Genomic DNA, 54317 nt, shown 5'->3' with positions numbered 1-54317 from the left:
AGCAGGGTGACAATGAAATGTTACAGAAATGTAAATCAAAAAAGTACAAGGAGGTATCAGCTCATAATGGTCAGAACGGCCTTTGTCTATAAGCCTTAAAAACGATAAAGGCTGGAGAGGTTGTGGAGAAAAGGAAGCCCTCCTACGCTGATGCTGGGACTGTAAGTTGCTAACAGCCACGATAGAGGACGGAGTGGAGGTTCCTTCAACTTGTGAACAGTGAAAGAATTTACTCCTCTCCTTAACCGCTTACAGATGAAGGAATTTAAAATCGATTGAAGAATTTTATGTAGGGACGATTCCTCTAAATCTCTTGAGGAAAATATATGCAGAATACACTTTAACGTAAATCACAGCAAGTTCTTTTTGGATCTATACTCAGAATTATTAAAAATAAAACTAAACTGAAAAAAAAGGCACCTCATTAACCTAAAAAGGTTTTGCACAGGAAGGGCAACCCTAAAGGAAAGAAAAAGACAACCCTCAGAATGGGAAAATCAATGTTTGCAACCGAAGTTAAAAATAAGGAATTCGTCTCCAAAGATGCAAACTGCTCACACAGCTCACGATAAAACAAACCTCTGAACGCAGCAGGAATACAGGAAAAGATCTAAACGGACATTTTCCAAAGGCATCCAGATGGCCATAGAGCGCGTGAAAAAATGCTCAGGACCACACTTCCAGAAATGTCAATTGAAACCGCAACCAGGTATCACTCACACCTCTCAGACAGCGCCCCCAAACCTACAAAGATTAAATGCTGCCCAGAGCGAGGGAACAGGGACTCCTCCTACACTGTGGGCGGGGAAGGAAATGGGTGGGTGTGGCCACAGGGAAAATGGTAAGGACATTCCTTAAAACACTGCTGCTGCTGCTGCTACTAAGCCGGTCAGTCGTGTCCGACTCTGTGTGACCCCAGAGACGGCAGCCCACCAGGCTCCCCCGTCCCTGGGATTCTCCAGGCAAGAACACTGGAGTGGGTTGCCATTTCCTTCTCCAATCTTAAGACACTAATCATAGACTTACTACCTGATCTGGCAAGGCCACCCCTTGCTTTACATCCAGAGAAAATCATCATTGAAAATGACAGTTGCACCCCTGTTTTCAGGGCAGCACTATTGATTCTCCACGACAGAACATCAGCCAAAGTGTCCATCAATAGAGACGTAAAGAGGAACCTGTCCATCTAAACACCGGAATACACTCAGCCATCGGAACAAATGAAAAAACGTCATTTTCAGGAGCATGGATGGACTGAGAGTTTATGATACTGAATGAAGCCAGTCTGAGCGGGAAAGCAAACTCTTACACACGAGGGGAATCGATAAATTCCTCAAATGAACGAATTCATAAGCAGAAACAGACTCACAGACGTAGAAATACAAGTTTATGGTTTTTTTTTAAAGGTTGGGGAAGGGAGACAATAAAAGACTGGGATTAACAGATACACACTACTTACTGTCAGATCATCCAAATGAACCTACTGAATAGCACAAGAAAGTACAAAACACACTGAAGGAACCTATATGAGAAAATACTCCGGAAAAGAACAGAATAGATGTACCTCTATGTATAACTGAATCAAGTTCCTGTCAGCCTAAGACAAACATAGCAGAAATCAACTCTACTTCAATAGAAAATAAAAATTAACAGCAGTAAATAAATTAACGGAAATAAATAATTGTGAAGCACAAGGAAATGCTGCCGCCCTGTGGCCGCTTTTGGTACAACAACGGAAAATCCTGGGCTGACGGCACTTCCTATTCCCCAGGACTGAGGGGCTCTACGGAGAAGGCAATGGCACCCCACTCCAGTCCTCTTGCCTGGAAAACCCCATGGACGGAGGAGCCTGGTAGGCTGCAGTCCATGAGGTCGCTGAGAGTCGGACACGACTGAGCGACTTCACTTTGACTTTTCACTTTCATGCATTGAAGAAGGAAATGGCAACCCACTTCAGTGTTCTTGCCTGGAGAATCCCAGGGACGGGGGAGCCTGCTGGGCTGCCGTCTCTGGGGTCGCACAGAGTCGGACACGACTGAAGCGACTTGGCAAGCAAGAGAGGCTCTAAGGAAGAAACACCTGCCTCAAGAAATGTCCTAGGTGCGTCAGGGAAATTTTTCAAAACAGGGCAAAAGATCAAGAGGCCGATCTCCGAAGCTCGTTTTACTCACACTGTTATTAAAAATATCTCATGAGAAGCTTTCAACATCGTGAAATGTTATAGAAATGTAAATCAAAACTACAATGAGGCATGGGCTCATACTGGTCAGAATGGACTCTGTCAAAAAGTCTTAGAAAAAATAAAGGCTGGAGAGATTGTGGAGAAAAGAGAGCCCTCCTACGCTGATGCTGGGAATGTAAGTTGTTAACAGCCAGGATACAGGACGGGGTGGAGGTTCCTTAAACAAGGGGAAAGTGAAAAAATTTACATCTCTGGCTAACCGCTTACAGACAAACTCCAAACCAATTAAAGAGTTAGCTGGAAGGACAATTACTCTAAACCTCTAGAGGAAAATATAGGCAGCGCACACTTTACATAAACCACAGCAAGATTTTATATATATATATATGCTCAGAATTATTCAAAATAAAACTTTTAAAAGGCACTTCATTAACCTGAAAAGATTTTGCACAGGAAGGGCAACCCTGAAGGAAAGAAAAACACAACCCCCAGAATGGGAAAATAAATGTTTGCAACCGAAGTGAAAAACAAGGAATTCATCACCAAAGATGCAAAGTGCTCACACAGTGAAAGTGAAAGTTGCTCAGTTTTGTCCGACTCTCTGTGACACATGGACTGTACAGCCCGTGGAATTCTCCAGGCCAGAATACTGGAGTGGGTAGCCTTTCCCTTCTCCAGGGGATCTTCCCAACCCAGGGATCGAACCCAGGTCTCCTGCATTGCAGGCAGATTCTTTACCAGCTGAGCCACAAGGGAAGCCCCCCACAGCTTATGATCAAAAAAACAACCAGCTGAGCCACAAGGGAAGCCCCCCACAGCTTATGATCAAAAAAACAATCAACCCAGTAGAAAAACTGGCAAAAATCTAAATGGACATTTCTCCAAAGAAGGCACCCAGATGTCCATAAAGCACATAAAAAGATGCTCAGGACCACTCTTACAGAAATGCCAATCAAACTGCAACCAGGTAGCACTGACACCCCTCAGAAGAGCCATCCTCCAAAAGATCTACAAGGATGAAATGCTACAGAGGGCAAGGAAAACGGAATCCTCCTACACTGTGGGCGGGGATGGAAATGGGTGGGTGCAGCCACAGAAGAAAACAGTATGGAGATTCCTTGAACACTAACCATGCACTTACCGCATGGTCCGGCAAGCCCACTCCTGGTCTTAGATCGGTAGAAAGTCAAAACTGAAAACCATGGTTGCACCCCTATTTTCAGGGCAGCATTATTGACAATATCCAAGACAGAGCATAAACCAAAGCGTCCATCAATAGAGAAATAACGAGGAAACTGTCCATCAAAACACGGCAGTACACTCAGCCATCAAAACGAATGAAAAGTCATTTTTAGGAGCATGGATGGGCCAAGAGATTTATCATACTGAGTGAAGCCAGTCAGAGAGGGAAAGCAAAGGATGACATACAGGGAGAATCTATAAATTCCTCACGTGAACTAATTCATAAATTGAGACAGACTCACAGACGTAGAAACACGAGTTTACGATTTTTTTTTAAGTTTGGGGAAGGGAAACAATAAGAGATTGGGGCTTACAGATACACACTACTTACTGTCAGATAGATAATTGAAATGGACCTACTGAATAGCACGGGGAAGTCTACTGAACACTCTCAAAGAACCTGTATGGGAAAAGACCCCGAGAAAGAATAGAACAGATGTACCTCTGTGTATAACTGAACCAAGTTCCTGTCAACCTAAAATAAACACAACAGAAATCAACTCTACTTCAATAGAAAAGAAAAGTTAACCATAGTAAATAAATACATAATTGTGCAGCATAAGGACTGCAAGGAGATCCAACCAGTCCATTCTGAAGGAGATCAGCCCTGGGAGGTTTTGGAAGGAATGATGCTAAAGCTGAAACTCCAATACTTTGGCCACCTCATGCAAAGAGTTGACTCATTGGAAAAGACTCTGATGCTGGGAGGGAATGGGGGCAGGAGGAGAAGGGGACGACCGAGGATGAGATGGCTGGATGACATCACCAACTTGATGGACGTGAGTTTGAGTGAACTCCGGGAGTTGGTGATGGACAGGGAGGCCTGGCGTGCTGCGATTCATGGGGTCGCAAAGAGTCGGACATGACTGAGTGACTGAAATGAACTGAAGGAATATAGACAAAAAAGTTTGTCCTCTCCTCCTCCTTGAGAATTCCAGACCCCTCTCTCCTTGGGGACCCCCGGACTTCTTATCAACCTGCCTAGGAACTGACTGTCTCACTCTTGAGTGAAGTCTATGGCCACATCCCGGAATGTCAGCCATCCCTGAAATACAAAGGACATATGCCATGTGACTGTGGGAAGACTTCCTAATGTGATCCAGGATGAAAACAGCACGTACAGAGAACTAGTTTTTCAATGAGAAGAGTGTCTGATGTTATACAATAATATACTTTTTTACGTAGTAATATGCTCTACCACATTTCTAACATGAGGAAAATAGGATGACAGATGATCCACAAAGCCACTTGTGCTTCCCTGGTGGCTCAGATGGTAAAGAACATGTCTGCAATGCGGGTGACCTGGATTCGATGCCTAGGTTGGGAAGATCCCCTGGAGAAGAGAATGGCAACCCACTCCAGTTTTCTTGCCTGGGGAATCTTATGGAGAGAGGAACCTGGCAGGCTATAGTCCACAGGGTCAGAGAGAGTGGGACATGACTGAACGACTATGATTCATTCATTCATGCATCTGGGAGAAAAATTATTAATGTGATCAACAGAGGCATATTTACTTTTAAGGGTTTTCCTTGTGTTCCTCAGGATAAATATCAATCAAAGCAGGAATATTTTTAAAAAGCACATTGTGATTCAAGAGTTCTAGGGTGGGGCCACAGTTTTCCATCTTGAACAAGCTTAGTTTTCACTAAATGTCTGGTTGATAAATGGCCATTGTGAATAGCACAGAGGTAAAAGAGCCATGGCAAATAGCCATGGCATCCAGTCCCATCACTTCATGGCAAATAGATGGGGGAACAGTGGAAACAGTGAGAGACTTTATTGTTTTGGGCTCCAAAATCACTGCAGATGGTGACTGCAGCCATGAAATTAAAAGACGCTTGGTCCTTGAAAGAAAAACTATGACCAACCTAGACAGCGTATTAAAAAGCAGAGACATTATTTTGCTGACAGAATTCCATCTAGTCAAAGCTATGGTTTTTCCACTAGTCATGTATGGATGTGAGAGCTGGACTATAAGGAAAGCTGAGCACCAAAGAATTGATGCTTTTTAACTGTGGTGTTGGAGAAGACTCTTGAGAGTCCCTTGAACTACAAGAAGATCCAACCAGTCCATCCTAAAGGAAATCAGTCCTGAATATCCATTGGAAGGACTGATGCTGAAGCCGAAACTCCAATACTTTGACCACTTGATGCAAAGAACTGACTCACTGGAAAAGACCCTGATGCTGGGAAAGATTGAGGGCGGGAGAAGGGGACGACAAAGGTTGAGATGGTTGGATAGTGTCACGGACTCAGTGGATACGAGGCTGAGTAAGCTCTGGGAGTTGGTGATTGTCAGATGTCCTGCAGCCCATGGGGTCGCAAAGAGTCGGACACAACTGAGCGACTGAACTGAACTGAAAAGAGCCGGGTACAAATTCATAGTTATTACTGAACTTTATGCACTTTACAGATTTTACAGGTTTACTAGATTAGTAAGCAGAGAAAACAATCCTTTTGACTATTTCTGAACTACATAACTTTCTAACAGTTTTTTAATTTTAATCTTGAATGAGCCACATAAATAATTTTAGACAAAAAATATTGCTGTTCAAAATTGTTTGGAATATTTGATCAAATATTCAGAAAATGGTAGAGCTTGGGATTGACTTCAATGGGTCTGAACTCGATTTTATGTAAGAAGAATTAAGTCAACACAGAGACCTGACTGAGCAACTGAACTGAACTGAACGCAGAGACCACTCTAATGGATATTTTACCAGTTGAGGTAACTGGCAAAAATATAAAAAAGAGAAAAAATGTCATATACTGTTAACATTTTCACGCACACAAACATACACCAGTTGGGAGACAAATTATTCATGTTTATAAAATCAGGAATAGATTTCTGTGCTTAAATCTTATAATTTATTTGTGGCAATATTCTGTATTTTTTAAATATATTAGGGTGCAAAAACACATAATGACATAAATTAGAGCTCTTGGTTCTGAATCTTTTATTCCTTTGAAAATCTCTATCATTTGTGGTGAATTAAATTTTAGATTTAACAGTTAAACATACATAAATAATAACATTTTTGTAAATATTGTAGAAAATAGAAAGAGGTGATAAGAATTCTGTCTGGAAAATGAGTGCAGAGTATATTACTAACAGAAATGATCAGACCTGGGCTTGAGTGATGAAAACCTCCATTCCCAAAATTGCAAGAACCTTACTAAACACAGGTGAGTGTTCATTTTCCAAAGCAAATGGAACTAAGAAGGCACACTTTGCTACATTAATTTTGGTAGTTTATACACGTCACCAAGTCTTTCAAAAATCCTTATCAAAGTAAAAAAGCAGGAACATCACACTTGCAGTATCACAGAAGCACCTGAACCAGGGAACGTGAGGTGTAGTGGGATAAATGTTAGCAGTGATCTGAATCCTGAAAAATATCAGTTTTATACAAAATTCACTTCTTATATAACTTCCATGTTCTGTATCCTAAGACTACACTTAAGAGTGAGTCCTTCCTACCAATATAGAGAAGGGTCTCTCATACTTTTCTCCTTCTTTTCCCCAAACTTCCTGTGGAATTCTGGACCACTAAGGTAATTCTATTCATAAGGGCAATTTCTTAATGCTGTTCTAAATGTCTGAAGTTGCATATATATGTAAATTCATCATTAATTTCCCCTACTTCTCTAAGATCCCAAGACTGAACCACATGCTAATGGGAATCTCAGAACCTAGGCCTCCCCTTGTTGATCTCTCACAAAGGGAATATTTTCAGCAGTTGAAAGGCACTCATTCAGGTTGAGAATTTTTCATGCTTTATCGGAGAAGGCAATGGCACCCCACTCCAGTACTCCTGCCTGGACAAGCCCGTGGATGGAGGAGCCTGGGAGGCTGTGGTCCACGGGGTCGCTGAGGGTCGGACACGACTGAGCGACTTTACTTTCACTTTTCACTTTCATGCATTGGAGAAGGAAATGGCACCCCACTCCAGTGTTCTTGCCTGGAGAATCCCAGGGACGGGGGAGCCTGGTGGGCTGCCGTCTATGGGGTCACACAGAGTCGGACATGACTGAAGTGACTTAGCAGCAGCAGCATAGAAAGCCAGGATACAGACAAGGGAGACAAGGTTCTGGGACACAAGGTAGAAGTGACCTAAAGAGCCGGTCCTCACTCTAAGAAAAGGAAAAAAGAAGAAGTTGATAACAAACACCCCAGGCAGAAAATTAGAGGCAGAGAACTAAAGGTTTGCAGGTTCCCTCAGTTCAAGCATTTTAGGGGAAAAAGCAGACACAGCCCCAGACCCAGGACAGAACATGTACCTGAGAAGCTGCCCTTTGCTCCTCTTCTTCCTCCTGCTGTGTCTTCTCTGAGGATGTTATGTAGCAAACACACCTCTGCATCTTGAGAAAATACCTTCAAAGGCACAGGTCTTTAACCTGCAACCACCACAACTACAGAGGACCTTGAAAAGCTGAAAAAGACCCACCTCTCCTGTGCTGTCTCAGGAGAGATTCAGGAACAATCTCTTCCTACTTGGAGACCAGACTGTGAACTTATTTCTTGATTGTTCTCAGAGAGAACTCCTAACCCTCTGCTCACACAGACCATGTGAGCTGACTTCCCTGGTCCAAATCCAGCTAGACCAACGCTGCTGCCTCTCCTCAGACTGAAGCTAGGCCTCAGCTCTCACAGATGGACCAGCAGCCACGTCCTTAACCCGCGCCATCCCTTAGAAGCCCCTGGAGCACTTCCTACACACCACACTGATGCTCCCACAGGACCAAGAGAGAACTCTGTGGGGAGGTTATCGCTTAACACTGGTCATGTGATCTTGATAGGAAACCGGGTTGAAACCACTTAAAGATTCTTTCTGAACCATTTCAGTGCATATGAATCCCTCGAGGTCAGGTTCCCACTCTAAGAAATTATAAATCTGGAGGTCTGAAGAGGGGCCATGAAATGAGTCTTCAGCAAGTTCCCTGTTTATTTTGAGGCTTCTCCCCCAAGACCCACACTCAGGAGCCCTGAGTTTCAGCCCTCACACTCAGCACACCTGAGACCTCTCAGGAGAGGTTCTAGGGCAGGAATTTCTTAGGTTAAGGTTAGGACCAAGCAGAAAAAGCTCCAGTATTTGAGGTTCAGGCCTTTATAAGAGACTTTGGGTGAAGTGCTGTGGGCTCCCCAGGCTGAGCGGGGATGGGTCCATTCAAACCAAGAGCAGCAGGAATCTGGTCAGCTCTGAGGGTGTCACTGAAGGGGGGGCCTGTGCAGTAGACCCTGGGGTTCAGCAAGGCTGCTGATCTCTAGGTGGGTGGTCATCTAGTGCAGGTGCTCACAGGACTGGCTGGTGTGAGCTCAAGGACCTGCAGGCTGCCTGCTCCCCAGACAGACGCTGAGGCAGCAACAGCACGGAGCAGTCAGGGAGGCTCTCAACAATACTCTGTATAATCCTTATTAGAATCATCACAATGTCCCAGAAGTTACAGAGAGGGGGGAAAAGTACAATGGAGAAATGATGGGAAATATCCAAATATTTGAGGCTTAAAGGCAGTATGGAAACTAATTGTTACAGATATCATCCCTCTGTGCTAACAAAGAGTTTATTGTTAGGTATTCTTCCCTTCAGCCTTAAATCGGTAGGTTGACACTTCATTCCACACCAACTTCCTCACAAGAAACCATCCAGTTTTATTCACATGTAATATCACACAGTCAGAATCAAACCTTTTCCAACCCACTGTGTAACTGAATAAAATACAGATGACAAGCATAAACAACAATATTTATTCCTCTGAAACAATGATCTGAGAACGGTGATTTCTACGGTTACAAAATGGAGGCTAATCATTTACGAAACAAGACATACACTAATTACATGACTTTTCTGGGAGGGGTTTCCATACATTTCTAGGGTATCAGAGATGTCTTTATTTGAAACATGTCAACTAATATTCATGACTTCTGTTGATATTATAAAGATACATCAAGATTTCAGTGAACTGTCATTGTATTTTCCTTAAAAACAAGTGACATAACTATTGAAAATGTACATCGTACTTTAATATGTGGAATTACTCCCTGAACACTTACCTCATGGTGACCTATAGGGATATTTGACATGAATGACTAACACCTCCATTTAGATGTACATGTTACATTACTGTGTCCTTAATCTTCTAATGGAGAATAAATATAAATGATTTCTCACTAGGATAGAAGGCCTTGTCTTATCTTTGAGGTAGCAACCATCAAAACCATAACTTTGCATACACACTAGAAATGAAGCATAGCAGCATGGAGTAATTTGAGAGTTGAATAACATTTATTTTGGTTTTCAAATAATCACAAACCGTGTCAATATAAACAAAGATATATTGCTAATAATTGTACATTTATAAATACCAACCCTTCCTTGTGATCCATAATAACATATCAGTTTTCTATCTGTTTTAACTATGGATTATTGCCTACAATACTTCTCCTGAAGAGGAACTTCAAAAAACAGGATTGATGAAATGCTTTCTATTGTGCAGGCTTCCCTAATCGCTCAGTTGGTAAAGATCCGCCTCCCACTCCAGTATTCTGGCCTGGAGAACTCCATGCACAGTCCATGGGGTTGCAAAAAGTTGGACACGACTGAAGAGACTTTCACTTTTTCTAGTGTGCAATTTCTGGTATTTATGTAATTTAATTTTCATTAAATACTTTTCTACATTTTTTCATGCCATTCCTTATCTTTCTTAACTCAATGGTCTTGTATTTTCTCAAGTGTATGTTTAGGACAAACCTCTTCCATCACTTACTTTATTACTAGGGTTTCTCTCCAGTACATGCTGTCTGATGTCTAATATGGTGAGAGCTCTGATTAAAGCCGTTGCCACTCTCCTTACATTCATAAGGTTTTTCCTCCAATATGAACTCTCTGATGTTGAGTAAGATGTGAGTGCTTGATAAAGGCTTTTCCACATTCTTTACATTTGTAAGGTTTCTCTCCAGTATGAATTCTCTGGTGTTGAATAAGACTTGAGTGGTGACAGAAGGCTTTTCCGCATTCTGTACATTTATAAGGTTTCTCTCCAGTATGAATTCTCTGATGGTAAGTAAGACCTGAGTGCTTGCTAAAGTCTTTGCCACAATCTTTACATTTATAAGGCCTCTCCCCAGTATGAATTCGCTGGTGTTGAGTAAGAGTTGAGTTCTGACTAAAGGATTTCCCGCATTCTGTACATTTATAAGGTTTCTCTCCAGTATGAATTCTCTGATGGTAAGTAAGACCTGAGCACTGGTTAAATTCTTTGCCACAATCCTTACATTTATAAGGCTTCTCTCCAGTATGAATTCGTTGATGTTTAGCAAGAGTTGAGTAGTGACTGAAGGCTTTTCCGCATTCTTTACATTTATAAGATTTCTCTCCAGTATGGATTACTTGATGTTTAGTAAGATATGAGCGTTGTCTAAATGCTTTGCCACAATCCTTACATTTATAAGGCTTCTCTCCAGTATGAATTCTCTGATGGTAAGAAAGACCTGAGCACTGGTTAAATGCTTTGCCACAATCCTTACATTTATAAGGCTTCTCTCCAGTATGAATTCTCTGGTGTTGAGTAAGATTTGACTTCTGATTAAAGGCTTTGCCACACTTTGTACATTTGTATGATTTCTGCTGCATATGAGTTATCTGATGTTGAGTAAGACATAAGCTACAAGGAAACACTTTGCCACATTCTTTACATGTGTTTGGTTTCTCCCCTGCATGAACTCGCTGATGTAGACTGAAATGTGAACACCTAAAAGTGGCTTTGCCACCTTCCTTACCTTTGTAAGGTTTCTGCTCTGTATGGATTCGCTGATGTTGAGTAAGATTTGAGTTCTGATTAAAGGCTTTGCCACACTTTGTACATTTATAAGGCTTCTCCCCAGTGTGAATTGGCTGATGTCGACTAAGATGTGAGCAAGACATAAATGCTTTTCCACATTCCTTACATTCGTAAGGTTTCTTGCCAGGGTGGATTTGCCGATCTTGACCAAGCTTTGAATTCTGATTAGAGGTGTTGCCACACTCTGTACATTTGAAAGGTTTCCATCCTGAATGAATTTTCCTTTGTCTACTTAGACTGGATGAGTTAGTAAAGGCTTTCTCACATTTCTTACACTTGTAACTTTTCTGCGGATTCTGAATACTCTGCTGTTGAGTGAGATTTGAAGACTGATTAGAAACATCACCATATTCACAATTATAAGTCTTCTCTCCAGTATGTGTACTCACATTTAGTGGAAGACCTGATATTTGATACAAGATATTCCTACATGTACTATTTTTAGAATCTTTGTCTGAAGATTGAGGTCCCTGATGTTTCATAGGGTTAGAGTCTTGTTCAGTTTTATACCCAGTTTCATTGCATGAGTGGTTTCTCACTCCATCGTAAATATGCTTGTAATTATTGGGGGTAGAGCTCTTACTTAATGCCTGACTCATGTTATTACACGTGAGAAGTTGTTCCGTATTAACCGTATCATGATGTGTATTGAACAATGATGGTGGGATTAACTCTCTTCCATTATTATCAACATGACACATTTTGGAACAGAGAGAAACTGTCTGTTGGTGGAAGAATAATGACCCCTTGCTCACAGATCCCTCAAACTGATTATATTGTGAGTTTTCCCCATCATTTTTAAATTTCTGGTTTTCAGACGTGCTTGAATGTATGTGTAATCGAAGCCCGTGTTCAGAGTGGTTTGAATGAGTATTTGCAGTAGAGACTGGATGACTTTCCAGATTTTCCACATTTCCCTTCAGAGAACGTGTACATTTCAAAAAATGATTTAAGCCTTTGCTTGAAGAGATACACTTCTCTGCAGATGTTGATAATGGAAACGGGTGTTTTCCACAACTTGACTCACATTGCTCATTTCTTTTGGCAGTAATGTCCGCCTTGTGTGAAACTATCTCAGTTTCTTTATGTCCATATGAACATCTTCTAGATCTTTCACATATCCCCGTATATTCCTGGTCTTTCATTAAATGTTCGTTTCCAAGGTGAGCTCTTTCATAAATTCCTAGGTTTGCTTTTTGGATTAAATTTTCTAACCTTGGATTCTTGGACATCAAACCACGGGTGTTGTGAGAAGACACAGCTGAAAGATACCAAATAAAGTTTTCTTATCTACTATTCTTATCTACTGGGGCTGGTGCGAGCTCAGTTGGGACAGAAGGCGAGCCTTCTCTGTGGGAAGAGAACATGGCAACAGTCTGTGGCAGCAGGACAGAGTGAGACCTGTACACAGGGTACTGACCCCAGCCCTGCCCACCCAGTCTGAGAGGGTGTCCACCAGTGCAGACAAGGGCTGGGTGCTGGAATGTGGGGTCTGGAGAGCAGACCCAGACAGAGGACTGCTGTGGGCGGTGAGGAAACGTCCCGAGGGGATGGGACAGAGGGAGGAGTTCTATAAACAGGAACGCTTGTGGAGGAAGCCTGAACCACCATAGCACAGAGCGCCATTGTTGAGTGATGCCCAAAGGGAAGACCCACCATTGCAGCCCCTCTCCCTCTGTGCTGGCCCCTCCTCCCCCAGCACTAGGAAGGGCCACCACCCCCGTGGGCTCTATTGAGCTCCAGCCACAGCCTCCCCCCATGCACCTCCTCCACCATCAGCAGACTCCTATGCTCTGGGGCAGCCTCTGGAGCAGACACCTGTGGGTGGGCCACACACACAGAAGGAGCTGAAAGCTCAGCTGAGCCCCAGGGTTAAAGGAAGAAAAACTGAAGTCTCTCCTCACGGTTACACAAACCATGCTTTTATACCTGCAATTGGCTTTGTCAACTCAGCCCCTACAGAGCATCTGAATGGACAACCAGGGCTCCCCCAGTCACGGGAGTGCAGCTTTAGCAGCTGTAGACTTTGTGGGGATGTCTACTAGGGGGTGGGGCCAGGCCAGAGTCTGAGCTGCCCCCATAGCACCACAGTGGGTCCAGCTCCATGAGTGCAATTCGGGGACCTGAGTTCACTGGATCTATGCTGGTGTTCCAGTGAAAACAACATCTGAGAGACACCAGAGCAATGTGCCAGCATGCCCATGGTTGAGGGGGAGCCAAGAGCAGTGCCAACATGGGGTCACAGGAGACTCACAGCACGTGAGCACACCCCAAGGTGAACATCCCCAGAGAAGCAATCCTTGGTGGCTTCTCTCCCAGTGGGTGTGCTCCAATCTTAGCTGCCTTGACCACAGATCAGAATCACAGCGAAGAAACAGATCTGGGGGCTCGACTCCACCAACCAGGGAGCAGATCCCACCACAGACAGGGCAGTGACAGCCACAGAGCCAAGGGGAAGCTCCCCTCAATATCCAGGGGAGGCTCGGGTCACAATAACAGCAATCAAAGCCCAGATCAAGGGGTTAAGGGTCCAAGCCTGTGGACCAACCTCACCCGCCAGGGGGAAGACAACAGAGCAAGAGGAGCCAGGATCCGGCAGCCTGCAGAACAGACCACAAACCCAGAAAATGTGACAAAATGAGAGGACAAAGAAGTATGGTGTACAGGAAGGAGCAAGACAAAAAGCTACAAGAACCACTAAATGAAGAAGAGACAGGCGGTCTAATGATTACTTTTTGACTTACGTCATCTTGAATGCAGATGCCCCTAGGTGCCCTCTAATTCTTTAGCCCACTTCTTACTTTAGCATGTTCTAGTAGATGTTTCCATCTAAAAATCATAAACCATACTGACGTAGGTCTAATCAGAAAGTGAGGACATATAGGACAAAGTCTGGGGAAGCTGATAACAAGATTAATTAAATAAAGTAGTTGTTCTTGAGAAATTAAGAAATGAGACTTTAAAAATATGGTGGGAACACAGGGAATGCTATCAATGCTCTGTGGAGATCTAATTGGGAAGGAAATCTAAAAAAGAGTAGATATCTATACGTAAAATGGATTCTCTTTGCTGTACAACATTGTAAACCTGTTAGACTCCAATAAGAACATTTTAAAAACAGTATATTATCTAAAAATTGTAATAGTTTGAAACCATTAAAAATATGGTGGAAAATGTTTTAAGCTCTTATGCCAATTTATTTAAAAATTCTTTGAGTTAATTGAATATATTTAAGTCTTTTAGCATTGAGGAATTGGGGCAAATACACTTACTATTTCATATGAGTTCATATGAAGAAAACAGAAACTTTGAAGTAATCCTGAGATATGCATTCTTTCTCTTTAGGGAGGTTTTGGTTTATACAGTGAAGAAATTACTTGAATTTAAAATTTATAAGATCATATTTGTAGCTTACAGTGTTTTAGAAATTATAAGTCAGAAAAAAAAACAAAACAAAAACCCTCTGTCCCCAGTATTCCTAGAACTTTGGCAGTATGTCTACAATTCCACTCACATACTGCCACCTAGAGGTAGAAACAAACTTTAATAGGAGCGTCTTAGAGTTTTTCAGAAAAGTGCCGTTTTCCTAGGACCCCCAAGAAATGGAATAGTAACAGATTCATTCAGGTTGTCACAGGCCAAGAGCATTTCAGTTCTCACTGCGATTGAGAAAAGTAATCACTGGACATGAATTCAGGAATGATTTAAGAGACAGAATGGGGCAGGTGATATCTGCCTATGACAGCAACAGAAAGAAACCCAGACTTCTCTAAAATCATTTCCACTGAAGCAGATCTTCCCAAACCACATGACAAAAGATGAATTCCTCATTGATCTTTGGACCTGTCGTTGAGTCATCGGCTCCATCCATTCACACCTACCTGTGTATATGGCTGGTGACTCCAGTCTCCTTACATCCCAGGGATTCTTCATTTGCTCCAGAAAGGTGACCAGGTCCAGCTTAGAGACCACAAGACCTGCTATCAGGAAAAGGAGTATTTGTTTTGCTAAAGATTCATCAGTTTCCAATCTAATATGTATTCAAGTGAGAAGAGAAGGCACATGTGCTAAGTCGCTCCAGTCATGTCTGACTCTTTGCCACCCTATGGACTGTAGCCTGCCAGGCTCCTCTGTCCATGGGATTCTCCAGACAAAAGTACCGGAGTGGGTTGCCATGTCCTCCTCCAGGAGTTCTTCCCAACCCAGGAATCGAACCCACTTCTTTTATGTCTCCTGCATTGGCAGGCGGGTTCTTTACCACTAGTGCCATCTGGGAAGCCCAGAGAAGGCGTGGTAGAATGTCAATACAGCCTAGAAATAAAGTATTTGGGGACATCATTTCCTAGGCTGTATTAACATGCCCTGGTGGCTCAGCTGGTAAAGAAGCCACCTGCAATGTGGGAGACCTGTGTTTGATGCCTGGGTTGGGAAGATCCTCTGGAGAAGGGAATGGCTACCCATCCCAGTATTCTGGCCTGGAAAATTCCATAGACTATTCCATGGGGTCGCAAAGAGTCGAACACGACTCTAATCATGACTCTAATCTTGCTCATTACATTATTAACATTCTAGAGAAGGCATGGTTGAATGTTAATATAGCCCAGAAAATTATATCCCCAAATACTTTATCAAAAGCACTTTTATAACTAACAAATACATAAAGAAAAGATCTTGAGATTCTAGTCAAGTACTACTAAGGCCAAAGTAAGTAAGAGTAGAAATCTGATTTATACAGGAGAATGGCACCCTTTTATACCACAGAACCTACAGAATTACCACTAACCTAGAAGAAGGAGACAGATTACATCAAGGAAAAGTTAGAATCATAATCAATCATCATGAAGTCTTCTTTCTCAACTCATAAATAATCCATTTTTTCCCATAGAAAGCAAGGATCTGAAACTATTATAAGAAGCAGAACATTCTAGGAGACATTCTAGAAATGCAGGAACCAAAACCACGTGGGTAGATAAGGGATTCTGGAAGGCAGTTATCCTCACCCAAGGAGGCCAGGTTCCTGTAGTTCTCTAACATCACGTCCCTGTACAATTCCCGCTGACTGAGGTCCAGGCATTCCCACTCCTCTTGAGTGAAGTCTATGGCCACATCCTGGAATGTCAGCCGTCCCTGAAATACAAAGGACAGGTGCCTTGTGGCCATGGGAAGACTTCCTAATGTGACCCAAGATGAAACCAACAAGAGAAATGGTTTGGATTTAGGAGAATGTCTGGTGTTACAGCAGCAGCAGCTGGTGTTACACAAGAATATAATTTGTACACAGTAATATTTTCTACCACATTTTTAACCCCAAGAAAAGAGGATGAGATACGATCCATCAACCACTACAGAAATTATTCTGATTTGGAACAGAAATTATACAATAATCAGATCAACATTGGCATATTTATTTTTGAGTGCTGTACTCAGTTGACAGAGGATAAACGGTCCAGCAAAAGAAACAGGAAATATTTTTTAAAAGCACTTCCTGATCCAAGTGTTCTGGAGTGGACTCAGTGTGCCACATTTTTAACAAGCTTATTTGAACTAGTAATGTTGAAAATTCTGCTCCATGAGTGACAATGTTTGAACAGTAATGAAGTAGAATAGTAAGGAAAGAATTCATATTTAACTTTGAACTTTAAGTGCTTTACAAATTTTACAGGTCTGATAGGATAGTAACCTCGGAGACAACAATCATTTTAACAATCTGGTATATACTATATATCTTTCTGACAGTTTTTCAGAATCTTGAATGTATAACAGAAATAATTTAAAATCAATAATGTTGCTGTAGCATCTTTTGGCAGATATTTAACAAACATTCTTTAAACGACAGCTTAAGTGATGGGGGAGCCTGGTGGGCTGCCGTCTATGGGGTCGCACAGAGTTGGACACGACTAGAGTGACTTAGCAGCAGCAGCAGCAACATTTACTTCAGTTTATGACTCTAGACTTTAATAAAACAGACAAATGCACAGAGCTAACTCTAATGAAAGTTTATAGAAATTTCTGTATTTGTAAATAATACTAAAAACAAGAAAAGTGTTAGTCGCTCAGTCGTGTCCTACTGTTTGCAACCCCAGGGACTGTAGCCTGCCAGGCTTCTCTGTCCATGGGATTCTCAAGGCACGAATACTAGAGTGGGTAGCTATTCCCTGCTTCAGGGAATCTTCAAAAAAGAAAAAGAAAAAAATCAATCCAATGATGTTAACATGTTCATGCATACAGACATACACTAAAATGGGACTATATACTTATTAATTAGTAAGAGAAAAATTGTCATGTCAATAAAATCAGGATAATTTTTAACTGAAAATGTACATAAATATTTGAGGATGATATTATTTTAATTTTTTAAAATAGACTAGGGTACAGATATACACAATGATAAAAAAAATAGACAGCTCTAGTTGTGAATTTTTTAATTTCCTGAAAAACCTACCATTTGCATGGAACTATATTTTAAAATTTAACACAGTTGAACATAGATTAGCACTAATATGATTCTTGTAAACATTTTGGAAAATACAGAAATGTGATGAGACTTATCTGTGATGTGAGTGTGGAGTGTACTGGAAATGATCAGACCTGGGCTTGAATGATGAAAATCCACACTCCCAAATCCCAGCATCTCTACTAAACACAAATGAGTGTTGTCAACTACAAATCGGCACTTGCCAAGAGCATTGCTGGGGACTCAACAAGGGCGTTCGCCATCTGCCTCTGGGGAGAATGAGCCCTATGGTGCTGCAACTGTTGACTTCAATCCCCTCGAGGGAGTTCAGGGTGGACTGAGGCACCCTGCTCCAGGAAAATCTGGTGGGACAGGTCTAAAGACCTACCTCTAAAGAGTTAGGTATTTTCAGGAACTGCTTTCATGATCCCAATCCTTGTCTCTCTTCATATCTAGAAAAGCACTAAACCACTAAATGATGACTTCAGTTCCTCACGACTGGCAGAAAACGTTTCGTAAAGTAAGTGCTTGATTGCACTGAACTCCCCCTTCACCAAAATCATAGACTGACCTTCCCCCACTGTCTCTTTGGAGCAGTTTCTGAGTTATCTGAGGTGCTGTCTCCTGGGCTGCTGTCCTCATTTTGCCCCAAATAAAACTTAATTCACATGTCTCAAATTGTGCATCTGTTTTAGCTGACAGTGTTCATTTTTCAAAGCAAAGAGCAACTAAGAAGATACGGCATTTCCTCTTTAACTGTGATAGGCATATCCATCACTTTTTCTTTCCAAGAGCCTTGATCAAGACACACAAAAAATGAATTTTATAGTGTGGAAATCTCACAGAAGCACCTGAACCAGTGAACATCAGAGGTCACGGGGTAAGAGTACATGGAAAAATGCATTATCACTGCCCGGTATTTGGGCAATATTAGGAAAACCATGATCTCAATCTATCATGAAAAATGTCAGTTTTCTGCAAATTCCACCTCCTATATACCTCCCATGATCTGTAGCTTAACAGTCCATTTAACTAGTATATTTTTCTTATCGGTATAGAGGATTGTCTCTGCTACTTCTGAAAAATTCTGGAATGCTGAGTTCATTCTATTAACAAGGGCATTTTCTTACTCCTGTTCTAGAGAGCTGAATTGCATCCACATGAAAATTCATGACGGCATTTCCCCGACTTCCTAAGATCCCAACACCGAACCACATCCCAATGGGAATCTCTGGTACCAGGTGCCTCCCCATGTTGATCGCTCACAAAGGGAATGTATTCAACATTGAAAGTCACTATTTCATGTTGAGAATTCATCATGCTCTATAGAAAGCCAGGATACAAACAATGGAGAAAAGGCTCTGGAACACGAGGGAGACGAAACCTGAAGAGCTGGTTTTCACTATTAAAAAAGGGGGGGGGGGGAGGCGCGGAATAAGATGATAACAAGCACTCCAGGCAGAAAAATTAGAAGCAGAGAACTAAAGGTTTGCAGATTCTCAGTTCAGGCATTTCAGGAGGAAAAGCAGACACAGCCCCAGACCCGGGACACGACAATTACCTGAGAAGCTGCCATTTCCTCCTCTTCTTCCTCCTGCTCTGCGTCTTCTGTGGGGATGTTACGTCTCAAACTCACATCTACATGTTGAGAAAATACCTTCAAAGGCATCCATATAGCCGTTTAACCTGCAACTGCTGCAGTGAAAAAGAAGAAAAAGTTTTCTTGTTTCTCTCACCCTTTTCTGAGCTCTTTTCTGACTTTCTGTGTTCCTGAGCTGTAGTGGGTAATCAAGACTAACCTGATATGCTAATCACATCCCGGTGCTCCACTCTATTTGCAGATCTTCCCAGCTAGTTCCTCTCCTTCCTTTTTGCATTACAGAGAGCAGGCCGCAGAACAATTCCCGAGAGACAATGGACCCTACTTCTGGGCTACCTGACCCAGCCTATGAGGGTTTTGAAGAAATGCAAGAGGAAGACCCCCATTCAGGAGCCCTGAGGGAAACCTCACATTTGGACCACAGGAAGGGAGGATTGAGGGCGGGAACTTCCAGAAGCAAAGGTCAACCTGATTCCCTGGGGGGGGGCTCTTTCTAGGCTGGGTGTGGTGGTCCAATGGTCTGTGCCCTTAGGGGAGGGGAGGGGAGCGGTGAGTGTTTGGTGGGAATCACCTGGGGGTCTTGGGTTCCTGCCAGGCTTTACTTGCAGAATTCTTCCCACAGATCTCCCTCATCCTTAGTTTTTTTTACCCCCCTCTGCAGCCTGGGGACACAGGTTTTCACAAAATGATTTGCATTGTGACCACCTCTCTGCAGGTGTGGCACCTCCAACTTCAGAGACCAGGAGCCTAGAGGTGTTTCCATCAAGGCTTTCTTTGAAAATAAACCAGAGGCAGCCGGAGGCCTGGCGAGCTGCAGTCCATGGGGTCGCAAAAGGTGGGACAGGACTGAGCAGCTGAACTGAACTGAACTGAGCAGGACACGCTAGGTTAACAGTGTGTATGGGCAGAGACAAATGCCTTTGAAAATGATGCCCTAAATGCTATCTGATGACCAACCAAGGAAATAATGATCGGTGTTGTCATAAGTTACATTACACATGAATTTAGCCGTGAGAACGTTGTTGTTCTACTTCCTGTGTGTGTTTTTCTAGGTTTTATGAATCAATTGCTACAGTTTGTTGTCTGCTCCATTTAGAGAACTCTATTTTCTCACATCTTTAAAGTATAATGACTAAGGAAAAATTAAAGATAGAAGCATGTCCATCTTTCTAATATTATATATTCTAAAAAATATTCAGTGTGCATGCACCAGTACCAACTTGGTAGAAGATTTAGTTTCACAGCAGAATTAAGAATAAGGTATAGACGTTTCCCATATACCTCTTGTCCCAACACGTGGACAATTTCCCTACTTACCTTTCCCCACCAGAGTGAGCATTTGTTACCACTGATGAATCTACATGGACAGTAAATAGATAAACTCTTTAGTTTACCCTTATGTTTCTCTTTTAGGGATGTGCACTCCATACCTCTGGTTAAATGTATAATAACATGTGTCCATCACAACAGTTTAACACAAATTATTTCAAGGTCCTGAAAGTTCTCTAGACTTAGGATATTCATAGTCCCTCCTTTGAAACCCATGGCAACCACAGACCTTTTTAATCTCTTCTATATTTCCTACTAGATTCCTAGGTGATTGAGTGGGAAGAAATCTGCCTGCTGATGCAGGACCTCCAGGTGATACTTGGGTCAGGAAGACCCCCTGGAGGAAGAAATGGAAACCCATTCCAGTAACCTTTCCTGGGAAATCTATGGAGAGAGGAGCCTGGCAGGCTACAGCCCCTGGGGTCACAAAGACTCAGACGCAACTGAGCACATATGGACGTTTACCTATGCCAAAATGTCATCTTGTAAACTTCCTACTTTTTGTAGCATTTTTGAATGGGCTTCTTTCACTTAGTAAAATGCATGGAATGATTGTCCATGTATTTTATGCCTTGAAAGCTTAACATCCAAAAGCTTAAGAACTACCTCTGCGCCTATATTCCTGCTCAGTAAATAAGTTCATCAACACCATTTTTTTAGATTCCATAAATATCTGTGAAGACAATATTTGCACAAATATAGAGAACAGGTGTGTGGACACGGCAGGAGAAGAAGGGGACAAACTGAAAGAGCCCCACTGACACACATACACCACCATGGCTGAAATGCTGGAGAAGACTCTTGCGAGGCCCTTGGACTGCACGGAGATCCAGCCGGTCCATCCTAAGGGAGATCAGTCCTGGGTGTTCATTGGAAGGACTGATGCTGAAGCTGAAACTCCAGTACTTTGGCGACCTGATGTGAAGAGCTGACTCATTTGAAAAGCCCCTGATGCTGGGAATGATTGAAGTGGGGAGAAGGGGACGACAGAGGATGAGATGGTTGGATGGCATCACCGACTCAATGGACATGAGTTTGACAAACTCTGCGAGTTGATGATGGACAGGGAGGCCTGGCGTGCTGCAGTCCATGGGGTCGCAAAGACTTGGACATGACTGAGCAAGTGAACTGAACTGAACTGATGGTTAAAACAGGTTAGCTAGTGGGAAGCTGCTGTATAACACAGGGAGCTCAGCTTGGTGCTCTATGCTGACCAGAAGGGTGAAATGGAGATCACAGGAGGGACGTTCAAGAGGGAGCAGATTTATGTATACTTACGGCTGCTTGATGATGTCCTACAGCAGACACTAACACAACATTGTAAAGCAATTATATGCCAATGAAAAATATATATGCATCTCAAAAGGAAAAAAGGCTAAACAGACTGGCCACCCAGTGGTGGAGAATCCATCTGACAGTGCAGGGGCCATGGGCTGGATCCCTGGTCCAGGAATACTCCACATGCTTTGGGGCAACTAAGCCTGTGCGCCACAACTGGGTGGGGCAGCTTGCTCTTTTAGAGGGCAAGAGGCAAATGAAAGATGCTCACCAGCGCGAAACAATAGGAAATGCAAACAAAGCTACAATGGTGCATCACCTCATGCCAGTCAGAATAACAATTAGCAAAGAGCCCACTAATAGTATCATATTATAATTCTTAGCATGTTCTCCAGGCTGAAGAGGCCTGGAGATCAGGGAACCTCCTACACGGCTGGAGGGAATGTAAACTGGTGCGGTCACGCAGGAGGACAGTGTGGAAGTTCCTTAAAAAACGGAACCTCCTGACATTCAAGGAAATGAATTCCATGAACAGTAGACAAAACAGATTAATTGACAAACTGACAAGTTTTGCAGTTTTTAGTAAATCCTCTGCAATTCTAAAATGACCAGTTTGGATGTAGCATTTCTAAATTCTCGAAGTTAAATGTGTACGAATACACATACACTCACATATTCCTTCTTGGTTTTCTCACTGCTAACGCGTATACTTTTAGATATTTATATATTGTAATTAAATGTGCACTATACAAATTATATTCTGTATATATCTTCAGATATTTATATATTGCATTCAAAGTATGCCAAGGCCATGAGAAAACAGTTCCTTTAAGCCTAGACAAGAAACGTGCTAAGAACTATACAGGGTAAGATTTTATAAATCTTGGTTCAGAACTTTACTATCATGGCTTTTAATTATTCTTTTTGTGACTTTGTTAAATTTACATTTGCTTAAATGAGCCCTTGAAAAGCTTTAGCTAACAGAAGAACAAAGGACAATGGAAGCAGGTGAGTTTCTGACTCTAGGTCCTAAGAGAATTCACAGGAAGCCTTGAGGGCCCCTGAGGAAGGTCAAGGCTAGAACCAGGCAGAGAAAGCTCCAGTACTTGGGGTTCAGGCCTTTATAAAGGACCCTGGGTGAAGTGCTGTGGGCTCCCCAGGCTGAGCGGGGATGGGTCCATTCAAACCAAGAGGAGCAGGATTCTGGTGAGCTCTGAGGGTGTCATTGAAGGGGGGCCTGTGCAGTAGACCCTGGGGTTCCCCAAGACTGCTGATCTCAAGGAAGGGGGTCACCTAGTGGAGGTGCTCACAGGACTGGCTGGTGTGAGTTTAAGGACCTGCAGGCTGCCTGCTCCCCAGACAGACGCTGAGGCAGCAACAGCACGGAGCTGTCAGGGAGGCTCTCAACAGTACTCTGTATGGTCCTTCTTATTAGAACCATCACAATGTCCGAGTAGTTTCAAAATGGGAGAGGAGATACAACATAGAAATGGTGGGAAATATATGAACTTATGAGAGTTTCACGCCAGTAAGGGACTAATTTCTACAGATGCCATGCCCCTGTGCTACAGATAGTTTATTGTAACGTTATCTTTCCTGCAACCTTAAATAGGTGGGAGAGGTTAATGCTGGTGGTGCGTTCACCCTTCATTCATTCCACGTCAACTGTAACACTAAAAAACCATTCACTTTTATTAATTAACATACATTAATTTTACACAGATGGAATAAAACCTTTTACAACTGTTGTTTGATCCTTGATTAAAAGACAGATTACAAGCTTCTAAAAACTTTCCTGTTTCTCTGATGAAATGATCTGTGAAGTGATTTATATCATTTACAAAATGGAGGCTAATTTAGTAAACATAGATGGACATTTATTATATTAATATGACTTTTCCAGAAAGAGTTTTCTATACTTACATCAGGTAGCAGAGAAGGTGTCCTTGCTTCAAGCCTGCCAGGTAATATGCATGATTTCTCTATGTTGATGTTATAAAAATACCTTAGATTTTAATGAACAACCCTTGTTTTATGCTTAAAAAGCAAGAGACATAATTACTGAAAACTTAGAGCAAACTTCCGTCTTACTTTGAATTATTCCCTGAACACTTACATCATGGTGACAACACAGATGTTTGACATCAGTGACAAATACCTCCATTTAGAGGTTTGGTGTGCATATAACATTACTGTGTTCTTAATCTTATAAACTGGAGAATAAATATAAATGATTCCCACCTAATATAGAAGGGCTTCTCTTACAATTGAGGCAACAACCATCAGAAACAGAAGTTCATATATACAGTAGAAACAAATCACAGCATAGTAACGAGAGTTGAATTACATTCGTTTTGGTTCCTTAATGATCTCAAATAACATTAATATAAACAAGGATACATGAATAATAATTATACCTCTGCAAATATCCACCCCTTCATCTTGTGATCCATACTAACATATCAATTTTGTACATGTTTTAATTATGGCATACTTGCTACAGTGTTTCTGTTTAGAGTAATTCAACAAAAGTGGTACTAATGAAATGCTTTCTAGTATGAATTCTCTGGCATTGATTTCCTTTTGCTGTTTGATTAAACACTTGTCTACATTTTTGTATTTCATTCATGTATCTTTCCAAAGTAAACACTCGTTTTTTCAAAATTGTATACTTAGGACCAACCTTTTTTTTATCACTGATTCATTTCTAGGGTTTCTCTGCAGTATGTATTCTCTGATGGTGAGTGAGGTGATGGCTGTGATGAAATCCTTTGCCACATTCCTTACATTTCTGAGATTTCCCTGCAGTATGAATTCTCTGATGTTGAGAAAGACCTGAACTCTGGGAAAAGGCTTTGCCACAGTCTGTACATTTATAAGGTCTCTCCCGAGTATGGATTCGTTGATGTCGAGTAAGATGTGAACAATGGATAAAGGCTTTGCCACAGTCTTTACATTTGTATGGTTTCTCCCCAGTATGAATTCGCTGATGTACAGTAAGACTCAGACGCCAGTTAAAGGCTTTGCCACATTCTGTACATTTATAAGGTCTCTCCCCAGTATGGATTCGTTGATGCTCAGTAAGAAGTGAATAACGGGTAAAGGCTTTGCCACAGTCTGTACATTTATAAGGTCTCTCCCCAGTATGGATTCGTTGATGTTGAGTAAGATGTGAACAACAGATAAAGGCTTTGCCACATTCTTTACATTTGTATGGTTTCTCCCCAGTATGAATTCGCTGATGTATAGTAAGACTCAGACGCCAGCTAAAGGCTTTGCCACATTCTGTACATTTATAAGGTCTCTCCCCAGTATGGATTCGTTGATGTTGAGTTAAAGTTGAATTTTTCTGAAAAGCCTTGCCACATGCTGTACATTTATAAGGTCTCTCCCCAGTATGGATTCGTTGATGTTGAGTTAAAGTTGAACTCTGCTTAAAAGCCTTGCCACATGCTGTACATTTATAAGGTCTCTCCCCAGTATGAATTCGCTGATGTTGAGTGACACGTGAACAATAGATAAAGGTTTTGCCACATTCTGTACATTTGTATGGTTTCTCCCCAGCATGGATTCGCTGATGTTCAGTTAAATATGAACTCTGATTAAAGGCTTTGCCACATGCTGTACATTTGAAACATTTTCTTCCTGTATGAATTTTCCTATGTCTACTTAGATTTGGTGAGTTACTAAAGACTTTCCCACATGTATTACACTTGTAATGTTTCTGCTTAGTCTGAATATTCTGCTGTTGAATAACTTTTGAAGACTGGTTAAAAGCTTTAGCATAATCATAACAATTATAAGTCTTCTCTCCAATATCAATACTCTTATAAGTATTAATAGTAAGATTTGAGCTTTGATAAAATATATTCTTATACTTATTATGTTTAGAATTGTCTGAAAATTGATGTCCCTGTTGTTTCATGAGATATGAGTCTTGGTCAACACTGCATGAAGAGGTTCTCATTCCATCATGTATACTCTTGTAATTATTGGGGGTAGAGCTCCTGCTTAAGGCATTACTCATTTTGTTACGCTTGTAAAGTTGTTCCACACTAATTATACCTCCATATGTATTGAACAATGATGGTTGAATAAGGTCTCTCCCATTATTATCCACATTACAGATTTTGGAACAAGGAGAAAATAGTTGTTGGTTGAAGAACAATAAACCCTTGTTAAAGGATCCCTCAAAATGATTATATTGGGAATTTCCCTCCTCATTTTTAAGTTTCTGGTTTCCAGGCATGTTTGAATGTATATTTAATAGACACCTATGCTCAGAGTTGTTTGAATGAGTATTTGCAGTAGAGACTAGATGACTTTCCAGATTTTCCACATTTCCCTTCAGAGAACGTGTATGTTTCAAGAGATGATGTGGGTCTTTGCTGACAAATATACACTTATCTGCAGATGTTGATGACTGAAATTGGTCATCTGAGATTGGTTTTTCCCTATTTGATTCACATCCTTGATTTCTTTTGGCGGTAATGTTTACATTATGGGAATCTGTACCAATTTGGTTTTGTCCATCATAACATGCTCTCTGTTCTTTATATGCCCTCATATATTCCCAATCTTTGGTTAAATGTAAATTTCCAAGGTGAAATCTTTCATATATTCCTAGCTTTGCTGTTGGGAATAAATCTTCTAAGCCTGGGTTTTGGGTCCTCAAACCCTGGGTGTCGTGAGAAGACCCAGCTGAAAGATACCAAATAATAAGTTATTCTACTTACTATTCTCGGGGAATATGGTTTACAATTTACATAAAATTAGCATACACTGGCTAGATTAAGCCTAAAACTGAGATAGAAGAAGTCAAGATGGCAGAGGATTCGGAAGATGTGGAGTTCGTCTCTCTCCACAAAAGCATCAAGAATACATCTTGAAGTGGAAAAATTCTCACAGAGCCCTGCAGAACACGGGCAGAGGAACTTGGACACCTGGAAGGACAAGAAAGATTCCTGCTGAGCCAAGTAGGACAAAAGAATGAGGGAGGAAAAGGAAGAGGAAAAGAAGCGGGATGGGACCCGCAAAACCCTGGGGGGACTGAAGAGAGGAGAGGTCTCCACATCCAGGGAAGCCCCTCACTGGGGGGGACCCAGTTGGGACAGAAGGAGAGACTCATTTTCTGTGGGAAGAGAACGCTGCAACCAGTGTGCAGGACAGAGTGAGACCTGTACACAGGCTGCTGAGCCCAGCCCTGCCCACGCAGCCTGAGAGGGTGTCCACCGCTGCACACAAGGGCTGGGTGCTGGAATGTGGGGTTTGGAGAGCAGACCCAGGCAGAGGACTGCGGTTGGCTGTGAGGAGACATCCTGAGGGGACAGGAGGGAGGGAGGAGCTCTGCAAACGGGATGCTTGTGGAGGAAGCCTGAACCACCAGAGAAGCAGAGCAGCGTTGTTGAGTGATGCCCAAAGGGAAGAACCCCACTGCAGCCTCTCTGCCCCTGTGCCTGTCCCTGCCTCTCCAGATACTAGGAATGGCTCCCACCTAGGTGGGTGATCTCACGACCCCCACAGCTGCTTCCTCCTCCCCAGCCCCCTCCCCAGTGGGCTCCAGGGGCACCTTCAGAGCACACGCCTGTGGGTCGTCCCAATGTACAGATGGCACTGAAACCACAGCTGAGGCCCCAGGCCCTACCACTAAGAAAGAAAAGCTGAGATCTCTCCTTGCAGCTGTACAAACCATGGTGTTACACCCCACAACTGGCTTTGTAAACTCAGCCCCGACAGAACATCTGGATGGAAACGAGGCTCTGGCAGTCAAGACTAGTCTGGCTTTAGCAATTGTAGACTTTGTAGGCATTCCCATGAGGCGGTTGGGCCAGGTCGCATCTAAATTGCCCCCATAGCACTGCAGGGGGTCCAGCTCCACAATGAATGTACACCTGGGACATGAGACTACAGTGGATCTATGCTGGTGACCTGGTGAAAACAACATCTGAGAGACACCACGGTCAAGTGCCATCATGCCCATGGTTCAGGTGGGGCCAAGATCAATGCCAACACAGGGTCACATGAGAGCTCGCACAACACATGGAAGATGACCCACAGAGCACGCTCCGAGGTGAACATCCCCCGAGGAGCAATCCTCAGTGGCTTCTCTCCCAGTGGGTGTGCTCCAGTCCCATTGGGTCAGAAGCACCATAGATCAGAGGCACAGCTAAGAAACAGATCTGGGGACTCTACTCCTCTAATCAGGGAGCAGATGCCACCCCTGACAGGGCAGTGACAGCCACAGAGGAAAGACGAAGCTCCCCTCAATATTCAGACAGGCTCTGGTCACAATAATAACAATCAACTCCCTATCAAGGGGATAAGGGCACAAGTCTCTGGACCACCTCACCCACCAGGGGGCAGACACCAGAGCAAGAGGAACTAGGATCTGCAGCCTTCAGAACAGAGACCACAAACACAGAACACTGGACAAAATGAGATGACAAAGGGGTATGGTGTAGAGAAGTCAAGACAGAAACCTACAGGAACAGCTAAATGAAGAGCAGTTGGGCAATGTAATGATTAATTTTACCTTTAAGTAATCAAATTTACAAACAAAACATTTTCACAAATACTGCTGCTGCTGCTGCTAAGTTGCTTCAGTCATGTCTGACTCTGTGCGACCCCAGAGATGACAGCCCACCAGGCTCCCCCATCCCTGGGATTCTCCAGGCAAGAACACTGGAGTGGGTTGCCATTTCCTTCTCCACAAATACTAATGCCTACTAATTATTTAACCCACTTCTTACCACTCATGTTGTTATCTGAGCATGTTCTAATAGAATCTAAAATCGTAAATGATACTGACCTAGAACTAATCAGAAATAGATGGCATAAACAATAAAGTCCTGGGATGTTTCATAACAAACAAGATAGATTTAAGAAGGTAAGAGTTCTTGAGAAATAAAATAAGAAGTGAGACTTGAAAAATATGGTGAGAACATAGGGAACTCTATTCAATGCTCAGTGGTCACCTAAATGGGAAGGAAATCTAATCAAGGAGGGAAATGTGTATATGTATCACTTATTCTTTCTGTACAGCAAACTAACATAACTTTGTAAAATGGCATTATTGGAAGAGAAAAATTTCTTTTTAAAGATTCCTTTATATAATCTATAAGCTTAATAGTGAAGAACAATCAGAAAAAAGCACTGTGGGAAATGTCTTAAATTCTCATGCCAAGAATATATTTTAAAACTCTATGAGTTAAATAAATATATTCAAGTACTTTAGCATTAAGGAATTGGGGTAAATATACTTAACACATTTAATGTTAGTTCATATTAAAAAAAAGAGGAACTTTAAAGTAAAATTCAGGTTTGCATTTTCTCATTTTAGCAAAATGTTTTATGCAGTGAAGAAAGAATTTGAGTATGAAGTTTATAAGGTCATGTGTGTAGTTTCTAGTGGGTTGGAAATTATAGGGTAGAAAACAAAAAATATTTGTCCCCAGTATTCCTAGAAGTGTGGCAATTTGTTCACAACTCCACCCACACACTTCTGACTAGGGACAGAATCAGAACTTCTAAAAGGGCTTAATACAGTTACTCAGAAATGTGCACAGATTTTCTAAAACCTCCCCAAATGGAAGAGCTATCAGGTCATGCAGGTTGTCCCAGGCCAGACAAGTATTTTGGTTCTCACTGTGAATGTGAAAATTAACCACTGGAGAAAAATACATAAACGATAAAAAGAATCAGGAATGGGTCAGGAGATGACCCTCTATGACAGTGACAGAAATAAACCCAGGCTAATCCAAAATCATTTCCACAGCAGATCTTCTCAAACCACACCACGAAGTATGACTTCCTCCACAATGCTTGTCCCTCTCACCGGATTTTTCTGCTCCATCCATAGACACATACCTGGGTGCACGGCTGGCATCTCCATTCTCCGTATATCCCAGGGATCCTTCATTTGCTCCAGAAATGTGACCATGTCCGGCTTAGAGATCACAAGACCTGTTCATCAGAAAAAGGAATATGTGTTTTCCCAGATATTCATCAATTTCCAATCCAATATGTGTTCAGGTGAGAGAGAAGTCAAGGAAGAAAGTTAAAATAACCTTAAAAAATGATTTTACCAAGTAGTTTATTGGAAGCACCTTTAAAAGACAAATGCTCAAAATCAGGTTCTGATATTATGCTCAAGTACTACTAAGGCAAAAGCTAGTAGTAGAAATCCGGTTTTAAGAGGAGAGTGGCACTATTTTATACCACAGAACTTACAGAATTACCACTAACCTAGAATGAAGGATATGGAGGTCAAGAAGCAATAGTTAGAACTGTACATGGAACAACTGTACCATTGGGAAAGGAGTACATCAGGCTGGATATTGCCACCCTGCTTATTTAACTTATATGCAGAGTACCTCATGAGAAATGCTGGGCTGGATGAAGCACAAGCTGGAATCAAGATTGCCGGGAGAAATATCAATACCTCAGATATGCAGATGACACCACCCCTGTGGCAGAAAGTGAAGCAAAACTGAAGAGCCTCTTGATGAAAGTGAAAGAGGAGAGTTAAAAAGTTAGTTTAACTCAACATTCAGAAAACTAAGATCATGGCATCCAGTTTCATCATTTCATAGCAAGTAGATGGGGAAACAATGGAAACAGTGATAGACTTTATTTTGGGGGGGTCCAAAATCACTGCAGATTGCGACTGCAGCCATGAAATTAAAAGATGCTTGCCCCTTGGAAGAAAAGCTATGACAAACCTAGACAGCATATTAAAAAGCAGAGACATCACTTTGCCAACGGAGGTCCATCTAGTCAAAGCTATGGTTTTTCCAGTAGTCACGTATGAATGTGATATTTGGAACATAGAGAAAGCTGAGCACCAAAGAATTGATGCCTTTGAACTGAGGTGCTGGAGAAGGCTCTTGAGAGTCCCTTGGTCAGCAAGGAGATCACACCAGTCAATCCTAAAGAAATCAACCCTGAATATTTGTTGGAAGGACTGAAACTGAAGCTCCAATAATTTGGCCACCTGATGTGAAGAGCCGACTCACTGGAAAAGACCCTGATGCTGGGAAAGACTGAGGGCAGGAGGAGAAGGGGGCGTCAGAGGATGAGATGATTGAATAGCATTATTGACTCAATGGATATGAATTTGAGCAAACTCTGGGAGTTAAGGAAGGATAGGGAAACCTGGTTTGCTGCATTCCACGGGATCGCAAAGAGCTGGACATGATTTAGCGACTGAACAACAAGGAGGCAGATTACATCAAGGAAGAAGAAGGTTAGAATTATAATGACCCATATTGAAGTCTTTCTTTCAAATGTCACAAATACCCTTTTTCCCCTACAAAGTAGGGATCTGAACCTCTACTGGACCAAGCAGAAAATTCGAGGAGACATTCTAGAATGAACGAACCAAAACCCTGAAGGTACTTAAGGGATTCTGGAAGGCAGTTATCCTCACCCAAGGAGGCCAGGTTCCCGTAGTTCTCTAACATCACGTCCCTGTATAATTCCCGCTGACCGAGGTCCAGGCACTCCCACTCCTCTTGAGTGAAGTCTATGGCCACATCCTGGAATGTCAGCCGTCCCTGAAATACAAAGGACATGAGCCATGTATGTGACCCAAGATGAAACCAGCAAGAGAAATGGTTTTGATTTAGGAGAATGTCTGGTGTTACACAAGAATATAATTTTTATACAGCCGTATTTTCCACTGTATTTCTAACCCAGGAAAGGAGAATGAGATATGATCCACAGACCACTATAGAAACTATTCTGATCTGGAAGAGAAATTATAAAACAATCACACCAACACTGACCTATCTATTTTTGAGAGTTGTACTCGTGTGACACAGGATAAACTGTCTATCAGGGAAAGTATGTTAGTCACTCAGTCATGTCTGATTCTTTCTGACCCCATGGACTGTAGCACGCCAGGCTTCTGTGTCCATGGGATTTTTCAGGCAAGAATACTGGAGTGAGTTGCCATTTCCTTCTCCAGGGGAATCTTCCCCACCAAGGGATCAGACCCAGGTCTCCCACATTGCAGGCAGACTCTTCACCATCTGAGCCACCGGGGAAGGCCCTTATCAAGGAGACAGGAAATATTTTTAAAAAGCATGCTCTGATCTAAGAGTTCTGGAGTGGGGCCAATGTGCCACATTTTTAACAAGCTTATTTTAACTAGCAGTGTTGAAAATTCTGATACATCAATGACCATTCTGAATAGCAAAGAAGTAGACTAGTAAGGTAAGAATTTATACTTAACTTTGAATTTTAAGTGTTTTTCAAAATTGATGGGTCTGATAGAATAGTACCCATAGCAGCAATAATCTTTTGAAGTAATTAGTATATACTATATGTCTTTCTCGGAGAAGGCACTGGCACCCCAACTCCAGTACTCTTGCCTGGAAAATCCCATGGACAGAGGAGCCTGGTGGGCTGCAGTCCATGGGGTCTCGAAGAGTCAGACACGACTGAGCGACTTCACTTTGACTTTTCACTTTCATGCATTGGAGAAGGAAATGGCAACCCACTCCAGTGTTCTTGCCTGGAGAATCCCGGGGACGGGAGAACCTGGTGGGCTGCCATCTATGGGGTCGCACAGAGTCGGACACGACTGAAGCGACTTAGTAGTAGTAGTAGTATATGTCTTTCTAACAGTTTTTACAGAGTCTTGAATGCACCACATAAATAATATAAAATCAACATTGTTGTTCCACCTTTTTGCAAATATTTTGTCAACCATTGCTTAAATGACAGATTTTGAATTTTGCTTCAGTTTATGTGAACTAAAATTTAACTAGTAAAACACAAATACACAGAGACAACACTAAAGAAAGTTTATACAAGTTTTTATAGGGTCTTCCCTGGTAGTCCAAGCTCCCAAGTCAGGGGGCTGGGTTCAGTCCCTTGTTAGAGAACTAGATCCCACACGCCACAGCTAAAGTTTGCCTGCTGCAACAGTCTCCCACATGGCTCCAAGATTCTGCAGGCTATGAACAAGACACAACTCAGCCAAACACATAAATATGTGTATTTTTTAAAAAGAACTTTATATAACTGGGGAGAATACCAAAACAAGAAAAAAAAATTAACATTTTCATGCATACAGACATATATTAAAATGAGACTATATACTTATTAAGAGTATTAAAGAAAAGCTAACATTCAGAAAACGAAGATCACGGCATCCGGTCCTATCACTTCGTGGCAAATAGATGGGGAAACAGTGGCTGACTTTATTTTTTCGGGCTCCATAATCACTGCAGATAGTGATTGCAGCCATGAAATTAAAAGATGCTTACTCCTTGGAAGGAAAGTTATGACCAACCTAGACAGCATATTAAAAAGCAGAGACATTACTTTGTCCACAAAGGTCCATCTAGTCAAGGCTTTGGTTTTCCCAGTAGCCATGTATGGATGTGAGAGTTGGACGATAAAGAAAGCTGAGCACAGAAGAACTGATGCTTTTGAACTGTGGTGTTGGAGAAGCCTCTTGAGAGTCCCTTGGACTGCAAGGAGATCCAACCAGTCCATCCGAAAGGAAATCAGTCCTAGGTGTTCATTGGAAGGACTGATGTTGAAGCTGAAACTCCAATATTTTGGCCATCTGATGCGAAAAGCTGATTTGTTTGAAAAGACCCTGATGTTGGGAAAGATTGTAAGCAGGAGAAGAAGGGGACGACAGAGGATGAGATGGTTGGATGGCATCACCAACTCATTGAACATGAGTTTGGGTAAAATCCAGGTGTTAGTGATGGACAGGGAGGCCTGGCATGCTGTGGTTCATGGGGTTGCAAAGAGTCAGACACGACTGAGCAACTGAACTGAACTGATTCATGTCAATAAAATTGAGATGATTTTTAATGGGTTAAAATATATACATCTACTTGTGGATGATATTCTTTGTATATTTAAATACACTAGGGTGCAAACATATACAATCGTATAAGATAAATTAGAGCTCTTGGTTCTGAAACTTTGATTTTCTGAAAAACTGTATCATTTTGTTGAGCTGTATCTTAGAAATTCAACATAGGTGAAAACAGATTAGCACCAATATGATTGTTGCAAATATTTTGAAAAAAAAATAAGTAAGAAGACTATGTCTGTGATATGAGCATGGAGTGTACTGGAAACACCACACCTGGGCTTGAGTGATGAAAACCCCACTCCCAAAACCCAGTGTCTATCATCAACACAGTGAGTGTTCATTTTCCAAAGCAAAGAGAAACCAAGAAGATGCGGAGTTTCTCCATTAACTGTGAGGGTTTTCACACGTTCCTCACTCCATTTTTCCACAGCCTTGTTTAAAGACAGAGGGAAAAAAATGAACTTCATAGCCTGATAACCTCAGAGAAATCACCAGAGCCAGTGGACATCATCTGTCATGGTGTAAATGGATCACACGGAAGATGCACTATCAGAGCCTGGGCATTTAGGAAAAAATAAGGAAATTATAAGTTGAACCTAACATAAAAAGATATCAGTTTAATGCAAAATTCATTTTATATATAATTCCTCTGTTTTGTCACCTAACAATGTGTTTAACTAGTAAGTCTTAGCATTACAGAGGACAGTATCTCCTAGTTTTCTTTTTATTTCTGAGCAGTTTCTGAAAAATTCTGGATCACTGAGTTGATTTAATATATAAGGGCATTTTTTAACTCCTCAAGAGCTGAATCGTATCCACGTGGAAACTCATGATGGCATTTCCCCTACTTGCCTAAGATCCCAACACCGAACCACATCCCAGTGGGAATCTCGGATACCAGTGCCTCTCCGTGTTGATCTCTCACAAAGGGAATATATTCACCAGCTGAAAGTCACTAATTCACTTTGAGAATTCATCATGTTCTATAGAAAGCCAGGATACAGACAACGGAGAACAGGCTCTGGGACACAAGGGAGAGGTGGTCTAGAGAGCCGGTCTTCACGATAAGAAGAAAAGGAAAAAATAAGCAGTTGATAACAAATACCCCAGGCAGAAAAATTAGAAGCAGAGAACTAAAGGTTTGCAGATTCTCAGTCCAGGCAGTTCAGGAGGAAAAGCAGACACAGCCCTAGACCTGGAACAGGACATGTACCTGAGAAGCTGCCATTTCCTCCTCTTCTTCCTCCTGCTGTGTCTTCTCTGAGGATGTTATGTAGCAAACACACCTCTGCATCTTGAGAAAATACCTTCAAAGGCATCCGCACAGCTCTTTAACCTGCAACCACCACAACTACAGACAGAAGGCCCTTGAAAAGCTGAAAAGACCCACCTCCCCTGTCCTATCTCAGCAGAGATTCAGGAACAATCACTTCCTACCTGGAGACCAGCCTGTGGACTTATTTCTTGATTGTTCTCTCCCCACAGAGAGCTCCTAACCCTCTGCTCACACAGACCATGTGAGCTGACTGACTTCCCCGGTCCAAATCCAGTTAGACCAACCCTGCGGCCTCTCCTTGGACTGAAGCCCGGCCTCAGGTCTCACAGGTAGACCAGGAGCCACGTCCTTAACCCGGGCCTCCCCTTAGAGTCCCCTGGAGCTCTTCCTACACACCACACTGATGCTCCCACAGGACCAAGAGACAACTCTGTGGGGAGGGCACCAGGAGGTCCGTGACTAACCCTGGTCACGTGACCCTGATGGGAAACAGATGGAAATCACTTGGCCAATGAATTTCAGTGAATATGAACCCCTCGAGGTCAGGTCCCCACTGTAAGAAGTTATGAATTTGCAGGTCTGGGGTGAGGTCATTAAATATGTCTTTAGCAAGTTCTCTGTTCTGATGCTTCTTCCCCAAGACCCACACTCAGGGGCCCTGAGCTTGAGCCTTCTCACTCAGCACAGCTGAGACCTCTCAGGAGGGGAGGGTTTAGGGTAGGAATTTCTGAGGGAGGTCAGGCTAGAACCAGGCAGAGAAAGCTCCAGTACTTGGGGTTCAGGCCTTTATAAGTGACCCTGGGTGAAGTGCTGTGGGTTCCCCAGGCTGAGCGTGGATGGGTCCATTCAAACCAGAGGAGCAGGATTCTGGTGAGCTCTGAGGGTGTCACTGAAGGGGGGCCTGTGCAGTAGACCCTGGGGTTCCACAAGACTGCTGATCTCAAGGAAGGGGGTCACCTAGTGCAGGTGCTCACAGGACTGGCTGGTGTGAGTTCAAGGACCTGCAGGCTGCCTGCTCCCCAGACAGATGCTGAGGCAGCAACAGCATGGAACAGTCAGGGAAGCTCTCAACAGTACTCTGTATGATCCTTCTTTATAGAACCGTCACCATTTCCCTGCAGTTACAGAGAGGGGGAAAAGTACAATGGATAGATGGTGGGAAATATATGATCAAATTATATGAGGCTTAAGGGCAGTAACAGATGTCATCCCACTGTGCTACCTAATAGTTCACTGTTTTGTATTCTTCCCTGCAACCTTAAATAAAGTGGGAGAGATTAATGTTGTTGGTAGGTAAACCATTCATCACACATCAACTGTATCACCAGAAACCATTCAGTTTTATTGATTAATATGTATGAATATCACACACACTATATGGAGAAGGAAATGGCAACCCACTCCAGTGTTCTTGCCTGGAGAATCCCAGGGACAGAGGAGCCCGGTGGGCTGCTGTCTATGGGGTTGCACAGAGTCGGACACGACTGAAGCGACTTAGCAGCAGCAGCAGTATGAAGGATGAAGATTATCTCAGTGGAGAGGAAGGTTAAAAATCATAATGAATCATCATGAAGTCTGTCTTTCTCAACTCACGTATTCCCATTACTCCTAGAAAGCAGGGATCTGAAACTCTATTATAAGAAGCAGAAGAATCTAGGAGACATTCTAGAAATGCAGGAACTAAAACCCTGAGGAACCAAAACCAAAATCCCAGGCCACTGAGCAACTAAGCCCGTGTGCCACAACCACTGGGCCTGTGCTCTAGAGCCCGAGAACCACAACTGAGCCCATGAGCCAGAACTGCTGAAGGCCAGGCACCCTAGGTGCTGTGCTCTGCAGCCAGAGGAGCCACCGCAGTGAGAAGCCTGCTCACTGCAACTAGAGAAAAGCCTGCACAGCAATAAAGACTCAGCACAGCCAAAGAGAAATAAATAAACAAAATTATATATTAAAAAAAAAGTTGTTTGGACGTCCAGAGCAGTCAGGCCTCACAGACAAGTTGCCCTTCACCCTTTCTCCTCATCTGGCCTGAACCGGAACACTCAACTTTCCAGACGGATAGCAAAGGAGTCTCCTGAGGATCTGCATTGCCTGCGATCCCTCTTCCCACCCTCAGCTCCTCCCTTCCTTGCGTCCCCAGCTCTGGCCCTTCCAGCCCCACCTGTGGTCAGAGTTTTCCCTCCATCACTGTCTGGATGCTCCTGGCAAGTCACTTCCCCTTCTACTCTTCCCTAGTCTGGAAAACAGAGAGACTCCCTGAGCCTGTCTCACACTATCATTGCTGGAAAAGGCATACAATGAATGCCTGAGGTTTACTGTGTTCCTGCCTCAATTCAGGACCACGTACCACCCATTCAATGAACATTTTTAGATTTTCCTCTTCCCCATCCCAGTGGACGTGGACTGGGCATTCATCTTAAGCAAAGACTGCTATGCTGATTTCTGAGTGAGAACACCATGAAACTGCCTCACTCTCCGTAGAACAGGTCGGACATGTGGTCCATCCAGTGAGATTGTGGGTTCATAAAGGATAGTCACGCTCTTCAAGGTCTCCAATAATGAGGAATCAGTCCTTAGCATTTCCACGTACTTTGCCATTGGAATTGTTTGGGGTTACTGGAGGAAAGGAGTCATTTCCCCCTGAAGAGTTGCCCTTGATCTTGGACTTTCCATCTGGGTTACTTGGGGGGAATGAAGAATTTGCCTGTCTCTCCTCCACCGCTGACCTCCAGATGATTCATTCTCAGCACCTGGGGAGACAGGCCATGGAGAGTGATCGACAGATGCTGAAACACTGACTAATCTTGGAACTCCAGTGTGCTAGCTCTATTCAGATGGCTCCTGTGCTCGAAGCCCTTCAGATCCCCCTGATGAGCTCCTATCCTTGCCCACACCCCCCTTACCTCCCCAGCCCGGCCAGAATCTGGCCCGCAGATGCTTAACCCACATTGATTCCTTGGTGCCCTACACCCTTGTGTGGCTGCTGCGTTGCGTCTGATTCTTTGCCATCCTTTGGACTGTAGCCCACCAGGCTCCACTGTCCCTGGGATTCTCCAGGCAAGAATACTGGAGTGGTTGTAATTTCCTCCTCCGAGGGATCTTCCTGGCCCAGGGAAGGAACCCAAATCTCCTGCCTTCCAGGTGGATTCTGTACTGCTGAGCCATCAGGGAAGCCCACCCTACACCCTTAAGTCCTCTTTTTTCACATCACTGCAGCCCGAGCCACCCCCTGCTCTGGAGCCTCCAGCTTTTCATCTTGTAACTCTCCTCTGTCCACATTCAAATCCTTCTTCAATTTCATAGCTGAGTTCAATGCAGCTTCCTCCACGCAGCCTTTCCTGATTGCCCTACCCAATCAGAAGTGGGTAATCTCTCCCTTCCAAGAATTACCAAGTGATTTCCTTTTTAATTTATTTATTTGGCTACGTTGTGTCTCAGTTGCAGAAGGCGGGCTACAGGGCATGGAGTTGCTCGGCAGCAGGTGGGATCTCAGTTCCCCGACCAGGGATGGAATCTGTGTTGCCTACACTGGGACGCGGAGTCTTAACCACTGGACCACCAGGGAAGCCCCTATCAAGTGATGTTATTTGTTCTTTTCTGGAGAAGTGATTTTTTCCTCATGACAGAGTGATTTGTTTTTGTGTAGATGCCAGATAGTAACCTACCCTGCTCTTCATTACTCAACAAATTCAACCTGTTTAGGGATGCAATATTGCCCGCTCAAGCACTACTTTGGCCTCCTTTGCAGTTAAGAGGGGACCGTGTGACATTGCTTTAGTGGAAGTGAGCTGGGGATTCTTGGGGAAGTTTTTGCTTTCCTGATACTGTCCTTTCCTCTTTCCTGTCACTTCCTTCCTCTTCTTCCTAGAATATGGATGTCATACTGGAGGTGGAGCAGCAATTTGGCAATCATGAGGTAACCATAAGGGAGAAAGCCACTCATGGTGATTGTTCACTTAAGGATGCTTTGGCAGAACAATTCAAGAAGCCTAGTTCCCTGATGGCCTTGGAGAGCTGCTATGCCAACCCTGCACAGCCTAGCTCTGCACATCTTTTTTTAATTGACGTATAGCTGATTTAATGTTAGTTTCTGCTATACAGCAAAGAGATTCATTTATACATGTATATATGTATATATATTCTCTTTCATATTCTTTTCCTTTATGGTTTATCACAAGATACTGAAAATAGTTCCCCGTGCTACACAGTAGGGCCTTGTTGTTTATCCATTCTGTATTGTAATAGTTTGCATCTGCGAATCCCCAAACTCCCAACCCATCCCTCCCCCACTCAGCTCCCCCTTGACATCCAAACATCAAGCAGACTTCTGTGCCCTGTGCAGAGCTTAGAAATGAACTTGTTTGATAGTCACTGATAAAATGATCACATCAATTTCACCTTTCTTGAAACTATTCCCCCCACACACACTTGTTTTTGTTGAAAAGCACCAACTTCAGAGCAGGAGCCCAGGGTTTGAGTGCCGATTATGGCGGCTATGACACTGATTCATTGGGAAACCACAGACAACTGCTTTTCCTCTCTGGGCCATTTCTGCAATAATTCTGCAATAATTCCTGGGAAAGAGGCAGAATGAAGAAATACGTCTGGGCATGACCTTCCTTATTAGCATTTTAATCAAGCATTACCAAAGACATCATGGGTATTTCAGGTTCCAAGGTTATTTTATGTCCTCAGACATTGGGTTGGTCTCAATTGATTTCTGGTAAAATATTCCAGCAGCCGCCACTTTGTGGAGCTCATTGGCTTTTGCCATAAACTCCGGTCTGCATAAGGATTCCGAGACTTCTTTCTAGTAATTTTATAGACAGGGGCTAGCAACAATCCCTGATGCAGAATATGTGTGTGTCCCTCAAAATCCAAATAGGCCAATCAGACACTGGGCTTCTAACTTCTTTTTTCCACCAGACATCCTGTGCTTTTCAAATTAACAACCTGTGTGGGTTTGGGCAGTTTTATTGGTTCCCATTTATTATATCCAATCAATTTTGGTTGAAGGGAGGATTTATATGTCTCCTGTTTAATAATACTAGAAAGGGGAAATGTTCCCCAGTCATACAAGTTATCTATTTATTAATACATTGAGGTAAAGGAGGAGATCCAATGACTTTCCATGAAATCTATTTAAACATTCCAATCTTCCTCTAAACTCCCACAGTAATCCCATCAATTCTTAAATTTCCATAGCTTCCCCATTCAACTGTAACTCCTATTAGGACTGACTAGCATCCGTTCCCATCACTTCATGGCAAATAGGAGGAGAAAAAGTGGAAGCAGTGACAGATTTTATTTTCTTGGGCTCCAAAATCTTTGCAGATGGTGACTGCAGTCATGAAATTAAAAGATGCTTGCCTTTTGGAAGGAAAGTTATGACAAACCTAGACAGCGTATCAAAAAGGCAGAGACATCACTTTGCTGACAAAAGTCTGTATAGTCAAAGCCATGGTTTTTCCAGTAGTCATGTACAGATGGGAGAGTTGGACCATAAAGAAGGCCAGAGCACCAAAGAATTGATGCTTTCAAATTGTGGTGCTGGAGAGGACTCTTGAGAGTCCCGTAGACAGCAAAGAGTTCAAACTAGTCAAGGCTAAAGGAAATCAACCCTGAATATTCATTGGAAGGACTGATACTGAAGCTGAAGCTCCAATGCTTTGGCCACGTGATGCAAAGAGCTGACCTATTGAAAAGACCCTGATGCTGGGAAAGACTGAAGGCAAAAGGAGAAAGGGGACGACAGAGGATGAGATGGTTAGATAGCATCATTGACTCAATGGTCATGATTTGAGCAAACTCTGAGAGATAGTGAAAGACAGGGGAGCCTGGCATGCTGCAGTTCATGGGGTTCACAAAGAGTCAGACATGACTAGTGACTGAACAACAAGTTTTAGAATCACAGAGCGTGAGGCTCCGTGTTAAGGAGTCTCAGAAACATGTCTCCATTTTATTGCTAATGCGCATATGGCTTTGAGTGCCCTGCTGGAAGTGGGGCCAAGGAACCCAGGCCCTTCAATGAATCTTTATCTTGATTAGGTTATGGGACCATCACCTCAGGTGATTTGCAGGCAGATTTCTCATTGTCCTATCTGTCTTGTGGCTTTTTAAATTCCCCCAAACAAGGGTAGATAGAGCAGACTTGACTGAGGTCCTTCAATGCTGGGGACGATCCAGGGTTCCCACGGGTCCACCCAGTCTCCCAGCGTAGCTGCACTGAGACCTTTGTTTTGACCCCATCAATGTCCCCCTTTATCCCAATTCTTTTTTAAAATTAATCTATTAATTTTTGGCTGGGCTGGGTCTTTGTTGCTGCATGTGGGCTTGCTCTATTTGCAGCATGTGGGTTTTTCATTGCAGTGGCTTCTCGGTTGTGGAACACAGGCTCTAGGCGCACGAGCTTCAGTAGTTACAGCACACAGACTGAGTTGCCCCTCTGACATGTGGAATCTTCTTGGACCAGGGATGGAACCTCTGTCCTCTGAACTGTCAGGAGGATTCTTAACCATTGGACCACCAGGGAAGTTCCTATTTATCCCATTTCTCAAGGACTGTTTAAAGATTTCCACCCTGTCAGACTTGACTCTCCCCTTCATCTTTCTTCATTCTCTGGTGACTCACTTTAATGTTTTGTGCTCCCTGTGGTTTCACCAGAACGCTTCCCTTTAGTAGCAGCAGCCCCGAGGCTAACAGCTTTATCTTGGGCTGGACAGAACCCAAAGTGGGCTGTCAGGATCCAGCCCGGCCTTTTCCTTTTCTTTCATGTTAGCTATTACAGATAAAAATAACCCAGGATCATGCATTTAGCTTGTTCTTGTTATGTTGCATTTTCTTATGCATCCAGTGGGTCAACTTCTTGGATGTTGTATCCATCATTAAAAAAAAAAAAAGGTAACCCTTAACCTCCTGTAACTAATTACAGAACAGTTGTATTTCAGCAACCCTTGAGTAACCCTGGGGCTCACCCAGGAATCAGAGTCATCATCTCGTGTCCTCATATCCTTCCTTTTCCCAAATGATGTGCTTCAGTGGGGTCCTGTTTGCTCTAGTGGATTTCATTTCTATGCCAGCAGCAAAGCTAGGGAACGGTCTGCAAGATGCCTCATTCCTGACAGTGACTTCAGATTGCAGGGGTCCCTAAAAGCCCCTCGTTTTTTACATCTATTGAAGTCTGCGGGCCCTCAAGACTACCCTCAGATTTGATAATTCACTGGAAGTACTCCCAGAATTCACAGAAGACTTCCCTGGTGGTCCAGTGGTTAAGACTCAGCACTTCTGATGCAGGGGTCATGAGTTCAATCCCTTGTCAGGGAACCAAGATCCCATATGCTGCAGGGTTCAGCCAAAAATAGGAAACAAAAAGAATCCACTTCCTAGAATTCACTGAAAGCTGTTTTAGGTTACTGTTTTTGCAACTAAGGACACAGATTAGAATCTGCCAAGAGAAGGAGCACAGAAGGCAGAGTCTGGGAAAGTTCCAGCCAGACAGCTTCCTGTTCTCCTCTCCCCGAGGAGTCAGAGACAGAGCAACTTAACTGTTCTGGAGTTAATGTCTGACAACAGGCCCAGAAGACTGACAACCAGAGAAGCTCTCCTAAACTCTGTGAGCAGAATTTTTATTGGACCTTGTGGCAGATTTTATTTCCTGCTCCTTCTGAAGATGAAACTGGTACCACAGGATCCAAAAACCCCACTGGAAATCACGTTGTTAAACCTGTCTTGTGCGGCCAGCTCCTGCCCTTAATCACAGCTGAAGACTCTTCAGTGTGACGCCAGGACCTCAGGCAAACAGAGACTCTCCATCAGGCAGGACTTCCCAGGTTTAGAGATTATACCTCCTGGAATCCAAGGGCAAAGGCCAGACCTCTCTTTGGGCTCCATTAACTTCCTTACTACATAGAATGATGTGTGCTGAATTCAAGGTAGCAGTCGATTGCTAGATTTTAGTGGGAGATATGGTTGGGGAAGGGTACAAAGGGTGAGTGTTTTAAATTTTAAGCTGGATGGTAGGTGCATGCTCTTTTTATATACCATTTTTATACAGTTCTGTAAAGAATCTGCCAGCAATGTGGGAGACCTGGGTTCGATCCCTAGGTCAGGAAGATCCCCTGGAGAAGAATGGCAAACCCACTCCAGTATTCTTGCCTGGAGAATTCCCATGGACAGAGGAGAAATGAAAAATTGATCATTTCATTTATGTAAAAGTTTTATTTATTTATTTTTGTTTTGGCTGCACCTCGTGGCATGTGGAATCTTAGTTCCCCGACCAGGGATCCAACTGGCATCTCCTGCATTGCAGGCTGAGCCACTGGGAAGCAAAGATGGAGTAGTAAGTGGAAAAAAAGAAAGAATCACCTAATTAGGCCATAATGAGATTTTAAAAACCTTTAACTTCAACTAGTATTTATTGTTTACTATGTGTCTGACTGTCAATTTCACATACACATAGTCTCATTTACATCCCCCGTCAACAACCTGAGAGGCTGATAATACAGAAAAAAGAGCCAGACTACATACGACCCTCAAAGTCTCATCCGTATGACATAACAGAACTCTGGTCCTCAATTACCAGCAACTAGTCCAAGAAACCAAACCACTACTGCAGTGACAGTTAGCCTAGAACAGTCAGAGTTTGCCCCGTAAGTAGTCAGGTTCCTTATTATTTACTGTTTCCAGCTCAGAACCAACCAAAGAAACCAATATGCTTTCCAATCCAACACAGAAGTTGCTAACCCTCCATCTTTCTCATGATTAAAATCGTCCTCCCAACACTGCTGACACTCCTTCACTTTTTTCCACTCTAAAGGACTCCCACTGCCCTGCCCGGCTTCGTAGTCTTTGCCGAATGCAAATGGTGGTGGCTGGCTCTTCACTACAGCAAGTCTGAATCAATAGCCTGTTTGTTCTCATTTGGGTGATTTTCGTTTATTTCCACAAGCCCTATGGAATTAAGTGTTATGATTTCCTCTCTCACAGAGGAGAAAAGGAAACTCAGACAAATAAGTAATTTTCCCAGAGTTGCTGAGCAAATACAGTTAGAGATGAATTTAAAACTCGTTTCTCTTTTTCCACACCAACTTTCAAGAGTGTAGAGATTATAAGCTCCCCCAAAATTCTCTGGCAAACTGGCACTATGGGTACTGTACAAATTACTATTAAATGTTTAAACAGCACTGCCCTATTCTCAGGGCCTTCCCAGGTGCTCAGAGGCAAAGATCCTTCTGCCAATGCAAGAGACGTGGATTTGATCCCTGCATCAGAAGCTCCACTGGAGAAGGAAATGTCAAGCCACTCCAGTATTCTTGCCCAGAGAATCCATGGGCAGAGGAGCCTGGTGGGCTACTGTACATGGGGTTGAAAAGAGTTGAACAAGACTGAGAAACACATGCAGCAACACAGCCCTCATGTCATAAAAAGGAAAAAGTCAATCACCTAAATTTAGGAAATATGTCTCTAAATCAAATAAAATCACGTTCAGGAAGAAATCAAGAATCAAGACCTCAGAGTCCACTTTGACTACTCTTTTATATGTCAGAAAATCCTGTTGGTATTGTTTTCCAAAATATATTCAAAGTCTGGCCATTTCTAATCAGCTGCACTGCTCCCACTCTGGCCCAAACCACCATCCTCTCACCAAGATGGCTGCAATGATCTTCTCATTGGCTTGGCTGCTTCATCTGTGTCCTGTACATGCTACTCCCCGCATGGCAGCTGGAGGGATTCCATCAACACCTCAGTATCATCCTGCCCCCTTCTCTTCTCAAAACTCTCCAAACGGTTCTCATCTCACTCAAGAGTAAAAGGCAAGTTCTGCATAACATGGTCCATTCCCTCCATTCCCTTTCCTTGTCTGATCCCATCCCCTACCACTCTACAGAAACTCTACATCAAAGAGCAGTCTTCCCCTTCTCAGGAACCTTTCTCAAGAAGCACACGCCGTTTTTGTTTTTGGCCATGACACACAGCCAGCATGTGGGATCTTAGTTCCCCCAGGAGGGATCAAACCTGGGGCCCCCTACATCAGCAGCACAGAGTCCTAACCACTGGACCACCAGAGAAGTCCCAAGGGAGCACATGCCTTGGTGATGGCACTCTTCATTCATTCTTTCAGTCCAACCAACATGTTTGAGCATCTCCTTTATGCCAGGGACTATGTTAGGTTTTAGCAGTAAGCAAGAATGACACAATCCCTGTCCCTCAAAAACCAAGCTGATGGTGAGCATAACTTGATAACTGTAAATACAATGAAGGAAAAGAACCCAGGACAACACGATAGGAATTATGGGATGGGGGACATTGGGGAAAGAGTTTAGATAGGGTGGTCAATGAAGGCTTCTTGGAGGAAGTGACATTTGAGCAGAAACCCAGAGGAAGGAAAGCCAGGCCATGCTGGGGGAAGGAAAATTGCAGGTTGAGGGAACAGCAACTGCAAAGCTGAGGAGTTTAGGCATGGTTAAGAGAGAAAAAAAGCGAGCTGCTGAAGTGCAGTGAGGGGTGCGGGAGACTGGCATGAGACAAGGTCAGATACCAGGTGGGCTCACCTCCTAAAAGGCACAAGGAGGAATATGAATGCAATTCCATTGGAGTGTATTAAGAGGTGTGACTGTAAACCGATTAATTTGGTTTTGAGTTCCTCTGGCTGCTGTGTGGAAAATGGACCACATCAGGGGCTCGAGCGAAAGCACAGAGACCAGTGGGAGACCATGCAGCCAGTCAGAAAGTGTGATGATGGCTTAGCCCAGGGTGGCAGCTCTGGAGATCCTTACTGTACTGAGGATAGATCTGGGCTGAAATGATAGTATTTTCTCTTCTTCACACCCTACAGCCATTCCCTTTTTGCACTGCCATTTTTATTCCCTTTTCCTTTCTCCAATTTAAAACTGCATTTGGGTGTTGGGATGAGCCCTGTCTGGGTCCTGGCCGAGGCTTGCCCAGTAAATCACTAAAGAACCTTGGTCAACTATTTTACCCTCTCTGTTTTTTTTTTTTTTTTTTTTTAATCTATATTTATCTATTTGACTCCATGGCATCTTAGTTGTGGCTCATGGATCTAGTTCCCTGACCAGGGATCGAACGGAGCCTCCCTCCATTGGAAGCACAGAGTCTTAGCCACTGGAACACAAGGGAAGTCCCTCCTTTTATTTCTTCATCTATATATGAGTGAGCCTTGACTGTTTGAGATGTAATGATCAGCCAAGCTCTAAAATTCTGATTTCCTCTTGCTCCTCTCTGCCAGACCTTTTAGAGGTGAGTTGAGTGACTCTTCATGCACCCTCTTTTCCCCTTTCCTTCTATTTCCCTTCATCCATCACCTCTCCTCTCAATTTCACCTTTGTCTCTGGTTCCAAGGGCCCCAAACGGTTCTTTGACCTCAGCACACCTCTGTCTGTATATTTCCAAAGCAGAGTGCAAGAGATGCAGTGACCTTTCCAGACTTGGTAAGGGCGGGACATGACTTTTGGATGACTGACCTATTTAGGAGCCTGGAAAACGAATTTTCAAGAGAAATCAAGGACTAACAGTGAAACCGATTAGCTGGTTTAACGCAAGATAACTGTGTGACTAATGACTGAGTGCCTGGTAGGGGGATTAGCTTATTAGGAAGCTGATTTACAAGGAGCCTAATTGGACTGATTAACAGGCAGGCTGTGAAGGGGGTGTATTATCTGATTAAATGATTTATGAGAGACTCACTGCAGACTCATCAGGGCACTAGCCTGATCCGCCGTTGACATAGAGGACTGACGGTCTTATTGGCAGATGGTGATCCCCTGGCTGCTCTTCAGGCTGACCGGGTGACCCACTTGGTGGCAGGCTGACGAATACAGAGACAGGCTCCGGTGAACTGACTGGCTAGCTGGTGAGCTGGCTTTCAGAAGCCTCCCAACCTGATCCAGAATTGGCCCCGGGGGCCTCTCAGGCCGGACAGCCACCTTGGAGGCCTCACCCACCTCCGGCCGCCTAACTGTCTAAGGGTCACAGTGACTGACAGAGATGCCCTACTCTCATGGAAGCCCATTTCGGCCAGTGCCAGCGCAGGTTCTCCACTCAACAAACAGACAGAAGAGCCAGCAGGCGGAGTGCAGGCCCCGTGAGGCCTCGTGAGGCCCCACGACGACCCACGTGTCTACAAAAAGGAAGGCTGTGTGGGAACCACCCTAGATCCTGGCTGCGTGCCTCCTGAGCGTGTGACATAAGCATATATCCGGCAGCCAATCAGCGACTGCATGGGCCGCCTCCCAGCCAATCAGTGAATGAGTGGTTTAGTTTGGCTCCTGAGAGGGAGGGGTGATGCTTAGAACGTGAGGATTATTAGCGATGTACCCTTGTTATGGCAACCCATTCCAGAACTCTTGCCTGGAAAAATCCCATGGACAGAGTGCCGTGCCAGCGGCAAAGTCGATCAGGTCCCAAAGAACGTGCACGGCGGGGCTAAGAAAGAAACTAAAGCAAGGAGACTACAACAAAGATGGGGTCGAGAGGTTCAGACTCGGCTCCACGGAAGGGACGCAGTCTGACACCAACTTTATTCAGCATCTTATATTTATACAGAAAAGTGTGAGGAAAGACAAGACAGTTGACATTTTTTTCTTGGTTGCACTATACATCTTACAAACAGTCACAAGAAATCTTGAGAGCATGGGAATGGGCTCTCCTGTTATTATTTCTTACACCAGATAACATTTCCCCTGTGCGTGAGAAGTTTGCACAGAACTCCAGGTGCCTGCAGTAAATAAGCGCCTAATACTCTGGGGTGGTGGGACAGAGAGCTATGTTTGCAAGCAAACCCTCAAGACTGAGGCAGCTCCCAGAGCTGTGTCCTTCGGACAAAGGACCCGTTCTCACGGGTAGCTCCCCGCATCTCCCCCTTTCTTTTTATATAGGCGCATGCTTATGTTCCTTTAACCGCAGACCATTTCCATAGATGGAAGCCATTATCATCCATAGATCATCTATCAGTCTTTTTAATTAAACAAGGTGCAAGAAATAAAACAGTTAAAATTATTAAGAATAGTCCTCCTATGGCTGCTCCCAAGTACCCAAATACTATTGACAGTAGGTACATGTCGAAAAAAGTTCTTTAACAAAAGACTCAGCTCTTTTTGCAACATCCAAATCAGGTCTGGGTGCATTTTCAATGTTCATTATTTCCTGATGTAGATGCAGCAAATCTAAGGAAATATTTTCATTATGCCAATACCTTCTAATGAGCTTTCACCTTATCCCAAGGCAGTTATAACTACCATTATATTTTTTTGGGGAGTAACACAGATCCATCGAAAATCAGCATGACATTGTACTCGTAATCTCAACTTTATACTTTGAACCTCTTTACCTACAAATTTTACAACATCATAAAGGGCATTCAATCAATCCTCTAGCTTTTTGTCAATATCTTTCTTGAGTCCCCAGGGCAACGGATGCATTTTGGGCCAGATTATTAACAAAAGTTGCTAGTTTGCACTGATTGTGCCCAAGGACAGGGCTGCAGTAATCGAGGGAAGCAATAAGAGTTACCAAAGCTACAAATCCAGAATTATTAACCCTATTCCCCTGTGGATAACGCATTAAAGCACCCTCTACTTCTCTCCAAAGTTCAAGTCCCCTTTCATCATTACCAAGACCCATTAATCTTTACAGGAACCATAACAAAAGCAGGGTGTCTTAAGACTAGAACCCTAGTTTGATTAGTAATTCCCCTAACACAGTTTAGTCAAAGTACAATTGTTACAGAGTTACATTATAATTTCGTAACCAGGTTGTATTTTTTACAGATCCTACTAGTAAAGTCATAAGGGAGAGGCACACATGCACGAGGGTATCTCATGGTGAGATTCCACAAATAACCGTGTTCTCACTTTTGATCCCACCTGAAGGTAGAACCCTCACATCCAAGGGCGGCAGCTAGTTTTCCAGATTTCTGTTTTGGAACACTTTTAGACCACCCAAGATCCAATAACGGGGATGCAAAGGTTCCTATTATCTTGAGCTCCAGGGTTTCGGGCCGAGTCTGGAGGCCAGTCCCACAATGACTCATTTGTCCCAAATATGTTATAAACCGTAGCAGTTCCATCTCGACACAGTTTCCATGGTGCAGCAGTGTCCCTTCCCTTGTTCCAAAGTCGCAGAAAGGATATCTAAAGGACCAGTTCCATTACGACATTGAGGAATTCCAGATCCTTCCGTTACTCCAGGAATATACAGGCTCCAACCATTGTCATAATCAGCATATCCGGACTCCCTAACAAAAAGACATCCTGTTGAATTAAAATATCTAGACAGACAAATAGGTAAGCGATCAAACACTCCATGGTAGAGAGAAATTAACTTGATTAGGAATAATATGTTTTATCTGAAAAAACCACCCAACAGCACAGTATCATTAGTGTATATGGAATAGACCGACCCTCCCAGCCCACCGGGTCGGGAAAATAAGCCCAGTAAGCACTTGAATGTTCTTCAGAGTGTTGCAGTGTTAATCTGATTTAAGATAATTAATAAGGTTATCAGGAAGCTTAAAGGCGATATCGGATCGCCCTGCACAGCAACAATCGATTCTGTGCCTCTCGCATCAATGCCTGAAGTTGTTGCAGAGATGGTAATTCATCATGCTCTTGAATCGTCAATCTCCTCATCTGGTTTGCTAGAGATCGTCTCCGCCGTGTGTACCAACCTTTCCGGCAGCCAGCGCGGCGCTTCGGCATCCTGTGGGAAAACACAAACATGCCCTCGTCCCCAGATGAGTACTGGATCTGGCTCCGTACCATTTCCCACAAGGGGGTATTCCAAAAGACTTTAGGTCTTATTGTATGTGCATCAAAGTTCCAAAATCGCTGTGCTGCTGAACGGCACTTATACCCAATTGTAAAAAATTTAGAACAAATAAAGCATGGTTTAGAGAGTTGGAGGGGTATTGGGATACAATTCCCCCTTCTTTCGTTTTTGCAATTGATGTTTGAGAGTTTGATGTGCCCGTTCAATGATTCCTTGACCTTGAGGAATATATGGAAACCTGTTTTATGTGAGATAGACAATTGCGTACAAAATAGTTGAAAACTTTTTTCAGTGTATCCTGGACCATTGTCTGTTTTTATGGTTGTAGGGGTTCCATAACAGCAACAACAATTTAATGCAATGAGCTATACATGTTTGCTAGCTTCTCCAGATTGTAGAGAGGCATGAAAAGCGGAGAAGGTGTCAATAGTAACCATGAACAAATTTTATGTTTACCAAATTCAGGAATATGGGTAACATCCATTTGCCATATATCGTTTGGCAAATAATCTTCGAGGATAATCGTCCATAATGGGGGACGCTAAAAAATTGATGGACATGTTTGACACTGCTTAAACAATCCGGGCAAGCTTCTCGAGTAATGCCAAATTGAAGTCTTAAGCTATTGCTGTTTTGATGGTGTAAGCTGTGAGAAGTTTTTGCCATTTGTTCCAATGAAGGAAAATATCATACGTGTAGCTTCGTCAGCAAAGCATTGCCTCGTGCTAAAGGTCCAGGAAGCCCAGAGTGAGCACGAATATGACCAAAATAGCATTTATTAACTCTGGAACAAATTAAATGTTGTATATCACGAAAAAGAGTTTGGATAGTAGAATTCAGGGTACCAGTAAATGGAACAGTCTCAATAGTGTTTAAGGCTCTTATGATATATTGACTGTCAGAATATAAATTAAATGGAGCAGAAATTTGTAATAGAGCCTGAAAAACGGCAAATAGTTCTACTTCTTGAGCAGACTTATAATTAGTACGCCAGGTGGTAGTATTGTCCTGTATAATCAAACTAGCCATTCCATTTGAAGAGCCATCAGTAAATACAGTTAGGGCGTCAGCAAGGGGCTGAGAAACAATGATTTTGGGGAAGAGAAATTGGTGATAGTGAGCAAATTGCAAAATTTTATCTGAGGGATAATGATTATCAAGCCGTCCACTAAAACCAGCTAAGGCAATAACCCAATTGTCGCTAAACTGAAACAGCCAGTCCTGCTGAATTTTAGAAAATGGAACACATATAAAATGTGGGTCTCTTCCTAGATATACAGTGGATTCTGACCACCCAAGAGCTATTAGGGCAGCAACCAAATCATAATAGGGGGTTAATACCCAAGAGGGAGAAGCAGGCAAATGAAGCCATCTTAAAGGCAATCCTTGGAATAAGACTGCTGTAGGAGCATGTTTAGTAGGAAGAATATATAAACCCCATTCTTGAGTATAGTCGCAATAAGTAGCTTGTTGTTTAGACAGGGCCTGTTCAACTGTATCTAAGGCTTGCCTTCCCTCCAGAGTCAGAGTTCGGGGGGAAGTTGGATCAGGATCACCCTTCAGAATATCAAAAAGAGGCTTCATTTCCCCTGTAGTTAGCTTCAAGTAAGGTCTTATCCAATTAATATCTCCTAACAGTTTTTGGAAATCATTCAAGGTAACCAGATTATCTTTACGAATTTCTATCTTCTGAGCTCGAAACCATTCCTTTTCCAGAAAAAACCCAAATAAGCATAAGGGGGGAAGCGTTGCACCTTTTCTGTTGTGATAATCAAACCATAATCCTGTAATGCAGTTTGCATATAAGCGAATGTTCTTAATAGCAACTCCTCATCTTGATATGCCAAAAGAATATCATCCATATAATGAATAATATATACTTGGGGGTACGAGGACCTAGTGGTTTTTAAAGCTTGAGCAACAAATTTCTGGCAGAGAGTAGGACTATTAGCCATTCCCTGAGGTAAAACTTGCCACTGATATCTTTTCATAGGTTCTTTATAATTTGTAGAAGGGACACTAAAAGCAAATCTTTGACAGTCATTAGTGGCAAGGGGAATAGTATAAAAGCAGTCTTTTAAGTCAATAATAATTTTGTAAGTATTTTTTGGAATGGCCATGGGGGTAGGCAACCCCGGCTGAAGGGGGCCCATCAATTCCCCTTAACCTTTCATTAACCTTTCGTAAATCTTGTAATAGCCTCCATTTACCTGTTTTCTTTTTAATGACAAAAATAGGTGAATTCCAAGGTGAATTTGAGGGGGTAATATGGCCGAGAGCAAGCTGTTCCTGCACAAGCTGATTGGCGGCCGTGATCTTTTCTACTGATAGGGGCCACTGATCAACCCATACCGGATCGTCAGACTTCCATTTTATCGGATCAGCATGGATTGCAGGACGATCAATGACCCCTCCTAAAAACATCCTATGCCTTTTCTATCATTCTTAACTGCAGGGATCAGGGTTGTAAAGGCCCTTGTGAATGTATCCCCAACCCCTGATGGGGCAAAAGGCCTTGGTCTAACAATTGATTACTAATCTTTTTATCTGGACTATAAAGATATACCCCCATATTCATCATAACATCTCTCCCCCATAGATTAACCGGCAGTCCTGGCAAAACATAAGGTTGAAAATGTCCTTCATGTCCTTCTTCGTCCCTCCATTTTAAAAAGGTTGAACTCTGTTCTGGGTCATGTGATTGCCCAATGCGTTGCAGAGTAGAAATTACAACCTGCTTAGGCCATTCATCAGGCCAATGTTTTTGAGATATGACAGAAACATCTGCACCAGTATCCAAAATACCTTTAAAAGGCTTTTCTTGAATATACAGTAGAAGCTCAGGGCGCTGTTTATTAATGGCCTGAATCCAATAAGCGTCTGAAGACCCAAAACCTCGGATCCTCGTTCTTGCTTAATGGCTTTTCCAACTGGAATTGTAGGAAGTAGAATTAATTGAGCAACACGTTGACCAGATTGTATTACTGTTATGCCCTGTGGTGAATGGGCCATAATTTTTATTTCACCCATATAATCAGAGTCTATGACTCCAGAGGCTACTAATAAACCTTTCATCGTAGTACTGCTTCTCCCCAATAGGAGGCTCATAGTGTTCTTCGGAAGAGGGCCAAAAATTCCAGTTGGCAAAGCCTGCATGCCCATTTCTGGAGTTAATACTGTGTGGGTGGAGGAACTGAGGTCCAATCCTGCACTCCCTGCAGTTGCTCTGAACAACTCGGTAACAGTTCTGCGTTTTGGCCTTGAAGCGTCTCCAATTTGGTCAGATTTTGCATCACCCCATAACATTGTTTCGGGGCCTGGGGCTGGCCCCTCACCCAGTTTCCCGAGACCGGAGGAAGTGGCTTTCCCTGTTAAGTCAGTTTTAGAACGGCAATGCTTCGCCCAGTGTTTGCCTTTCTTACACCTAGGACAAAGGTTAGGGGTTTGAGCAGGTCTCCGGGCCTGCTTCTGCAGGCAGTGGGTGGCCTGATGACCCATCTGGCCACAAGAAAAGCAGCCAGAGCCAGGGACTCGAAGCCGACCACTAGTTTTTATCCCACTTTTGTTGTTGATACAGTACTTCTTTGACTGTCTTTCCTTGTAATGCTGCGGCCAAAGTTATGCCTTGAACGTATGAAGGGCCGATATCAGCACAAATCTATATATAGTCAGATAAGCCTCCCTTTTTCCTGTAAGGTCTCAGGGCAGCTTGACAAGCCGAATTGGCATTCTCATAAGCAAGCTGTTTAGTTAACACCATCCCCGCCTGCTCATCCCCTATCATTTTACCAATTGCCTCAAGCAGGCGGGCAACAAAATCCTGATATGGTTCATCTGGCCCCTGGCGAATTTTAGATAAATCTTCAGTCTTTTACCAGAATTTGGAAGCTTTTTCCATGCTCGTAGAGCCGCAGCACTAATCTGAGGGTAGGCTCCAGGCAAATAATTAAGTTGACTATTAGTGTCTCGATATTCTCCCTCTCCCACCATCATTTCATAAGTGGTGTTCAGTCCCTGTCACCGATTGATATCGGCCGTGATCCCACACTGCTCAGCAAACTCAGATTTCCATAGTAAATAATCTCTTCCAGATAAACAAGCCCGAGCAACCTGTTTCCAATCATTAGGTGGCAGATTTTGATTTCCTAAAGCCTCTATAATAGCCTGAGTAAATGGAGCAGTCGGCCGTATTGTGCACAAGCCATTTTTAACTCTTTCAGTTGCTTCAAGGGCAGCGGCTCATTATACCTCTGCTGTTGAGCATTTTCAAACACTGGATAGATTCCTGAAAACCCAGGAATATGTTCTCCTTCTTCATTAGCTCCTTTAATTGCTTGTTGAAGAGGAGGATAATAATATCTCACTTTTAATTTTTATGTTTTCACCGGCAAAGAAGCAGGGAAGATATAAGCTCTCGCAGTTCTACAAAGGCGGAGGTGGAACGAGTCCAGCAAGAACCGAGGGAGGCTGTGCTGGAGGCTCAGGCTGGCT

The 54317-nt window shown here is 43.1% G+C and overlaps 2 protein-coding genes across 2 annotated transcripts; both read right to left on the bottom strand.

The window, feature by feature from the left end:
* Positions 1–10278: 10278 nt before the first annotated feature.
* Positions 10279–16423, bottom strand: LOC139182012 (zinc finger protein 708-like). The gene is made up of 4 exons (XM_070785499.1): positions 16264–16423; positions 15145–15240; positions 11211–11405; positions 10279–11042 (listed from the first exon to the last, which is right to left on the bottom strand). The coding sequence occupies exons 1-4, from the start codon at positions 16421–16423 to the stop codon at positions 10279–10281; spliced, it is 1215 nt and encodes a 404-aa protein (XP_070641600.1).
* Positions 16424–24631: 8208 nt separating this feature from the next.
* Positions 24632–31467, bottom strand: LOC139182022 (zinc finger protein 678-like). Its single transcript, XM_070785512.1, has 3 exons — positions 31352–31467; positions 29787–29886; positions 24632–25748 (listed from the first exon to the last, which is right to left on the bottom strand). Exons 1-3 carry the CDS (start codon positions 31383–31385, stop codon positions 24632–24634), a joined length of 1251 nt encoding a protein of 416 aa, XP_070641613.1. The 5' UTR covers positions 31386–31467.
* Positions 31468–54317: the final 22850 nt, after the last annotated feature.

The sequence above is a fragment of the Bos indicus genome, unplaced genomic scaffold, assembly GCF_029378745.1.
Source record: "Bos indicus isolate NIAB-ARS_2022 breed Sahiwal x Tharparkar unplaced genomic scaffold, NIAB-ARS_B.indTharparkar_mat_pri_1.0 scaffold_62, whole genome shotgun sequence".
Lineage (NCBI taxonomy): Eukaryota > Metazoa > Chordata > Mammalia > Artiodactyla > Bovidae > Bos > Bos indicus.
Note: the sequence above shows the minus strand (reverse complement) of the source record. Positions and strands in the feature narration are given on the sequence as shown.

Bases quoted from the DNA above. Each gene is read 5' to 3' on its own strand.
- LOC139182022 (XM_070785512.1), bottom strand. From the start codon at position 31,385: ATGTTAGAGAACTACGGGAACCTGGCCTCCTTGG. The intron at 29,887-31,351 runs GTGAGGATAACT...TCTGATGAACAG, and splicing joins CGGGAACCTGGCCTCCTTGG to GTCTTGTGATCTCTAAGCCG. The intron at 25,749-29,786 runs GTGTCTATGGAT...TACTTATAAGAG, and splicing joins CCAGCCGTGCACCCAGGTAT to TATTGATATTGGAGAGAAGA.
- LOC139182012 (XM_070785499.1), bottom strand. From the start codon at position 16,423: ATGGCCACAAGGCACCTGTCCTTTGTATTTCAGGGACGGCTGACATTC. The intron at 15,241-16,263 runs GTGAGGATAACT...TCCTGATAGCAG, and splicing joins CAGGAACCTGGCCTCCTTGG to GTCTTGTGGTCTCTAAGCTG. The intron at 11,043-11,210 runs CTTACAAAGGTA...TGCAGCAGAAAT, and splicing joins AATCCATACAGAGCAGAAAC to CATACAAATGTACAAAGTGT.